A 72089-nucleotide genomic window follows, 5' to 3' on the forward strand; every position below is an offset into this window, starting at 1 on the left:
AAAATTCAAAGGAGTGCAAATCTTGAAGGACGGCTGTGTATCAGTTTGTGCGTTGTTTCAGGAAGTGCAAATTACACAGGCCTGTGTTTAAATGAGAACCGAACTGAATTTCCCCCCAGCTCAAGTCTTAAGCCTCCTTACAAATAGAGCTCTTTCTCCGTGCTCCAGTGATGATAGAGGTTTAAAACACATCATGACAAGGTTATGCTTCATGTTTTGAAAATTCCATCAGTGAAGATGTGGCTGGATCCCACCCTAAAGCATTTATGGGAGTTACGATAGGATGGAAGTAATTTAGACTTTGAGAGCTAACTTTGCCACCTTTGGAAAAGAGTGTGTGCTCCAAACACAACAGGCAATTGGATCAATTCAACGGTTGCCAACCTGGTGCCAGTGTGCCCACAATTACCTCCTATGCCAGCTGTGAAGAATCTCAGTAATTATCCCCTCAAAAATCCACACTGCATGGCAAACTATATGCTCTTGCTGTTCAATTCCTCTTTGCCCTGGTTTGGTTTCTCCCATACTGAACATGCTTCCTTCAACATGACATTTCATTCCCACCCTTCCTTCAGAACAGAGCAAAGAACTTCCTCTCTGTGAGCAAGCATGGAAGTAGGTGGCTGGTGTAAATGCTTTTTCTCGTTGAGGGGAAACATGCCCACACCATTTTGTGTTCCTCTCCCCTCCCCGCTCTGTTCTGGCAGCCATTTTGTGTTATGCCGCACACCACAGCAGCCATTTTGTGATGGCACTCGCAGCACATTTTCAAACAAGTTACTTACTTGGCTTCCCAATGCAGAAGTCACTGCTGGCAACCAAGAGGGCTCTGCCACATTGCCCACATGGACCTTCCTGCCGCCTCACCTCTTAGTTAGCAGCAGCGACCTCTGCATTGGGAAGCCAGGAAAGAAACACTGCCTTGTTCCTGCTGATGAATGATAGCAGGAGGATGTGTGGCATTTTGAAAAAAACGACCATAGGCTCTCCATCAGAAACCTCCACCACAAATTTTGTAGCTCTGCTGTAGCAGCCGCCTCATCTAGTTGAATTACTATGTGTGTCAAAATCCTGTTTTCCAACAGGCGGCAGAAGAACTTGCCACGTGACAAACACTGTTTGCAAGGTGGCTTCCTAGCTAGGAGGTTGGATGCAACTTCAAGATGGGCTTTTAGTCTAATTTGGAACTGTGAAATTAACAAAAGAGACTCTCGGTTTTGTAACCCCAGTACAAACATGTGTATGGTGGGATCAATCAACTGCCACTCTGGTGGAATTGACAAAACACATGGGAAGACACTGGTGGAAGGTTCAGAGGCGATCACTCTCTGTATACTAAGCAATATGCCCAAACCCAGGACTCTGCAGTCGGGAACATCTCTCAAGATTTTATCAAACAGGATGGGCCAAACTCTTACTATTTCATGACAGTCGTACAAGTTTTCAAAACATAAAAATAATGAAGGGTGTGTTTCTGACCCTACGTTATATGAAATGGCTATCTATGCTCAAGTCAAACACTGTGGTACCATCCAAGTAACGGTTGCCTAATAGGTTACCATTGCTGCATGCAAGCTATGCGAGGCAGTGGGAATTTCAAACAGAGAATTTCCCAGCGACTACAGTAACGGCTACAAACAAAAAAACAAAAAAATGTAACTGCAATATATCTATACATATATACGCTAATGCCTTGCTTATTGCTCCATGCAAACTATTCCTTTAGAATTATACCAGTGTCAATTTGTGTGTGGCCACTAAAAATGACTTTACAAGCCAGTTAGCTATTGGAAACAATGACATGTGCTTCATGACACGTCTGGGGGCTCACTCAGACTTCTGTTCATGCCACAATTTCTAGGCACAGGGCAGTGGCTGGGGTCTGAGCAGTTTTGCTTTTTTGTCTCACTGCTTTCCCGTGGTAAACCCTCCATTTATTGCTGAATCGGAAGCACTGTCAATCTGTCTAAAACCCAATTTACCTTTGTTTTGATTCAGGGGAAAACAGTGGGTTTTCCCAGGGAAAATGGCGGGACCAAAGAAAAACCACTTGGATCCATGCCTTCCCTGCAGTAGCAGAGGGGGGCATGTGAAGAAGAACCCTAACGTGGCCAAGGGAGTGAAAGCAAAAGAGCACAACAGAACAGAAATAGAGGAAATACAGGGCAAATTGTGTCTTGTATTGAATCAACATAGGACATAGCATTTTACACTGAAATACAGGATGATCCTGTGTTACACAGGACAGGTGGCAACCCTATTTTGGAGTCACATGGCCACAAGCTGCTGGCAAAAGAATAATTTGGAACCAGCAAGGCAGAGGGTTGTATCATGCGGATGTATCTGTGATGGGTATTTGGGGAATGTCTCCTAGCTATACCGTTGAATAATTTTGGCACGGCCCCTTAGGTTAGGGGCACAGCAGTTGCCTTAGTTTAGTATGACTTGACTATCGCCTTGTTAGTTATTTCTAGACAGGAATTGTCGGGAGAAGCCTTGTTTTGGCTCTGAGAAACAGCCAGTAGGCAGCTTGGATGGTAGAGAAGAACACATTGCACTGGGACATCTCTTCGGGGATTTGGTTGCTTTGGGAGTGGTTCTGCTACCCACATGGTACAAAGGATCACTGCCAGTCTCACTAAACATCTAGTCAACAATAGTTGCTGCTTATACTCCAAGTTAGACCATGTAATGTTAGCAGCAGCAGAACTAACCTTGCTTTGCATTAAGGCTCAGCTGCGCTCTGTCTCCACAAGGTCACTTTTGACAAATCCCAGGAAGCCCTTTCTCCTCCTCCTCCTCTCAGTGCACATGGCTAGTTCTATAGAGCCTCAATAAGTGACAAACTATCTCAAAAGTCTGCCAGATTGACATATGGGGAGGGGGGAAATGAAAGGCAGGTGCCCTGTTTTAGATCACATTGGACTATTCCTTAGGAGCACCTCTATCGGACCAGTTCACTGGCCTTTGTTATCACATCAATGAAATGGACCCATGGATTAGGTTTGCAAGTCAGAAGCAAAAAAAAAAGAATCCCTCACTTAAGAAGGTAGGCAATGCCCACTTTGCTTTTGTTAATAACATAGCTGTGGTTCTCTTGCAAGGTATCCTGTGGCCACAACAAATGTTCCTAAAACTCACTGCTTTCGTTTCTGCTGGGAATCTCTCCTCCACTGTGACGTGAAATGGCGCCCCTGTGACCCAAGTGGTGCAGAGTTTGGGGTTCTGGTTTTCCTAGCTAAGCAACTGTGAGAGTCTGAAGGGAGAGGAGCCATTGCCAGCTTACACCCCCATTGTGCATACAGTTCTCAATGGAGACCCCCATCAGCCTGCAGACAGCACTCTGCTAGCTCCCCCATCATACCTGGAGATGCAACCCACCCTGGCATTCTTCCCTCTAGGTGCCAGAGCAAAAGATGCAGCCCTTGCAGATGCAAGCGCTCCCACGTAGCACCCGTGGATGTTCCCATAAACAAGCAGCTCTATTCCCTTACCCTGCATCAGAACAGCTGGCCAGATGGCTCCAGGCTTGAGGCTTGATGGATCTATTTCATTTTTACTGGAACTTGGGAGGTCCATCCGCTGGCACAAAATGGAGCGTTGGCTAGGCTTCTGTATGCTTTGGGTTAAGGGCCAGGGACTGATCTCACAGCCCTTTCACACACAGAGGGATTCACAGCTGCCTTCTCTTTAAGCTTCATTCATCAAAACAGCCTAATTTCAGGTGGGGCTGCAGGAGAGGGTCATGCTGGCCTTTGCTATCGTTAAACAAACCGTTGGGAGAAAAGAAACACTTGCCAATCTCCTGCAAATCACCCCAAGATCAACTGACAGTTCCTGATCTACCTTCTGCCAACCTCCATTCTGGTACAACGTAGATGCTGATTGAGTGGCAACTCCCCTCATCCCTGACCACTGGCCATGCTGGCTGGGATGATTAGAAGTTGGAATCTAACAAAAAATGGGGCGGAGGGCACAGGTTCCTCCAACCCTTTCCCAGAGCAGCTGGGGGGTTTCCATATTCTTGTTTGTGAGTTTAAATTGTGCTTATTCTTTTGATTCTGCTTTTTCCCATCTAACTATCTGAGGTCTAAAGAAGAAGAGGAAAACAAAATAATCAATTGCCTTCAGGCAAAAGAAAGCAAAAAAAGAGATAAAAGTCCAGCATCTTTCTCCTACAGTTTTTTTTATATTTTAAAAAAATATTTTAATATATATTTAAGTATATATAAATATATCACAAATGGTACCATTTCCATGTTTCAGTACAGACCATGGTGGTGTACTGATGCATGAATCCTACATTTTAATATCTGAACAGTATGGGATGCTAGCGTTTTCCCATGGTCCCAGGTGTGCCCTGCCTAAAAAAAACCAACCAACCCAGGATATAGATAAGTTTTGAGGCTGATTCACACAGCCACTTCTGAGGTGTGATTCAGATGGTGTTGTGAAAGTGCAAGCACATGGCGAGATCACGTGAAAACCAGAAACCAAAACAAACCTAGCCATTTCACAAGACCACTTTACAATGTGGACACCCAGGGAGAAAGGGACACCTGGTTGGTGAGTTTTCTCCCCTCTGCAACTGTGAAACCAAACCGCACCCAAATCAATATGCTTCCCTCCGTGTCAGCTGCTCAAATTGTGCTGTGATTTTGAGTGCTCAAGCTGAAGTGACTCCTCCACTGCTTTTCTTCCACATGCAAGTTTGTGGGGGGCTTTCCTGCTGCTTCTTCAGGACAGAACCACGTTACAAATCAAACACCAGGTTCCCAGTACTGAGTTTATCTCTGATGCAGGCGCAGGGCATTTGCAGGAGGGAAGTGGTGTGCGGGTGGGGAATTGAACCCTGCTGATTCTCCTCTGCAAATGCTGCCCTATTGATCCCACTGTTCTTCTGCCAATCTGGTTCCAAGACCAGAAGAAAGCATGGGGAAATGGAACAGCGGAACAGCCTGCCTCAGTAGGCAACAAGCTCTTCTTTGCTAGAGGTATTGATGCAGAGACTGGTTGAATATCTGGCAGAGATGATGAGCTGCATTCTGCTCTGCAGAAGCAGGGAGTTGGACAATATGACCTCCAAGGTGCCTCCTGACGCTATGATTTCTACGACCTTGGAGGAGCGTTTGTAGGGGAGAATTGGCAAGTGCAAGGAGAGTTAAGCTATTCTCCCCCTAAAAACTGCATCCTGCCTTCCCAAAGGTTGGCAGGCATGTGTTTAGGAAACACATGTTTGCTGGCATATCACCTGACTCTTGTCAACTTTCTTCTGTCTATAAGAAGGAAGAGGAAAAGGACACCTTCTCCAAGATTTCTCTGTCTTCCAACCACCAAATCCTGCCATTTCCTTGTTGCTCTCTTCCCTGAGTTGTAGGTGCTTCTTCTTTATCATCAGCCCACCAAAACTTTCACTTTCCCCCAAGGGTTGGATTTCCTCAATTCAAGTTTCCCACATACACAAGTTGCCTTCCCTGATCCCAAATGGTAACCAACAACCAGCATCACAACTGCTGTGTGGCATTTTCTTCTGCCCTCTCTCCAAATGCATGTCCTCCTTTTAAGAAGAAATGCAGTCGCATCACCCAGAGAAGGCAACTGAACAACCTTTCTTCTCTCTCTCCCCCCCCACCGCACCTTCATCTTACAGAAGCATTCAGAGCTTCCCAGCGCTGTGAAGGCATCACCGATAGGCAAGGTGCGCTGTCCTTTGTGTGTGTCATGGTAGCACTGGTGTCTATCGTTTCCCCCCCTGCCTTCTCCTCTAACTCGCACCTTGGCCGCTAAAAGGAATTGTCCATGGGTTAAATCTACACCCAATGTATCAAGTGGTCCCCCTGATTGTGTTTATTGAGGCTGAATGATTAGAACAGCAAATTTCACACCTGCCAGGCACACATTACTTGGGATTTGTGCACAGAACTCATTTGGCTGCTGTACTAGGAACTAAGGGCTGCGTTTAACTCTAGAAACCTTCCTGCTTACCTCTAAGCAGTGACCACAGGTAATTTTATTAGAGATAAGCAGGGACCTTACAGAGGTTTGTTGCAGCAGCCCACCTCTAGCATAACATGGAGACAGGCGGTGGCATTCAACTACGCCTTACTCGGGGTAGACCCATGGAAAGGAATGAACATTAGTCATGTTAGGTGACCAAGATGATCAAGGGCCTAGAAACCAAGCCTTGTGAAGAATAGTTAAGCCTGGAGAAAAGGAGGCGATACGATAGCCATCTTCAAATATCTGAAGGGGATCACATGGAAGTTGGAAGCTTGTTTTCTCCTGCTCCAGGGGGCAAGACCTGAACCAATCAATTCAAATGACAAGAAAGGAGATTCTGACTAAACATTAGGAAGACCTTTCAGACGGCAAGAGCTATTTGATGTTGGTGTGGACCCCTTCGGAAGGTGGTGGACTCTCCCTTCCCTGGAGGTTTTTAAGCAGAAGTTTGAGGGACATCTGTGAGGGATGCTTTAGTTGTGATTCCTGGACTAGATGACCCTAGGGGTCTTTCCCAACTCTACAATTCTATGAATCTCAGTGGGTCCATTCTGATTAAAACGTAGCTGAATGCTGCCAGGAATGTTAAATTACTTGGTCTGACTGTGATCCAAACCCTGCTACTAGCATCACTGGTGCACACATGGAGCTCTGAAAGAGGCTTCTTCATTTGCTGCAATGCCAGAGAATGTTCTTCGGCATTCCCCAGCACTGAAGGGAACACGGTAGACGTTTCTTGAGCACTACTCCATGTATGTCTCAGAACCCTACATACTTCTGGCAAAGGGCTCTCATCCCTTCCACATTTCTCTTTTTTTAGCTTGGAATTGACGGACAAATCAAAACTTAAGGCTTCAATCCTAAGCATGCTTGGAAGGAAGTCCTGTTCAAGCCCAGTGGGATTTGCTCCCAGGCAAACTGATTGAGGACCAGGCCGCGCAGATTGTGACAACCATTTGAAAACTGACATAGTTGTGCGGGCAGCTCTCTCTGTATGCATTTGGGAGAGTGTTTTCCTAGCACAACTTCTACCTGATCTGCCACAACAAAAGCGAAAGGTGCCACAAAAGAAGGCATAGTTGGCCAGACAGAGGCAATGCCACCATGAATGTTGTTTTGGCAAAAAAAGAGAGAGAGAGAAAAGAAACAAAAAAAACCCCCAGAGACATGAAATAATCTAAGCAACTGTTTTAGAACTGCCCAGCGCTGCTGGGGTCACACTGAAGGAGACGGACGATGGATGGGTCACTCTTGGCTCCTCGAATAAACTCTTCCAGAGAAAGTTTTCCTAGAAAATAAATAGAGATGCTGTTTTGGAATTCTATAGTGGACAAAGCATCTTAAGAGCCGCTTCACACACAACATTCATTCCTGCACGTTTCGGAAAAGACTGAAGACGCTGCTATAGGTAAATGCACCTGGGATGACTCCCATGCATACGAAACCTTCTCGTTCACAAAACGCACTGTTTCTTTTTTGTTGAAACAGTTGTGATTGGGCAATTCTCACAGGCTGCAACTCAGCAAACCTAATAGTGGCTTGTGAGCCTGTTGTTGAACGCAAAGATTTATCCCACCACTAAACCAATGAGCACTATCACCTGTAACCCAGTTCCAAAAGCCTTTCTGAAACTGATTTGCTGCATTAGGAATTATCTACAATACAGAAGAAAAATAATAATTTGAGTCAGCCAAGGCATGATAAAAACTCTTACACCAGGACTCTTTCTTTCTTTCTTTCTTTCTTTCTTTCTTTCTTTCTTTCTTTCTTTCTTTCTTTCTCCCTCTCTCCCTCCCTCCCCCCCCTCCCCCAAGGACACCTACACTTTGCAAAGACTTTTAATGTATTTCTGACTTCAGATCTCAACATCACCAGCGTTGTAAGATAAATATGTGGGCACCAGTCACTTTCCCAGAGTTTAGTAAAATGTGGTTCAGCTCTGAGTGACAGTCGACTTGGGATGCATTGGAGGAAGAAGGAAAAAACATTTAGAGTGGTTTCCTAGCACCTGACCTGGGAGCAGATCCAGGGTTCGAAGGACCAGGAAGGAGGTTTCTAGCACAATAACTCCCAAGACAGCCTCCTGTTGTGCCATCAGAGCCCTGATTTGTGACCTGTGCTTCCTGCAGGCTTCTATTCAGCTGTGATTGCTTCCAGAAATTATGGGGCAAACTGCTAGCCTGCAAAAGCTACCCAAAAAAGCATAGTTTGACCTTCTACGGCTTTCTCATAATAGTGTAAGCAGTCAGCACTGCACAGATCCTTGAGAGCCCAGTTGCTACATACATATCAGGGGCCTCATTAGCATGAACTTCCTTCTGTTTATTCAGTCACTCCAGCTGTTTGACAGGTGTTTGAGAGACCAGAACAAGCAGAGGCCAGCAAGCTAAAGAGAGAGCATAGAAAGATATTTACCGTCCCGGTTGGTGTCCATCTGGCGGAAGATTTTCTCTGTTCTTTTCTCGGGTGTCGATTCGTCTTCTGGCATCTTCATAACCGAAGAAACCATCTTGTAGATTGCCTAAGAAGCGGGATACAAAGTAGTGATGATCACTGTTGTGATTCCAGAGACTACTCTAGGATGTGGGGGGGGGTCCTTGCCCCCATTCCTTTATGCTGGATCCCAACTGCCTGTTCCTTTCCCATTTATTTATTCATCATTACATTGCTCCCAGGGCAGCAAGGCACATTACATTGCTGAGGGAGCCCCTGGCCTCTCCTCAATCTTATTTGCTCAAAGGCATCTATGAGTACCAATTAGCATATGCAAATTTTATGCCTGTTTGTGTCAAGGGTCAGCATCTGGAACCGCCTAAGTGCCTAGCAATGTCCCTCCTCTTGGGTGGCTCACAGGCAAGGGTGGGACAAAGTTTCTCTCAGTTCCTGATTTTTCCAATCTTCAATTCAGCCCTCCACATTTCCACATCAGTTTGTGCTGTGCTTAAAAAAAAAAGTTGTCATGAAAATGGATCAGCCTTTGAAGACCTCTTGAGAATTTCAATAAGTCCAGAAAGCTGCTACTTGGAACCAGCCGAATGGAAACTCTGAAGTTTTGTTCAAGCAAGATTCTCCAAATTAGCCTGAAGTTCTCATTTAGGCAAAATTTAATCCAAAATAGCTTTGCCTCAATAAAATATTGTCTTCATCAAACAACAGAATGTCACTGCTCCAATCTACCTTATTAAATCATATTTTCTGGAAGATGCAGAACAGCAAGTTAAGTGACATGACGGAAGACAATGTTAATCAGGGACTGTTGGTGCAGCACTGGGGAACAAGTGCAGGGCAATGCAATGCATGTTTACTCAGAAGCAGGTCCTATTGAGTTCAATGGGGCTTACTCCCAAATAAAAGTGCATAGGATTGCAAGCCTTAATTCCCACCAAGCTCACAACTACCCCAGATTTCTAGCTCTTTTACTTCTGCTTACCAACCCAGTACACCTTCCAGCCCTGTTATACTTTAAACAGAGAGGACCAATATGTGCGCAGAAAGGCATTTATCAGTTTAATGGAATATTAATGCTTGGTTAATATAATCAAGTATTCCTCCCTTGCAGCTGGCATTGTAACAACAGTTTTCCTTCAGTCACCCCAAAGTTATGAAAAATAGTGTGGGATGAGCAAATGAAATATTGGCATTCATTACCAGAAGCCAGGTGCAGAAACAACGGGCATATTCTGCAATTAAAATTATCATTATTTGTTGGAGGGAACAGCATTTATATAGTTAAGGATTTGTTCTATCCTGCCATTAAATTAATATTTTCAAGGCAGCTTACAAAATATGTTAATTAAAAGCAACCATAAAACAAAGAAAACCTTATCTGATTTGTGTGGTTTTTTAAAATCATTTTATTAAAAAAAAACATTTTGATGAAGACTCCTAAGCATGTTAAAATTGTACCAGCTTGAACAACTGCTATCCCTTACAGATTCCAGAGGCTCTGATGACTACACAGAGCTCCCCAACCCATGAGGAGTTCTGTTCTTTTCCATCAAGGAACAAGGAAGATCCACCAGGATGAGTGTTAAGTTGTGGGTGAACATATCAGACGACACAGCGATTCTTCAAACAGCTCTTGTTTATTCACAGGCCAGAACAGAACTGAGCTGAAGGGTTCAGCCAGCCTGCTTATATAGAGCTCCACTAGAATGCAGCAGTAACCATTTTCTGTAACTATCCAATCACTGAACGTCACTTTCAATCCCTTATTTGCATATGTGGACCTGAACTATCTACAGAATCTCCCTGCTGGCCCAGGGTGAGAACTTCAATACATAACAATGAGCAACTTTGGATGCAACTGATCTCTGATACAATGGGCTGGATCCAACCTCAGCTGGTGTTAAGTCTCCAACCCTGGCTCAGCCAAAAATACCTCTGTGTACCTTGCTTATCCCAGCTCAGCTGGGGCTCAGCTGGCTGAGCCAAGGCCAATGTAAGTTTTCCCCAAAGAATCGTAGAACACTATTTTAAAGGCTTGTTTCCCCTCTGCCACGCTTAAGCATAGCAGAAGCAGCAGCAGTAGAGACACCACTAAGCAGTGTTTGGGACTGGTGTAACTTTATACTGGCTTAACTTACAATGGCTTGTTTTATGCCAGCTTCTTATGCATAGGGTTGCCCCTTAAATCTGCTGTACTATCCTTTAAATCTACTGTAAAATGTGTTCTACCGTGCCTCTTCAGGAGCACATATCTATCTATCTGTCAGTCAATCTATTGGATTTATACACTGCCCTTCATCAAAAGATCTCAGGCCAGTTCACAAGATAAAAACACGAGATAAAAGCAGAAATAAATAGTTAAAACAGGAACAAACCAAATTGGCACAAACACACATATGCATATTTCATAAATCGTGACCCTGCAACCTATGACTGCTATGCAAACTTACCCAAATAGGCAAACTTGCTTCAGAGAGTTTAGAGCAATGTGGAGGAGGTGAAAGATTGGTGAGTGCTACCTGCTGGGAAGTAGCAGATGCTCTGCTACAGTGCTCCTCTAGCTCCTGCCATTACCTTGGGAAAATTTAAACCCAGAATGACACAGACTGTCAAAAGTAATGAAACTCAAAACTCTGTTGTGTGCATGAGAACAAGCTGGAGAGGCTTGCTATCTATGGCGGATGAGCTGCTCAGCAGTCTTCACTCCGAATGGGGTTCAGGATACAGTGGTACCTCAGGTTAAGAACTTACCGTATTTTTTGCACCATAACACTCACTTTTTTCCTCCTAGAAAGTAAGGGGAAATGTCTGTGCGTGTTATGGAGGAAATGCCTACGGGTGGCATGCCTACGGATTTTCCTCCTCTAAAAACTACGTGTGTGTTATGGTCGGGTGCGTGTTATAGAGCAAAAAATACGGTAATTCGTTCTGGAGGTCCGTTCTTAACCTGAAACTGTTCTTAACCTGAAGCACCACTTAGCTAATGAGGCCTCCCACTGCCGCCACGCTGCCAGAGCACAATTTCTGTTCTCATTCTGAAGCAAAGTTCTTAAGCCAAGGTACTATTTCTGGGTTAGCGGAGTCTGTAACCTGAAGCATCTGTAACCCGAGGTACCACTATTCTGGATAGAATCAGCTACATAAGAATGTTAGAAAGATCCCGGCTGGATCCGACTAACACCCATCTAGTTCAGGATTCTGTGGATTCTGAAATGGACCACTGATGCAACCTGGGTCATGATGCACCTGGATGAGATCGGGTGAATCCACTTTGGAATCTGAGCAGAGTAGATTCCTCCTCCCCTTCTACATACAGCTCAGGGTTCCAGGCACACCCAGGAACACACCAGTATAAATAGCCATCCATTCGCTCTCACACTTTGAAAGGGTAGCAAGAGTTTTATGGCTGCTTTCCACTATAGTTTTTTTCTGATTAAACTCCCATTTGGAAACAAGAACGACAACGTATTTTTCTAACTAAGGGTAACACAGCTTTCTCTGAATCAGATGAAGTGTATTTTATTTATTTTTCAAATCAATAAGCTGCTCCACAGCCTGAGGCTATCAAAGCAGTCAAAAATAAGGGATCATGATAAAAAAGATAAAGATAAAATACAAAAAAAATACACTTTCTAAACTCAAGAAAATCATTTCTACAGATGTGCAATTAATATTCCATCAACAACTAAGGATTGGGGAAAGGGAAATTACTTAAAGTGCACACAAATATTCCTTTAATAGTGCAAATTACATTAGAGGAAATTGTTTGCAATGATTGAGCACGAAGGAGAAACACACACACACAATGCATATAAATTTTGCACATGGTCTTTCAAAATAAAAATTAGGAAACTAATGTGGAAATGGGGAGAGCTGAATTTAAGATTGAGAAAATGAGAAGTGGATAGAAACCAAAATGGACAGATTTGTCCATCCCTATTCATGAAGCAGACAAGAGATCTGTCCTGCGGTCACAGAGATAGGAATTCTAGCTGACAAAGAGCCTTACAATTTATTAGCTTGATGTGTTGAACCAGAGGAAAGAAGCTGTTAGGTAAGACACAGCTTATTCCAAGAGTCTATTTGCAGTGACAGGTACAACTCCAGGGAGGTGCATATCCAAAGATCTAGGCAGGTCTGAGTGTTTTACTTTTCAGGTATGGGGAAACCTGTGGTCATGCAGACTGTTGGACTTCAGATCCCATCATCCCTAAACAATGGTCATACTGGCTACAATTGAAGGGAGTTGTGAGCTCAACACTCTCTGGCGGGCCACGGGTTCTCCAGCCCTGCAGTTGTTAAAGATGAGCAATGACAAACCTAGACAGCATCTTAAAAAGTAGAGACATCACCTTGCCAACAAAGGTCCGTAAAGTAAAAGCTATGGTTTTCCCAGTAGTGATGTATGGAAGTGAGAGCTGGACCATAAAGAAGGCTGATCGCTGAAGAATTGATGCTTTTGAATTATGGTGCTGGAGGAGACTCTTGAGAGTCCCATGGACTGCAAGAAGATCAAACCTATCCATTCTGAAGGAAATCAGCCCTGAGTGCTCACTGGAAGGACAGATCCTAAAGCTGAGGCTCCAATACTTTGGCCACCTCATGAGAAGAGAAGACTCCATGGAAAAGACCCTGGTGTTGGGAAAGATGGAGGGCACAAGGAGAAGGGTTGGATGGTGTTCTCAAAGCTACCAGAATGAGTTTGACCAAACTGCGGGAGACAGTGGAAGACTGGAGCGCCTGGTGTGCTCTGGTCCATGGGGTCACGAAGAGTCGGACACGACTAAACAACAACAAAAACCTATGGAAGACCAAGCATACTGAAGGCTTTATTGCTCAATCATTGTTCATTAGACGGCATTCTTTCTTTCTTTTTCTTTTTGAAGGAAAGAACAAACATCTTGGAAGTAACACCTACCTGAACTATTTCCAACATCTCCGCCTTGCTGATGTAGCCGTTTCCATCCAGGTCATACATGCTGAATGCCCATTTCAGCTTCTGCTCCAGTTTCCCTCGGGATGTTACGCTCAAGGCAATGATAAATTCTCTGAAGTCTATCGTTCCGTCGCCGTTCGCATCAAACGTGCGGAAGACGTGTTCGGCAAATTTAGAAGCGTCCCCGTAAGGGAAAAAATTCCCATAGATTTTCTTAAACTCCTCCATGGACAAATGTCCGCTTGGACAGTCTCTCAGAAAGCCTTTGTACCATTCCTGGATTTCGTGTTCTGTAAAATCTGTGCTTTCTAGCAAATCCTGCATGACTTCGGGGCGCAACTTGCTGTTCTGTTTCCCCATGTTGGAGTCGGGATCTTATCTATGGAAGGGAGGTGGAGAAAAAAGCAAGTTAATGAATTCCTTACAAAACCAGAGGCCGGTGATGAACGTTGTGGGCCTTCAAACCGTCTGATAAAGGGTTGATTTGCTGCTGTGAATTAACAGTTTTGTTGAACCAGGGTGCGCCATGGTGTAGCATTTCAAGCCAGGTTCTCAAAGACACCTATGTCTGCAAATGAAGACAAGCCGACCTTCATTGCTGGCTATTTCCCCTCAAAAGCCACTTCAGGAGACTTGGGTGGGGGCATGAGAGGTTGCAGTAGGAAGCAGCTGGGGATGTCCTGGTGCCTACAAGGAAAGCACTATGTATTGCAAGGGGACCACACTTCAATTAATGATTGATTGCAAAATATGGCACATTGCAAGTTCCTGTATAATACAATGATATAGGAGGCTTCAATAAAATACTAGCTTTAAAAACTGAATAAACTCAGGCCTGCCACTAAGATTTCCCCACTGGTCATTTGAATCAATGCGCAAAATTCTGCCTCTCAGCCTCTCTGGCCAAATAGCTGTGCCCCGCCCCCCTTTCTGCTTTCTTCATACAAGAAGATGAAATTTCTTGAGGCAAGGGCCTGGGCAAGTCAGGATCAGCCCAACTATCAAGGCCTTGAAGTTGCCCATCAACAGCTGACAACTCAGTCTGCTGTCCAGGGTCTAGCTGTTGATGGGCAACTTCAAGGCCTTGATAGTTGGGCTGAATCTGCAGCAACTCCAAGCAGAAGTGGGGAAGATTTCCACTGGAAATCTTGGAGGGCCACTGCCAGTCACTGCAAAGTTTGTAAATAATGCTGAGCTGGGAGGTGGACCAAAATTTAAGCAGCTTCTTCCTATGCTCTTTTGTCAGCTATACAAATTATTGCAAAATCATACTAAGCACCAATTGGTCTAGCAATACTAATCTGCTGTAAAAATTACATTTCCACTGTAGAATGTGGAATGTTATTTCAAATACCAATACCAAGATTATGTTCTTCATCAGGCTCCTATAAATATTACAGTCAGAAGCTCATGAGATTACTTTTTTCTTATGCATAATTCTTTTAAGGTAGAAATCAAAGTTATGGGATGTCATTAGGGCAGAAGATTAAGGATTAAACATGAAATGTATTTTTCATTCCCTGCATATCCCTCTTGGGTCAGGTTTCAAAACCAATTAGTAGCTATAAATTGGTTTAGGCAAGATTCTTTAAATCTCTTTTTTAAAAAGCCCAGCCAATAAGAAGTATAGCATTGATAAAACTGGAAAGCCTTTTTTCCTTAAATTAACCATTAAATACCCAAATGCAGCTCTAATATCCATTTTTTTCAATTAAATTATCAGACCTACTTCCATCGAAAGAAAATTGCTACACCCACGTTGCAAAATGGGTCCAGCAAAGAGCAGTGCCTTCAGCCATTAAACATTGTTTCAGAAGCCAAACTCCTTGCATTAAAGGGCAGTTTAATTAATTTTCCAAAGAGCTCCAAAAACAGGACACTTAGAAAGGGCCCCTCGATTCCATTGTTGTTGTTGTTTTAAAAAAACACAACAACATTCCTTTGGATACCGATTATTCCCCAGTAATTAGGTTTGCCATCTCTCAGGACATAACTACCTTGTGGAATACAGTGGTACCTTGGGTTAAGAACTTAATTCGTTCTGGAGGTCCGTTCTTAACCTGAAACTGTTCTTAACCTGAAGTACCACTTTAGCTAATGGGGCCTCCCGCTGCCACCGCGTCATCGGAGCATGATTTCTGTTCTCATTCTGAAGCAAAGTTCTTAACCCGAGGTACTATTTCTGGGTTAGTGGAGTCTGTAACATGAAGCGTCTGTAACATGAAGCGTCTGTAACCCAAGGTACCAATGTACTCCCCCCCCCCCCGTGATCAGAAAAAAAATGAATTGGACAAATGAATGCCACAAATTGTGTATTAAAAGCACATTTATAATTTAATCTATTTTAAAGTGGGGACTATCAGCAAGTTGTGTACATGTGACTCTGAAGGCAAAAACACTGAATTGCCCCCACCCAGCAGACCTTCTATTTTTCATTCCATAAATATCCCACCTTTCCTCCGAACCTGTGAGGTAGGGGAGCCTGAGAAGTGGCGACTGGTCTATGGTCACTGAGATAATTTCATGGCCAATTGCAGCCTAGGAGTTGCAGTATGACATGTTAAGCTACATCACACCAACTCTTACTGGGTTTTTAATTTTTATTTATTTGATTTTAGTATGTGAGGGCAAGGCTCAAGAAATCTAGGAAATGTTGTGTGCTAAAATTCTGTCTTTATTGGCCTTCCCTGCTTGCGGCAAAACTCTCACATCTGTCTAACTTTTTTATCTCCACTTGAGCACTCGGTCACTACCATGGGGGGGTCTCACTCAGCAACCCTTCCTTACAACAACTGGATTGACTCTCAAAGCAGCTCTTGTCATAGCCTCTGGCCTCAATCCCCCCCCCTTTGGCTCAGAGGAATACTCAGAGGGGAGGAGGCATCACCCCTAATCCCCCTGCCCTCATTCTAGGATTCTAGGTCAGAGGACAGACTTCGCCTAGGGCTGCCATACATTGGGGATTTCCCAGATATATCCGGGATTCATCCTTCGGAAAACCCGGACGTATTGGAACCCATGTTGGAAGTGTTGATATTTTGGCGAATTTCCTTAAAAATAGCTCAAAAACTTCATTTTTGGGGGGAGATTTAAAGCTCAACAACTTTTGCGTCAGGGTTTTCACTTTTTGAAATATGGCAACCCTACTTTACACTTGAGTCTTCAAACCCAGAGGACACCCAACCCAATGCAATCCTCATTGCTCCCACACTGTCTGGGCCAAAAGCTAGAGAATCGGGCAATGGACCTTTAAGAAACAGAAAGGTCCTCAGAAGGGGTGCAGTTGACAGCAGGTACAGACCAGCTGACACTGGTGAGGCCTCTCCATGCTACTGAGGTATCAGTTCTCAGTGGGTGAGTTTCAGCCAAAGTGACCTACATAGGATCTGGACAGATAGAGCTCTGCTGGTTGTGATCTGGCACAGCCTACCTTGGCTTGACTCTGTTCTCCTGGATGTGACCTGCTTGCCGTTCCAGTAAGTGCCACAGCTTCAATCGAGGCTCTCCTGGATGCCTTAAGCTAAGCAAGGACAGGGCAGGTGTGCCTACTATGCAGTGCATTTCTCCAACCAAGAAAACTCAGCAGCAAAGGAAGGAAACACGAGGAAACCAAAGGCCAAGTTTCAGCAGAACTTACCTCCCAGGGACAGCTCAGGTAACCCACTACAAAAGGCAAGAAGGAAAACAATGGGCGTAGACATAAACCTAAAGTAACCTGCTACCTCCGATTCTGCATCCCTCCAATGTTGTGCTTAATCAGGACGAGAGCGCAAAGACCAAGGGCCGGCCCTCTCATAAGGCAGAGTCAGGTGGTTGCTTCAGGCAGCAGATCTTGCGGGACAGGGAGGGGCAATGTGGGAAGATAGCCTTTCTCTGCCCCCTGAGCTGCCGTGTTACTCTCAGAAAGAGAATGGCCCACAACCAGTGTCAAAATCAGATTCAACTGCCAACCCAACAACCTTCTGTATCTGAAATAAGGGTGCTGTCTCATTCTGCGTCTCAGGCAGAGGGCTTTTGAAGATAGAACCATATTCTGCCAAAGTGTTTCTCAAACGTGGGTCCCCAGCTGTTGTTGGACTACAACTCCCATCATCCCCAGCTAGAAAGGCTAGTAGTCAGGGATGATGGGAGTTGTAGTCCAACAACAGCTGGGGACCCACGTTTGAGAAACACTGCCTAGGATCACAGATTGCCTGCTTGAAAAGGCAAATTGCTCAGCCGATCTGACCCCTCCTTCCAGGAGCTCATGGCCACACTGAACACAAGCCTCTCACCACAGCCACTTACGACACATTTGCACTAAGGTGTTCTCGTTAACTTTAGCTCCAGATATCATCACAGCTAGTGCACCAGGCATTTGGAGACAGGCATAGTTCTCTGACTGAGCTCCACAGCCGACAATCAAGAACCATATTTAGTTATCACAGGGGTAGTCAATGTGGCGCCTTCCCAGGTATTGTTGAATGGCAGTTCCCATCATCCCAACCCACTAGCCATGCTGGCTGTGGCTGATGGGAGTTGTAGTCCACAAAATCTGGAGAGAACCAGATACTGAGTCACTGTGTGAGCAAAGTCATCAGGAAAAAGGCACAGACAGGAATACAGCAAATCACTGTCCTTGCATCACCTCTTAAGAGTCGATTGATCCTCTGAAGCATTTTGCTCTGTGGTGACAACTGCACATCTCCTTTGGACCCCAACAGTTTGTTGGGTGAGTGTGTGTAGGATATTCCCCTTCTACTTCCCCTTCCAAAATACTTGCAGTTCCCTTGTAGAACTAGACTAGGCAATGCCTTACATAATGAGGGTTTTGGCGGTAGCATTCACTGCTTTGTACTTAATTGCCTTGAGCTGCTTAATGATGCTCAACATGGCTTCCCTGTTCAAATGATGCACCTAGTGACATCAATATATTTCCCTCTCAAACAGCTTCTTCCGTTCTCTCCCAATAGCTTCTAATTCTGATGTCTCCGGGACTTGATTGTTAATGCAGACTCACTCCAACAGCACACAGTCAATGCTCTCTGCATCTCATCATGTACTGTACATTGAGCCACTGCACACCACACACTCTCGCTCTCCGAGGTAGGAAGGTGCATTTGACAATTAACACTGAGAACCAGTCCAAAAGAATGTGTGTCAATAATTCACAACAGGCTATCGGAGTAAATTTCAAGCTCTCCAGTTTCCTCTCTCATTCTCTATCTTGTCGCTGTTCATACGCTCAGGGTATTATTACCTTTAGCAGCTGCTCACTTGTGTTTCGGGGAGGGGCGCTCAACCAAAGCACAGCTAACAAACTGGAAACAATGTCTGGCGAGGCTTCCCAAGACTTAATGTTTCAGTCCATTACAAGCACTTCAGATCCACTCCACAATTTCCACTGGAGTTTAAGGGGGTCTGCTTAATTTTCCAGCCTGGTGTTTTCAGAGGAGAATTTAGCTTGCTGATGGAAAAAGTGCTTTTAACAAAGGCAAAATCTCGTAATATATTGAAAGCCTTTACTTTAAATGTTCTACTTCTAACATGAGACATGGGTGGCGCTGTGATCTAAACCACTGAGCCTCTTGGGCTTCCTGATCAGGAGGTCAGGGGTTCGAATCCCTGCAACGAGGTAAGCTCCTGTTGCTCTGTCCCAGCTCGTTAACCTAGCAGTTCAAAAGCACCCCAAAAAGTGCAAGTAGATAAATAGGTACCACTATGGCAGGAAGGTAAACGGTGTTTCCATGTGCTGCTCTGGTTTCAGTGTTCTGTTGTGCCAGAAGCGGCTTAGTCAAGCTGGCCACATGACCCAGAAAAACTGTCCGCTGAGCGGACAAACAATGGCTCCCTCGGCCTGTAAAGCGAGATGAGCGCTGCAACCCCAGAGTTGTTGGCGATTGGACTTAACTGTCAGGGGTCCTTTACCTTTTTACTTCTAGCACTGCTTTTATTACACCGGCAATGCCCATGCATTCCTAGTGGCAAGTCTTTCTCCCACCACAAGTGGCAAACAAGAAGCATTTGCTATGGATGAAAAACAAGCAGATTGACAACACCACCAGAAGAAAGAAAAGAAAAAAACATTTGGGACTCCAACCCCCATGGTAGCCGGCAACACGGGAGATATAAGGCAGGCTACAACGATAATCCTACTCGCGGTGGTCCCATTTGAATCAACCAACATGACTTAACGTAGGTCCATTAATTTCAGTAGCTCTGCTCTGAGCAAAGTTTAGGAGGATTTATGAATTGTACCCAACTAGCGTTTTGTTCCTATCAGCCTATAATGAAGGCATTATCGTGCTCATAATTGCAATGCTTTGAGTATTATTTGTGCCAGCATAGCAGCAACTTGCCTCACTGCACATAACCCCAACAAAAAAAATCCACCATCTGAAGCTTCCTGTCATATGTTGTATGGAATGTTACCGTCATTCCCCATCTTGTTCCAATACAGGAATATTGTATTACACGTGCTATACTTGTGCATGGCCGATTTTAAGAGGGTTGCTGCTAAATAAATAAATAGATGGGAGACTGCACACCTTCCCTTGATGGGCCTGCTGCCTAGAAGTTGCTCTCAGCTGCTCACTTGCTGTGATGGAAGGGAAGCTCAGGGCCCAGACGCCTCAAAAAATATATTCAGGGGCTCAAAACTGCCTCTGCCCCTAGGAGTCGACAGCCCTGCATGAGCATTACTTCTGAGCAGGGTCCCTGTTTTCCAGATTTCTGAACTGGTGTAGGATTTCCTTTCTTGGTGCTTGGTAGGACAATACAATGGCTGAGCTTGCCAAGTAGTAATAAAATATTGTCTATGTTTTCCCAATATTTCCTACCCTAGACATTTAGGTAACGGCACAATATGAACCAAGCGTGCGGGCAGCTACACTGCCAGAAGAGCAAGAAATGCCACACTGTGGGTGAACTACATTTTAAAAAAGCTAAAATGTGTTCTTAAAATTAAGACTTAAAAAACAAACAAAACTCTAGCAGTAATTCACATCATGCAAAGAATTCCCCCCCTTATAGCTCCAATGAAATGCTAGGAAGTAAGACAGTAACATCATATAAAGGAAGAAAGATTCTCCACTCAGTAAAAGTGTGCATGTTTACCGTTCCTCTGGGCAGGGACTGTGTTGCTACTATGAAATTGCACATTGTTATTTGCTCATGTTGGCTCACGCTGTGCACAACCTAAAAGCAAACCTTCCCCCCACCCTCAGCTCCCAAGTCTTTGTCCTTTAAAAAAGAAGGGAAAAAAGAGGATAGTTCAAACAGGAGCAGCTGCACACATCCATCTTCTTTTTTTAACCAGCTTAGGGATGTTTATGGATTCCAACATCAAAAGAGAAGCCTTTGTCCCTTTAGATTTACTCTGGCATGGATGTGCTACAGCTGCTCTATGCTGTCTCTTACTTCTCCTTATCATTCTTTTGTGCTCTCCTGGCAGGAGGCTGGGGAACAGCAGCACCAGCAGTGCTTTCATCAGCGGGGAGGATGCGACTTTAGAATCAGGATATATCACCTGAGTACTGTGTAGCAAAGAGTTTTCAGACTTCACGGATGCAGGTACACAGGGTGGTATTTAATGCTAGTCCTACTCAGAACAGTTAATGGACCTGACTAACTTACGCTCATTAATTTCGGTGGGTCAGCTCTGAATACAACCCATAGCTTGCTTCCAGATGAAACGCATATTGATTGGTTTTGCACAAAATCTGCAGAGGATTATACAGTGGTACTTCGGGTTAAGTACTTAATTTGTTCCGGAGGTCCGTTCTTAACCTGAAGCTGTTCTTAACCTGAAGCACCACTTTAGCTAATGGGACCTCCTGCTGCTGCCGCACCACCAGAGCACGATTTTTGTTCTTATCCTGAAGCAAAGTTCTTAACCTGAGGTAATATTTCTGGGTTAGCGGAGTCTGTAATCTGAAGCGTATGTAACCCGAGGTACCACTGTACCATGTTTGCACTCAAGCATAGGTGCTGGCTCCTAGGGGCTGAGGCAGTTTCATCCCCCCCCCATATTTTTTAGGGATCCAGGCTCCATCAATATTCAGAGGATGTTGCGTCACGACGCATCAGCCCCCGCTGGTCCTCTGGAGAAGCTGGTGCCCCTGCCCTCAGGTGGCTGTCATCTTGCACTTTCCATTGTAGTCCCCCCCCCCTCGTTACGGATAGGCTACAGCAATTTAAAAATACAATATTAAACATTGGGAGGTATTAAACTAAGGTTTACTCAGGAGCCCACTGAAATTAATGGGGCTAACTTCTTCATGTCTGCTCATTTTAGTGGGTCTACTCTGATTAAAACGGGAAATTCACACAGGATTATTACATTTGCTTATCGGCTTAAGGAGACTAACAGAAGAGATTGTAAAGGAAAAAGAGAAATTATATGAACAAGATATGATGTGAAAACACCAAGATAAGATTGGATAGAACTATGAATTTTGTTTGGACTGATTGGGACTGATTTGGACATGAATGCAGTAATAAGAAGATGATTTGAATCCCCCTTTGGATCTTGAAGTATGGGTTCCCCCAACAAAATTTAAAAATTTGGCTTTGTAATTTGGAATTTATGTGATGTGGTTTAATTTGATGTGATTGGCCAGTTAATAAAAATTTAAAAACAAAACAAAACTTTGGAACACCCATTATTTCAGTTGCTCACTATATTATTTCATTCATGGCTATAATATTACAGTTGGATATGGCAGGATGGCAATACTCTGCAACTTAGACATCCACCAGCTCATTTCAACTCATTGTAAATCCCATTCATGCATTGCTGGTACTGATGCACCAAGCACTAGCAAAACAGGTCACCTCACAATGTAAGTTTATTGCCCACTAAATTTGTTAAAGCCTAACATGCACATTGATTTCTTGCTGTTGTAGATATTACCACAGCCTTGCTGAAATGATCTCATGAAATACTCCAGAAATGATTGGGGGTAGGAAGCAAAATGAATTTCTGCAAGGAGAGGGGAAGTTCTCCCAGCAGCAGTGGCATAAGTTTCCCCCCTCCCTTTTTATGTAGGTTGTCATTCTTTCTTTACAGCAAATGTATTGTCACCACGTCCTCTATTTTGCATCATCCGAAAGGGCCAAAACTAAGCATCGTTCTGGGGTATTGGAAGGGAGGTGAATAGCAACCACCACACAAAAAATGGCGTGGAATTTTCAAAGGAATATTCTGTATAGCGTGGTTTTTCTTTTTCAAGCAGGTAAGCAATTTTCTCAGAAGAACGTCGTCTTCTGAGCAATTTCAGCTCCTCCCTAATCTCCACATAATTTTAACAGTGTTTTCATTTTTGTTAGATGAAAATCTAGGCTCTGCAGCTAACTGATGGAGATTGAATCCATTTTCGAGATTTCAAAGTAAATATAAGAAACAGTCTCTAAAGGACTGCCAGCGTAAAAGACACATAGTGGAGTCAACTTTTGTGGGCTAGATGAAATTTCCTTGAATGCATGAAGTGTTATAGACAGATAGACACACACACACACACACACACACACACACACACACACACGAACAGTGAGACCCAAAGGCTTGAGGATAACAGCTTCACATAGCACATGCCACAATAAATCTGCTAGTTTTTTAAGGTGCCACTGTGTGTGTGTGTTTCATAACAGATGAATACAGTACAGCTACCCTTCCGGCATTCAGCAAATATGGTACTTTTTGGAGATTGAACTAACATTCTTGAGCATGCAGACTCAAAATTCTCCAGTGGGAATAAAGCTAATGTAGAGAAAACCCCAACATATTGTCATAATCAGAGTTCAATCTTGACAAGCTTAGCTTGATTCCCCCAAACAGTGCTTGGGCAGATTTCATGAAAATCTGTTCTACTCTCTCAAACATATGGGATAAAAACTTAGTTGTGGTCCTTCAGACATAATTTTGCTCTCTAATTTCCTCACCATGAAAATAGCAGAGAAGCAGGAATGCACACTGTTATAAAATACTCTTGTCAACCAACTGAGAATCACCCATGTTCCCACGGCCCATCACCATTGGGGTACATCTAACATACCCATTTTGTATCTCTTTTGATACCACTATGTTATGGTTTCTTCCAAAGAATCTTGGGAGGCTGTAGTTTGGTGAGTGTGCTGAGAATTCTCTGCTAGAGATCCCCAGTTCCCCACCATAGAACTATCTTTTCCCAACATCACCAACCCAAGTGTAGATTAGCAAATTCTTCCCTGTTGCCTGCAGATCTTATGTGTTGATTGGCCCAGGTTGCACAGGAACGAATCTATGAAGCCCATCTTTAAATCAAGTGCTAACAATAGAGCAAGGTGCCTTTCCGATATCACAGCTGGGCTGTGGAAGCTGCTTTTCTGTGGGATCATCCTATGCACCTGCTGAAAAGTTGAAATGCAGGACCTTAAGGTTACTCAAACCATTTTTTATTTTTTGTGAATCGGCCTGAGCTATACCTTATGGACTCCTAACCCGTGGATCAGAATACAGCTGCTACCCTGTGTGTGTGATCTCAAATGATATACAGTGGACGCTCGGGTTGCAGACGTGATCCGTGCAGGAAGCATGCCCGCAACCCGCAGCGCCGCGTCTGTGCACATGCGGATCGCAATTTGGCGCTTCTGCACATGCGCAAAGCGTGATTTAGCACTTCTGCGCAAGTGCCAAAACCTGGATGTAACCCGTTCCAGTACTTCCGGGTTTGGCGCGTTGCGCAACCCGAAATCACGCAACCCAAAGCGTCTGTAACCTGAGGTATGACTGGCCCTATCCATAGAATGAGGAGCTGTTCATTGTTGCAGGAGTTCCATGGGATAAACTTAGCAAAATATTGATATGCCTCTTTTTCAACTGTGCAATCTTCAAAGCACAGACAGTTTAATTATTTTTCAACCATAACTTTTAATGTTTTTAGCCATGTGCCTTTTAATTTTTGTGAGCTGCCTTTAGTCCTGGTTATGGGGAGAAAGGTGGGATATATTCAAAATAAAAAACCCCAAAGACTCCAATCATAAAAAAACACAACAAATTTAGCAGCAGCTAAATTAGTGCTGTGGCATTAAAACAAAGTTGAACACCCCCCCCCTCTAAAAACAGAATTTAATACCCAAGCAGCAAGAACATTGCAATGTCTAAAGGAAATCTATATGGTCATGTGAATAAACACAACATGCTTTTCTGTCTCCCGGAGAGCTGGGCTTTAAGATACTAGAAAGTCAGCTGTTTTTATAGAATCTGTTGCTACAGGCATGATCATTACAGGGAACAAAGTGATTGCCGAACCATACTACTATATGATGGGAACTCTGATGGGAACGCGCGCAACTTTTGTACCTTCATCTGTTTCGCTAAAGCTCAGGAAAGGCAGGAGAGTTAAGATCACAGCAGGGGAGCTGGCAAAATCCCTCTCCTCATTCCAGCTGGCCATGACTTGTGCCATTCTTTCAAAAGAAGGCTGTGTATCATGGCCACACTGACAGGTGCTTTTTAAAAAAAGAAGAAAAAGTGATTCCTTCTGGCTTCTGTGATGGGAAAAACCTAGGAACCTGAATGGCTTTAGACAATTAATTTAGAAAACTCTTCCAAATGACCAAGGATCACACTCCCAAGGGCTCAGGATCCAATACCAGTGGTTCGGCTAAGTAATTGTAGATTCTGGACTTAACGGACTTACAGGGCACATCACCCTCCACCCCTTCAGATGTTAAATGTGTGCTGCTTCACTTGCTTCAAACTGTAGTAAGCTAGCCCCACTGCCCCCAAATCCTGCCCTGTTTGGGTTGCCTGAGAAGCCTTTGTCTGACACAGACATACAATCAAAGGCCATTACTCAAAACTTCCTCCCCAATGTAAAAGGAAAAAATTGTAAGGCGCTCTAGGCTTACTGATATTCTGATCTTCATTTTTCCTTCCGGTGCTTAATGATGTCTCGGTTCCTTTGCAGGAGCTGTTGGGTATCAACTGATGCCAACATGTAGCATGTAATCTGCACCGAACCATTAGTTCCTTGCATCAGCCAACCTGGGGAACTCTCAAGAAACCTTCAGGAGAATTGTGCAAGTTCATCTCATAGCACACAAGCCCACAGTTCCATGGTATTCGGAGCCTCTCCATACCTATTCAGTGGCAAGACCAAGCCTACTTAATCATTTCATCTTCTATTTTGCCTGGTGCAAATCTTAATTTTCATGTGAGTTCACTGTTTCCATTGAACAAAATAAATAAGAGCAAAAGGAGAAGAATAAATAGGTAGACTTCTTTCTTTCGTTGCTTTTTCTTCTTTATTGAATTTTAGTTTCAACTTACGCAAAATGAGAGTTTACGCAGAGTTAAATTTGCTGGTGGAATGTAAGCATAAATACTCTGTATATGCCAACTTGATGTTTAATAAATACGTTTTTTAAAAATCAAATATTACAAAACAAAATGGCAAGTAATCATAACAGATCAGGTTTGCTTGTAAGATTTCCATTATTGACTGGGGCAAATATGTGAATTACAGGGATTTCCATTTCTGACACAATTCTCTCACATCCGCAGATAGGACAGTGAGAGGCAAACTTGTCATGCAAGCTACACCTGCTGAAATTCCATCTTCTATACAGCCATCCAAGATGCAAGAGCCCTGTCCTTGTATGTCTCTGACCACCTTACATGCGTCTGACAAAACATGCATAGGAGTGCCCTATTAGATTTAAAGATACCTGAGGACACTCTTGATTTTGCTACAACAAATTAATGTGTATATTGTCTTCTGCAAATCGCTAGTATATGAGAGGACTCCTTCAGGAAATGTCCTGTGTTCTGGCCATGAGCTGACACTGGCTCAGAGGGTGTTTTTTTTTAAAATAATAATGTAAAAAGACTGAATTAGAAAATCACCCCAGAACTCTTAACAAATGCACAGCATCGCTGAAGTAAAATTATTGGTGCATTGACAATAACAATTCATTTGCATGAGCTAAAGCAACAATTTGCACTTTGTGGATGACAATGACGGATTGTCTAGTTACTGCCCTTAAGCTCTTATTAGTGTTGGTAAAGGGTACACAACTCAGATCACTCTGAAGGCCAATTCTGTGTTTGTGCTAACACAACTGCATTAACCATGGGTGCGGGGAGGCATTTTGTTAAATTTTAATCCATTTTTTTTATTTATTTTAACCATCTCTCATCCTGAGAGCCCTCTTCTTTCTATACCACTACAGATCTCTCTGAACCTCTCACTGTGTTTTTCTTCTTGTTGTTGTTGTTGCTTTGCCTCGCTCTACTCTGTAGCACTGTATCTTCTTCTCCCTGAACCCCACAGGGACCCCACTGTCTCTTCTGTTCTCAAGTACTGCTCCCGCAACTGGCACTCAACCAATGGCCTCTGGACATTTAGCTATCATGGCTAGTGGCTTCTGGAAGCTTTTCCCTCTATTAAAGCTCTCTGAGGCAGCAGCCGCCACCACCACATCTTGGCCCTCTCAAAGGTGTTCACAATCTGTGAAGTAATCACACAAGGGACAACCATAGGGATGAGCATGCTGGCTCCACCTCACCCCATCTCATCATCTAGGTTGTCCCCCACAAGTTGGTGGGTGACCTTCTGAAGCATGGAAAAGAAGGAGCCTTCCAACCATCTTGGCTCCCTGTGAGTTCCGGAATGTTCCAGGAGCAAGAACATTGCCCACCAACTTGCAGAAGGCAGTGAAAACAGCAAGGAGACCTGCTAGAGCACGTGACCTCCCCTCACATCATTCTTCTTCACAGATTCTGGATGCCAGATCTGGGCTTTTGTGACAGCAAATTTCACAAATTATCTACATACTGTGTGAAGAACATTTCTTTTTTTTCCCTTCAGCCTCTCTCTGGTACTGTGAGAGAGGAAGAGCGAAGGTTGTGTCTATCAATTTTCTCCACACTATCTATAATTTTATAAATGATAAGCTTACTTGACTGCTTCAATCTGTAAAACTAAAACTTGGTGTTTATTCAGCACTTGCAATAAATTAATTTTTTTTTTTTTAGTGTGGCAGCTCCTACTCTTTTTAAAAACTAGGCAGGCACCTTTGCTATGTGGTTTTTGAAGCCTGCTAAAATCCCTTTTGTCACATGCTGAGACGTGTAATTTTGCTGTGTATGTTTCTGGGGGTTTTAAAAAAATTGATCTTGTCTCTTTCCAGGGGCAAGAATCTTGTTAGAAGAAGGTTATAAACTCAAACAAAAAAAGCAGCCGGTGGACCTGGCTGCCCGCCTCTCTCTGCATGGGCCTGTCTACAGGAATGAACAACTTAGGGTGCAGTGGATCTCCAACACATTCAGCTGATTCATGGCTCAGCTGGGCTCAGGTGCCATTAAATCCCCAACCAAAGCTCAGTTAAAGACACACTGGGTTAACTTGAGCCAAAGCTGGCTGAGTCAAGTCTGGTGTAAGTCCCCCCCAAAATGGGTGTTCCAGGGGTGTGATAGGGGCAGGATCAGAGGGAAAGGGACTTAGGTTGTACCCTAAGCCGATTCACCATGGTCATGTGACCTGGCAACCCAACACAAAACACTATTTTAAAGGCTTGTTTTCCTTCTAACAGGCTTAGGCAAAGCAGCAGCTGCAGCCTGGATATTGAATGTAGTTTAGCTCTAGTGTAACACCAAGCATAGGGACGTGGGTGGCGCTGTGGGTTAAACCACAGAGCCTAGGGCTTGCCAATCAGAAGGCTGGCGGTTCGAATCCCCGCGACGGGGTGAGCGCCCGTTGCTCGGTCCCTGCTCCTGCCAACCTAGCAGTTCGAAAGCACATCAAAGTGCAAGTAGATAAATAGGTATCGCTCTGGCAGGAAGGTAAACAGCGTTTCCATGCGCTGCTCTGGTTCGCCAGAAGCAGCTTAGTCATGCTGGCCACATGACCCAGAAGTTATACGCTGGCTCCCTTGGCCAATAAAGCGAGATGAGCGGTCACGACTGGACCTAACGGTCAGGGGTCCCTTTACCTTTACCACCAAGCTTAATTTACACTGGCTTGCCTTTCGTCAGCTCCTAAACCTCTGCTGCCCATCCTCCCTTCATTTGTCTTTTTGTCGTCGTTTTGGTTTCTCTTTCCTTGCACCTCTTCCTGTCCCATGCTAACGAGAGAGAGAGAGAGAGAGAGAGAGAGAGAGAGAGAGAGAGAGAGAAGCACAAGTACAGGAAATGAAAACACGTAACACAGAGAAAGGAAGAGGTGGCACGCAACAGCGGTAGGTTGGTGAAGGCTGCTCCAGAGATAGGAAAGGCAAACTTGCCTAAATCACACTATCCAAAGCAATGCCATCCTTTGATATTTGCCCTTCTCTGAATTTTGCAAAGCTGTTCTCCAGCCAAGTAATGTGTGCACAAATGCATACGTAGTAGAGAAAATAGTACATATAAATGCATATAATAGTGAAAATAAGATGCACCAATGCATTATACAGTGGTACCTTGGGTTAAGAACTTAATTTGTTCTGGAGGTCCATTCTTAACCTGAAACTGTTCTTAACCTGAAGCACCACTTTAGCTAATGGGGCCTCTCGCTGCTGCCGCACCACCACCAGAGCACGATTTTTGTCCTCAACCTGAAGATAAGTTCTTAACCCGAGGTACTATTTCCGGTTTAGCGGAGTCTGTAACTTGAAGCATCTGTAACCTGAAGCGTATGTAACCCGAGGTACCACTGTATTAGGGATGACTGCTTGGCAAAAATGCATTATATTAGGCAAAACTGCACACAGAAATGGAAATGTTAGAAGACATTTGCACAAAAATGCTGATGAGTTTTCATGAGAACTAAAAAATCAAAAAATAAATAGATCACAAACTGATGCTGACATTATGAGAACTGAAGATTGGGGAAATGAGAAACTGAAAGCAACATATTTTCCCATCCCTACTTAGAGGACACGGGAACTTGAATAATGGAGGTCAAAATTCATCCTGTAACACTGTCGCCTCCTGACTGGGCACTGCCAAGCCCTGGCAGTAATGCATTGCCAGCGTGAGAGGAGAGGCACACGAGGCTTTTGCAAATCTCCTGGAGGAGGCCAGGTCTGAGGTTAACTACCAAAGCTGCTTTCTCAAGAGCTGAGTGAGCCTTGACATGACCTTCAAGCCGCAGATCCGCCGAGCTTCTGCCGAGCTGTTGCCCTCGTAATGTCAGGCGGGAGCAAATAAATAAACCCATTACAGCTACCCAGTGAAATCATTTGCTCTGAATGAGAGGTGAATACAAGTTAAGACTGGGCTGATCTCCAATCAGACCAGTCAACAAAATGGTGAGGCAGAATGCAAATGAAAACAGAGTTCTGGTGCCTTTCAGAACTACAGTCTTAAAACATTTCAGCTTTTTGAAATGATTTTTGCAGTTTTCCTCGTCATACTGCAGGATGAGCTGTGCTTTCCCAATTTCCTTCTTCGTCTGTACAACTATTTAAGAGCCCCAGAATCCTTCATATTCAGTCACCTGGTTGGAAACGGAGCGTATCTAGTTTGGGCTGTTGTTTTGACTGGGGAAGTAACAAGTCAGTTCAGTTATGCATTCTGAAAAGAGACCAAGGCTGCAATCCTAATTTTAAAAGGTTGGGGTTTGTACACCTTTAATAGTATACTGTTTATGTATTTATCACGACAAGCTACAGCTGCTGAAATGCCTTCTTCCAAAAAACTATTAATGGTGCAAGAGCCCTGCCCTCATTTGCACCTGGTCACCCCACCAATTACAGGAATAAATTAAGCAACTCCACGACAAAAGAGCTCAGAGAGCCAAGCTAACAAATAGCATTCCTGGGATTCCTCAGCTGCCAAAATTCCCTCTTCTACACAGGTTTGAAATGCGCAGGTGCCCTGTCCCTCTCTGCATCTAGTCACCCTACAAGAAAAGCCCACTGCATTCACTGCTGCTGCTGCTGCTTCCCAAGTCCTATGGAGCATGTCTGTGTATCTCCATTTTAGCCACTCCAAAAATAGTAAAGTCAGGATTTTTGCACCCTGATTCTCAGTACATTAATCCATTTAGTTTTTGTTGGCATGCTTTTTCTTAAAATGCTTGAAGCAGTATTATACTATTATAACTTAAAACATCTAAAATCACATCATCAATAGAGCAGTATGTACACGACAACATAAAAATACTGTTTCCGAACAGGGTACCAGAATTCTTTCACAACAGCACCACCACTGAAAAGTCCCTGCCCTTACACACATAGAGACCACAGCTTGGTGGTAGAGCAACTGTTCTACTGATCTTAGAGACCTGCTGGCAATAGGGGTTAATACTACTAGGCTAGATGGTTTAATGACCTGACCTGATACATTTCCGAGTCACTCCTGAGCATTAGGGAGGCACAGATATGTGAGAAAGCTTTCATCTACTGTAATGGAAGTTGCTTTCAAATACCGTATTTTTTGCTCTATAAGACTCACTTTTTCCCTCCTAAAAAGAAAGGGGAAATGTGTGTGCATCTTATGGAGCGAATGCAGGCAGCGCAGCTATCACAGAAGCCAGAACAGCAAGAGGGATTGCTGCTTTCACTGCACAGTGATCCCTCTTGCTGTTCTGGCTTGAGATTCAGAATATTTTTTTTCTTGCTTTCCTCCTCCAAAAACTAGGTGCGTCATGTGGTCTGGTGCGTCTTATAGAGCGAAAAATACGGTATATGTTTAGTAGCACAGCCTTAGTTCAGAGATGTGAGAGAACGAAGTAAGAGTTACAGCAATAACCCAAATGGCAGGCTTTGCTCCGCATCTTTAATTTTAATAAGGATCAGAATCTTTCAGTCTGAAATTAGCAGTCATCTCATTCTGCCTACTGCTTAGACTAATAATAGGATATATCATTATAGTTGCCCAATTACTAGTGAATAAAGATGCATTCAGTTGGAAGCTCACGTTTCTGCCCGGCTGAGAATCTTGCCTAACTTCCATTGTTCTGTTCTGTTGTTGAATAAGCACTAAATGGATGGCTTCTCCATTTCGTTTCCAGTTTGGAATTCATCAGTTGCACACCAAGAACCTCTCACATCACTGCAACTTCAGTCACAGATGATGATTTATGTAACGTCTCCCTTCTATGTGTTATGGATAATTGTACGTACCTCCATGAGGCTTTAGGTTCATGCTTTAGTTAAATCAGAACCATAGCATAGCAAGACAGAAATAAGTAAAGCCAACTTATTCACAAAATCTTCTGGATTTTGCTCACAGAAGAAGCAAATGTCCACCAGAGATGCCCTGCCGTGTGTGTGTGTGTGTGTGTGTGTGTGTGTGTGTGTACAGAGCAAATTATCTTTGGTGAGGTATCTCCTATGTGCAACCACGACTCCTCTACATGGTCGGCAGTGAAACCCAGACAAAAAATAAACCCAGATGGTACATGTGAAGTCACCCCTAAGAAAGCAAGGACTCTGGCTGGCCCATCAGTTGTTTCCTCATCATGTGGATCTATTTCACCACTAGACATTATGACACAGAGTTTCCTGGGAAGAGGGATTGATTGTTAATCTACCCTGGGAATTGCCTTTCTATGTGAGGAATAGGGGTGTCATATCAACTCTCAGCTCCTTTAACAGACAACAGGATTCTTAGGGGGAAGTTATGAGTGTTTAAAGTAGTATTATACTTCTTTTAATTTATAGTGCAGATGGGTCCAGATTTAGGCAATGAATGCATGCAAAACTAATACTCACTGGAAATAAACTGATCCTTCCCTAGCAGTCACAGTGCAAAACCTGGAAAGAGAATTATTTTTAAGGCTTTGTTTTCTTTTTGCGGGGTGGGGTTGGGGGGGATATTAAGCAGATTATGCTGCATGTTCCTCTCACGTTTACGTCGTACGTAGAAATCTCTCTACAAGTACTTCTGGAGTTAAGTGAAGCATCTGTCAGTACAGAATTACTTAATAAAAATAAAAAAATGCAACTCCAAAAATGAATTCTTTTAAATGGAAAGGTTTTTATAATGCCATCTGCAATCTAATGGATTAAATAAGAACAGCATAATTATACATCTGCTCTTTTACTCTTATTAATGACTGTAAAACAAGCACAATATGGTGAAGGTTGTAGTCATGGTAACAGACACACTAGCCTAAGCAATATGGAGAAAAATGCAATGACTATTCAAGGTAAAACATCTCATTTTTTCCCAGGTAGGAAAAAAACACCCCAACATGGAAGAATAAATGCCTTTCCTTTTAATACAACACCAAAAAATAAATAAACATCATTTGCTTTGGTAGATGATGCTGGTAATGCTAAGGATTTTGAAAGAATAGGAATGTAAAGAAAATATGTAAACAGATATAGGACTCTTTAGGTGAGGGCTGGGGCCCTGTGGGCCATTGACCTAACCCAGCAGCCTCTCTGTATGTTCTTACATTGTTGGACTCCAACTCCCATCAACCCCAGCCAACATAGCCAATGGTTGAGGATGATGGGCGCTACAGTCCAGTTCCCTGCCTTAGGTGGTGCAAAACAATGCTATGTAAGAGGAGTTCCACTGGATCCCAAAGGACCACCTAGTCCAGCATTCTGTTCTCACAGTTGCCAACCAAATGTCTCTGGGAAGCCCACAAGCAGGACATGGGCACGAGCACACATGTTCCCGTTTATGATTAGGGCTGAGCGATATATTGATATATCGTCCAAAACCGGTTTCAAATCCATTTCGTGATATTGGTTTCATAATTTTTGAGCTGGCAATATATCGCAAATCTTGATATGTGTCTGTGTGTATGAAAAAAATCAAAAAGTGGGGAAAACCATGAAGCCAACCAATGCCTCTACAGAGCTCCATCCTTATGTCAGAAGAAGAAAGAAGAAAAAGAGTTTGGATTTGATATCCCACTTTATCATTACCCTAAGGAGTCTCAAAGCGGCTAACATTCTCCTTTCCCCTCCTCCCCCACAACAAACACTCTGTGAGGTGAGTGGGGCTGAGAGACTTCAGAGAAGTGTGACTGGCCCAAGGTCACCCAGCAGCTGCATGTGGAGGAGCAGAGACGCGAACCCCGTTCCCCAGATTGCAAGACTACCGCTCTTAACCACTACACCACACTGGTCAGACATTGTGATGTATCAGTATATCGCAATGTTTAGCTGGTGATATATCACAATGCTGAAAACCAGGTATTGCCCAGCCCTACTGTTCGCTCCCGTAGTTCCATCCTTATTTCAGACATCCTGGTGTATCAATATGTCATGATGTTGAAAACCAAGTATCACCTAGACCTGTTTATGATCCGCAGCAACTGGTATTTAGAGGCACACAAAAAATGTTTATGTAAGTACTATATCATAAAATACATACATATATGTATGTATGAATTTCTACACTTCTTATCCTAAAATATGAATTTTAATGCAGTTCAGTATTCTAAGAGAAGAACTATCACAAAATTTGGGACAGTGCAAAATCCGAACGACATATCCTCTCATCTGCATCTTTGTCCAGGAGGTAGATACCGATCAGGTAGGCATGCATCAAAATAGGCAGGTATCCACTTCCTTGAGTATCCCTAATGCTATGTATGAATTCAACAGCAGGAGGCGATGACAAGCCTGATGCAATTAGCTACTGGGGGTGGCAGCACTCCAGATCAGATCTGTAGTGACAGGCATTTTGGGGGGCCACACTCTCATGGAAGCCAAAATGGGACATTCCGGGATCCAATCAGAATCCAGGATGGCTTCTGTAATTCTGAAATGTCTCAGTCAAATCAGGACGGTTGAGGGGTATGTTATTCAGCTGTACTTTGGCCATCAGAGTCCTGAGTCCAATGTGGACTGTAGGTGAGTTTGACATTTGAGTAAGAGAGCCTATATATTGTGCTTCGGCATCCCATTAATATGGCATCTTCCCAGTCAGAGGATCTCAGCTTAGCTTGGCGATGGGAGACCTTTGTCCATGAAATGCTGCTACCACTCAAAGCAGACTAATATTGGACCAATGGCCTGAGTTCAGCACATTCCTATGTTGGAAATGAAGGTGAAGACAACAGAAGTGTTTGTGTTCTGAACCTTTAAAAACCCACATTGTTGCTTCCGTTATCTTGAATGGAAAGACGCCTGGGATGACTTTTATCCACAGGGAACCACCACTACTGCTCCTTTGCTCTGCATTTTACTCTCATATCTGAGCTGTCAAAAAGTTAGAGCAGATGCTAAGGTGCAAAGGGAGGGGACTTTTTATTGCTGCTCTATTTACTTTCTCCTGCGAGACAGACTTATGTTTCCCCCTCGTTGCAACAAAGAGGACATTCTAGCGGCTTAACAGCTACCTGGGGGAAGCCTGGGTTTACTGCTCCTCTGAAGCATTATGAATAGGGGGAAATTGGAGGCTGTGAGCCCTCCCCCCCCCCCGACCACTGCTTAACTGAAGCATTTGTGATTCTCAGAATTAGGTCAGCAAATGTATTGGCTTAGCAGCTGAATCTCCTAGCAATGCCTATAATGGATGGAAACATGAACTCATTCTGTCAATAAGGTGAGGGCAGGTTTTGTTTTGGGGGCGTTGGTGCACCTCATTCCTTCTCCTTTTAACCCTAGATTCCATTCACTCACCACCACCCCTTTTGATGCATGTTGAAAAAGTATTTCCACTTTCTGGCAACAGAAAAGCCAGTTGCCGGTTTCAGTTCTTCTCAAGTCACTCTGGGGCTGAGGGAGTTAAGAAAGGGAACCAAGAAAGTTTGCACAGCCTTCAGAGTGTCTCAGTCTAGCTCAGGAGCTTTGGGAAGCCCCATGGCTTGCTTTGTTTTATTCACTGGATGGGACCAAGCACCAATGGAGAGCTGGTGTGAGCAAAGAGAACTGGGACTAGGGCAGTGCACACGCCATACCTTTAAAAGCACACTCCAAGCACACCATTCCCCTCCAAGAATTCTATGCACTGTAGTTTGTTAAGAGTAGTTTGCTGGGAATTGTAACTCTGTGAGAGGTAAACTACGGGTGGATCTTCATTCTAAAAATAGAGGGCAGTTTGGAACTGCCAGGCCTGTTGTAAAGTTATTAGGCTGCGCCTGCCTTTTCCTTTTCTGCTGTTCCAGCACGGCAGGAAGTGCAAGGACCAGCTGTGTTTGCATTTGGGAAACCACGGAGATAGAAAAAGACTACTCAACATACAGCATCAATGTTGTGGACTGCCTAGCACAGCCTTTGCCAACCTGGTCATTTTTGGTCAACCAGATCATTTTGGACTACAACTCCCATCAGCCCCATCTAGCAGGGCTGTGCTGGTTGCACAGGCAATTCCCAGCTGATTGGTAGTGAGAGTAAGCCAGCTAAGTTCGGCTGCGCTACTGAGTTGCCCATGGGGAACCCTGTCGTGCAGCCAATCCCAGGGAGCTTGCAGTGAGCACCAATCAGCTCACTTCAAGCTCCATTTTTCTGCAGGTACCAGTTGGCTACCGAGTTCCCCATGGGGAAACTCAGCAGCACAGCCAATCCTAGCTGCCTTGCTGACACCACCAATCAGCTGATTGGGGCTGAGAACAAGCCTTCCGTGCCAATGCACAAGAGGGAGCACATTGGAAGCCATGTCTCCACCTGTTTGATGTTATATATGACATCATTTGTGGGGCAGGTGGCTGTGGTTTGGGGAAACAGCCTTATGGGCCAAACTGGGATCCATGTTGCACCTCATTAAGCCCAGGGGCCAGAGGTTCCCCACCTTTGCATGACACCAGGCTGGATCTCATAGAATAGCTTCTGATACAGTTTCTCTTATTTGGATGAGATGGAGAACTGCATCTTCCTACAAATCGTGACCAAAGGCTTTACATTTCCTCCTCTCTTGCAGAAAGGGCTTGAGCCCAAGACTCACAGAGACCCATTCTCATAATGCTATGAGTGTAGCAGTACATCTGATTTGGGCCACAGAATCATTAGGGACCCCCTGAGCGCACCTTACGTCTTCCTGGAGAAGATCGGCAACAGATCTATTCAGCTTTGTCTTAACAACCTTTTCTGAAGTAGGGAAGAAAATGACAGAGTGAAACAACAGATGTTTGAATAAGAAAAGAACAAATTGGGCAAATTATGAACAAAGCTCCCTGCACTAAATGAAAATTTTCTATTAGCAATAATGAATGTAAAGCATCAACTGCTAGAGTTTCAAACAGAATAAGCACACCAGAAAAATGGTTCGTCATTTTTTTTCATTCCAATCCACAAACTAGAAGCGACTCGCAAACATGGAGCCACTTCTGCAATGTTTCCACAACTGCAACTCAACAGCCTATCCCAGCACCAGTAACGCGTCTTAAATTATTTTTATTTTGGTTTCTTCGTGATACCCTATTCCGCCAACGGACAGGCTTCTAATCATTATAAGCCAACAAACACAGCATTGCTCTGGAAGTGCACAAGCAGCATTACGTAAGGGGAGGGTTGCATGCCAAAGCGAAGTGGAAAGGTCAAAAGAGTCGGCATGTTGTGTCAGTTCAAGCATTAGAGAGCATTAGACGTGGCAATGCCATTAGTACAAAATTTAATTGAAATTAGGATTTAAAGTAATCTCAAACAAAAACACAGCCGGACAGCCTTAACCCTTGGCACCAATGTGGCATTTTACAATGCACTGTCCAAGTTTGCAAAACCGATGGACGCAATCCAGCCCAAGGGAAGTGCTTCTGAGTCCCGTTGACTACAAAGGCAGAGAACTATCACAAAAGCTTGATTCTCTCATTGAAAGCAAGAAGACTTTCAAGGGCTTAATTTTGGCAGGATTGTGCCCAATCTGCCTTTAATTATAAAACCAAATCTTTGCTTGGTGTTTTTTTTTTTGGGGGGGGGGTTACACTTAACACTAGGGCCCAGTCAAAATGCGCCACCAAGTGGCACCATTCCATTAACAGGCAGTGAAATGGGGAGGACATTTTGCCTGATTTATCAGAGTAGCACTACAGCATCCTGCGCTATCATTCACTGGGGCTTGGGGGAGAAACTAGGACTGGCCACAAGCCAACAGGAGGAGGAACCCAGGCGGAGGGTGGCGAGTTTGCCCTTCCCAAAATTTTCCAAACACACACACAAACTGCAATTTGCTAGGGGTTCAATCCTCCCAACCTACCCCTGTACCTCCTGGAAACGCCAAAAGTTCCAGATATGCAGAAGCTGTCTCGGTTTCTGATTCAATCCTGGAAAATCCAACTTTTCCTTAGGACATCCCTATTTTCATTGGAGAAAAGTTGGAGGGTATGAAGTTAGGTGACCCCCAAGCCAAGTAGATAAGTACCTTTACAACCATTATAAAACATCTGAAGGGAAGTTGTTTAATGTTTTATTATGCTTTTATATATGTTGTAAGCCACCCAGAGTGGCTGCAGCAAGCCAGTCAGATGGGCATGGAATACAAATTATTATTATTATTATTATTATTATTATTATTATTATTATTATTAAATAGGATGTTCCTATTTTCATCAGAGAAATGTTGGGGGGTATGTTCTAGTCCAAAAACACAAAGCAGGTTACTATTTCACAGGGATATGGGGCCCACACAATACAGCTTACTGAATTCTTTTTTAAAAACAAAAAAAAATCAGCTGCAAAGTACTAGGACTTAAGCTGGTTTAGGGTCATTGATTTAAATGGACACTAATCAATGTCAACTCCTGAAATTGAACTTGGTTGAACCAAGGAGTAAGGTAGCAGCTGAACATTATGCATTCCTGTTGGCAAAGTAACACTGCCCAAATTAATTAATTTCTCCAAGGCGGGAGGTGGCGGGGGGGGTGTACTGTTGGCAACTATTAATCCATTCAGTAGCAAGCCATTATCAAGCAAACTAAAAAGTAAACGAGCCCAACTGATGCCAATGTCTTACAGGGAGAGTGTAATTGAATTATCCAGTGTTCCCATTAGATAGCCAAAACCCAATTAGTTTAAGCACGCTTTATGGACAAGGTTCCTCTGTTGTTCAACAGGCAATTTTACTACTGTCTGTCTGAGACAATGGTATTTGGAATCGAACTTCGGCGGGCTGCAACACAGAGATTAAGGGTCATGTTTCAACGGCTTAAAAACAGGGGTGAAAAACCGTTCTTCTTCTTCTTCTTCTTCAGCCTGAGGGTGTCATTCCCTGGTGGGCAATCTTCCAGGGGCTCCATGCCAATGGTGGATTGGGCCAGAGGCAGAAGTGGGTGGGGCAACCAATGCAGATTTTACCTTTGCACAGTTGCACTCCAGCCATTCAAAAGTCACAGGTTTCTAAATCCACGCATGACTCTCCATCCATCCATCCATCCATCCAAGGAGGCATTATTACCGTTTGAAGGACACAATCCAGCCAGGCTAAAGCACTAGAAGGGGGTGCAGAGCAGCACCAGTGAGGGCTGTCATTGAGGAGAGTCCCAAGGTCCAGGAAGAGAGATCTGGAGGTCTATATTTGGCCCCCAGGCCCAAACAGCCACACACCGGGCTTTTAAAAATTGGGCTTTATTCACGGTTTTGTTTTCGTATGGTTGGGGAGTTAGATTTCCTCTGTTTCTGCTTGTTGAGGCCAAATATCCCATTATTATGATGTAAGCAGCTAGTGCAGAATGCTGCTGGAAACCTTTAGATGTGTGCAGATCAATATGATGGTTTGACAGCAACTGCACAGGCCAACAGTTGGCTTCCAGGTCCAATTCAAGGTGCTGCCTTTGGTCATCAAATGCCAATCACAACCTGGGATCTAGATATCTTAGAACAAGAATGGCTAATCTTTTCAGGCCATGGGGCTACATTGTCCCAGTGAAACACCTGAGGGTTAGTGGCAGTGAATGTGCCTTGCTCCCTTTCTTCTTTCTCTCTCTCTCTCTCTCTCTCTCTCTCTTTCACTAGCACCCCCCCCCCAAAGACGAGCTAGATCAAGGGCATGCGAGAACAAGGTGTCCTCTGTCCTGGTCTTTGACTATGAGAGACCAAGGACTCAGCTATACAGCTGCAAATAAAACGTTTAAAGTGTGTTTTAAGCGTAATATACAATGTAACACTAGGTGGTGATGGTGAGCCAATGTTTTTTTTTTAAAAAAACTTTTAAAAAAAGCACTTTCAGAACGTTTTTAATCGTGTGTGTAGATTCCACCCCAGAACAAGTCTGAGCACATAATAGCACTGCTTCTTTGCTGCCAGCTGTTTATGGCTGCCGGACGTAGCTTCGTGAGTAATGTTCTTCAGCACTGTTTTGTCATATAGATTTGTTTGAGCAGTTGGTTTTATTGTTTCATATTGGTTTCATTCCAGGGTTGGGAGCTGTTATGGAAAGGTGGTGTCGAAATGTTTTAAATAAATGAAACCTGCCCATTTTGTTGGATAGACAATAAAATCATAGCCAATGAGTGCTTCCCCCACCCCCGAGCCTTTTATGGAAATCTCTAATATTTACCTCCCAAGGTGTCATTGCTTAGCCTTAGAAGAAGTACTGAAAGAAGAAGCAAACTATCACCATACTGAGGCAGGGAGAGAGAACACACAATCATTTTGCTAACATATATGAATTTAGAACCAATATGATATAAACAACAACAACAACAAAAATGTCCACCTGCAAAAGCAGGCACACTTAATTAAGAAGGAATAGTGAATGATGGACAGTGAATCATTTGCAAGTTGGTTAATACTGTCAGCTTAACAGAAAGGCCTCAGCTAAATTTAATTTGCGAAGAACAATGTGTACTAACACACCAATGAAACAGAAGGGCAGATGACTAGGTTTTATTACCAAATGTATCACTGTCATGTATTGTTTCCAAAATTTCCATCATTCCCAGGGCAGCTACTGCAAACAACTTAATTTTAAAGGGGAGGGGGGCAAATTTAATATTTTTATAGCTTGGGTTTCAGAACATGGCTGGAATTTGTGCCCTCTGGGTCTGGCAGTGGCATCTGGTGCCCACTGGCACTCATAAGGCAGAAGGTAGGAAGCCCAGCCATAGATGCAGTCAGAGTCATCGCATCATGGACTGGTTGGATGCAGAGGAATAGTAGGAGGAAGCAGCTGGGGAAGCCTCAGAAGGAGGAGGCTCAGGGCCTGGGGAGTGGTGGTGGGACAATGATGAGTGGTCAGAGGGAGAAGACTGGAAGGAGGAAGATTTTCAGTCTATGCAACTGATTTTCATGGAGGACTACCACTGGGAATGATCTGCTCTGCCCATTAGGCCTGACACTCAACCAAGTCTATGGAGATTGTGGTTTTGCTAATAAAAAGTTAACTCCATCTTTCAACTGTGTGGTTACTGATCCACACGCCCCCATGACACAATGACAGGCAGAGCCAACTAATTCTGAATTGGTTCCCAACCTCCTTCCTATTCAGTTCTACCACTGCAACACTTAGACTAAGGAGAAAGAAATAACCGGCAGTGCCACTCTCTGTTCTGGTTGTAAATAAGAAGGCAGGGAGGCAGAGGCTGGCTGAAGGGAGACTGAGCTTGGTGGTGAGCCCTCTCTCCCTACATACCATTATCTTGGGCTCTCATTGTTTAACCTTTTGTTATGATTAGAGAATGTACATTTTTCCAGGAATGTAGATGGGGCAGCTACGTACTGGTGCGACTACTTTGGCAAATAACATCATGCACCTCACTGTGAACTCAAATACTGATTTATTAGAGAGAGACATGCAAGCGCTGCCAAAACAGAACAGCAGATTACGCATTGGCCCTGTCATTTGTTGTAATATATGTTAGACCAAGTTGCGCACAAAGTAGTGCAAGTCCATATGACATCAATAGAATGGACAATGAGGAACTGGGTCCTTGTCTTTACGGAATAAAACACACCTATCACGGCTACAAGTTTAAAAATAGTCTTCTGTAGAACAACTACAAAGTACAAAAGGGTGTGATACTATTTAATTGCCTTTGCTCATGTTTCTGTATTTGCTTCCTCCTTAAAGTGGATCCTTAGAACAATAAAGAAGAACACCTGAAGAGTGCCCTTTACCACAACAGAGGGAAATGAGATTAAGTGATCTTCAAACAAAACTAATAAAACTCCTCTGTATACGCCAGCATTGAAACCACAGGTAGAAACATGTTTGGGAAAAGAGCCATGATAAATGTCTCCATTAAGTATGCTAATTATATGTAAATGAATGTGCTGGTGCTATCTTTTACATCCCCCATTTCTAAGATGTTTTAGCACCACCACCCAGTCCTAGAATGACCTGAAGCTACAAGGTAAAGGTAAGAACAAAAACAAAAGAAAGAGGGCCGTGGCTTTTTTCATAGGAGGTACAATCAGATTTAAGTCCCATGGGCTTTGAAGGAGTTTTAATCCCAGCCAAACTGACAACCTCCCCTCACAGAATCCAAACGCAAACATTCCGATAACACTGAGAAGCAGGAATATTCATGAAGGTTCTGTGACCACCAGGTCAAGCCATCAGTCACAGGTTTCGCCACCACGAAAACAATACAATTCAATATAGGTAAGACAGCTGCTCTGCAGGAGGTTGCCTCCAAGAACAAGCCCTCTCCTGTGACTATTGTAACTGCCATCAAGTCAGCTGTCAGAGGGAAGAACTATGGGGCAGGAGCTGCCCTGTTGTCACCATAATGCTCCTGGATCTGCTCTGGGGGGCAAGTGCTTCGGGGAGGGACTGCTCTTTATCAAGGGCAGAACAGTCGGAACTGCAATTGACTTGCCCATAACTTTAAGCGCTGCCACTTTAAACTGTGCTTGAGCCTGGTTTTCCCTTCTCCCTCCTGTTCCTTTTTCCTCATGTGTCATGTCTCTTAAGATTGTGAGCCTGAGTAAGGACCATCTTAGAACAGGTTGTTTAGGCTACTCTGAGAGTCTTTTTGGCTAGAGGGTGGGGTCATAAATGCTGTAAACAAATAAATAAACAAACACACACCAAGGAGTAAGAAGAAACAGAAAACTAGGTAAAGCATTTCACAAAGGGTCTAAGTTTGGCATGAAAGAAAATCTGATACTGATCTGAAGGAAAACACACTCTGGCTCCATCCCTCAGTCATAGATCTAATGTCCACTGGGAGATTGAACCACTGGCCTCCCAGAAAGAACATCAAGGCAAGGATAAGACCGGCCAGACCCTATTCATCAGCTAGAGACAGAGCAGCTGTGGGGGAGCTTGACTTCCCTTTTCTTTGCCAGAAATTCCACCTTGATAGCTCAGTTGGTAGAACATGAGACTCTTAAATCTCCAGGTCATGGATTTGAGCCCCATGTTGAGCAAAATATTCCTGCACTGCAGGGAGCTGATCCCTTCCAACTCTACAATTCTATGAATATTCTCCTCCTGCGGCCCGTTGCCCTGGGACCAAAGAGCTGAAGGGAAGCAGGTCACATCCATGCATACAATTAAAGCACATGCCTTCCTCCAAAGAATCCTGGGAACTGTAGGTTTGTTCAGGGGGCTGGGATATGTAGCTTTGTGCTTTAAATGTACGGTGGGAAAGATGCTGGGCTGCATATCCATTTCTAATTGTTTGCTTTGTATTGTTGTAAACTGCCTTGAGAGTCGCCTGATCTAAAGATATAAACCATCAATAGATAAAGAAACAAGACAGTCCTTAATGAAACCGTAGTGCTTGTAGTTCAATCTCATAGAACAGTGTTTCCCAACCTTTTTTGGGCAAAGGCACACTTGTTTGATGAAAAAAATCTCGCGGCACACCACCATTACAGCCCCGTGACGTCAGCGCGCAGCGTCACGCCGGGAGGGACGCACGAAAGTGAAAGTTTTCAATTTTTTCCCCTCCCCCTTGCCTGGGACCCTCCAAGCTTTGGGGGTGGGGGGGGGAGGAGGCAGCAAAGCGAGGGACTGAGGGACCCTAACCCTAACCCTCACCGATCACCCGGGAAAGCATGCGAATGAGGAGCCCCCGTGTCCTGCTCCCGGCAGCGGACGGCACAAAGCGAGGAGGCCTGGACAAGGCAGCACGCTCCCTGCTCTCGCTGCATCGGGGCTTTTCTCCTCCAGGCCGCTTTCGAAGTCCCCTTCTCCGCTCCCAAGAGCCGGAGCCGCTGCTTCCAGGCCCTGTCCGAGCCCCGACTTGTGGCCTCACTTCGAGGAGCGCCTGTTGCTGGGGACGGGGCTGCATCCCCCTCAGCTGCCGCCTCGCTTCCTTCCAGGAGACCCGACGGCTCCCCCTCTCCCGCTCGCCCTCCTGCGCCCGCAGCAGACCGAGACCTCCCCGCCCCCGCCCGGCTCGGCCCTACCTGGGCGCCTCCAAGCCCGGCCGGCTCCGCGTCGCGCTCCACGCCGGGCAGCTGCAGTGGGGGCGCGTTGTGGCCCGGCTGAGCGCGCCCCGGAGCCGCCGCGCCGTCGCTCGCGAGTCCCTCCGAGAGCCCTCGGGACTGACTCCGGAGTCGCAAGGCAGCGCGTCGCCCAGGGAAGGGGCGGCTTCCCACAAGTCCTCCGGGAAGCAAACGCCCTCGCCCGCCTCCCTCCAGGCAACATCTCGCGGCACACCAGGCAACATCTCACGGCACACTTGTGTGCCGCGGAACACCGGTTGGGAAACACTGTCATAGAACAAAGGAAAGGTTGGCAAAGAATATCTCCAGCAAGGTGTGAAAATGCGCCCTGGGGCCTCCGTATATCCCATATTGAGGCAGAAGGCCATCAGCTATAGAGATTTTACAGATTTTTACCTCAGTGCTCAGGTGCTCTTGGAAAACCCAACAGTGATTTAATGCACCATGGAACACTATCCCACCCCCACTTGCAAATAAAACTATTTTCAGCCTTGCAAGACAGAAGGGGCTATGAGAGAGGGTGTGGGTGTGGGTGTGTCATTTGCAGACCATAGTGTTGCTGCTGTTTGCCACAAGGGGAAGAGGGGAGATGGTGGAGAGGTCAGAGTGGGCACATCACTGAGCCAATCCAATCTGCACTGTTCTCCCTGGCATTTCAACCTGTCTCCTCCCAGTAAAGAGCGGCTGAGAACTAACACACTGGCTCCACCTGCACAAGCAAGATGCTTCTGGCTGCATCCCAGTCTGATGGGAAGAACATTCTGGACAGAGGACCAAGGACACAAGGTATGGCACATGCTTCCATACAAGCAAAAACAACCAGCAAGAGAATATCAGCCAGGTCCCAAGAGGCTACAAGCCAAATGTCTATATGCAACTCACTACTTCATCCAGAGGGATGCTGTGGGTTAAACCACAGAGTCTAGCACTTGCCGATCAGAAGGTCGGTTGTTTGAATCTCCACGACTGGGTGAGCTCCCGTTGCTCGGTCCCTGCTCCTGCCAACCTAGCAGTTCGAAAGCACATCAAAGTGCAAGTAGATAAATAGGTACCATTCTGGCGGGAAGGTAAACAGCGTTTCCATGCGCTGCTCTGGTTTGCCAGAAGCGGCTTAGTCATGCTGGCCACATGACCCAGAAGCTGTACGCCAGCTCCCTCGGCCAATAACGCGAGATGAGCACCACAACCCCAGAGTCATCTGCGACTGGACCTAATGGTCAGGGGTCCCTTTACCTTTTACTTCATCCAGGCATTGACAAACTGATCTCCCTCACCTACCTTTCCCCTCTACTCCCCCTTCCCTTTCTGTTTTCTGCCTTCTTCTTAGTTCACAAACCTGAGGACTGAGCCTTTGCCTCCCTTATTGCTTTGGGAGGCAAATATAACAAACTTTTATTCATGCAACCAATCGCTATGAACCAGTTCGAGCCTAGCTGACAAACCAAAACCCAAGTGGTTTGGAATAAAGTCAAGCATTGCATGAGCCGGCTTTCAGTAGGAGACTTTTCATCAAAGGATGTGGTCATAGGGGGGGGGGCATAGAGTTGGGAAGGGAAGTGGACCTATCCCTGTGCACGATCAGTAGCAGCCTGGATGATGAGACAGAGCCACCGGCATTGTTGCAGGTTGCCTGGTTGGTGCTGGGGATGGTGGCACGTTTGGGGGTGCCTGGGTGCCCTGGCAGGAGTGGTAGACTGGCTTTATCGGAGCTCCAATCAAGGATATTTGATCTCACTGCCACCCTGTCCCGTCTCAGCTTCATCCAGGTAAGTTGCATCAACACCAGTGTCAGGTGCAGCTCTGCCTTCACCATACAAGCTCCTACTGCCCCCCAGTGACTCTGCCCTCACTGGCACCACCCTGAATGTCCCACGGTGAGTGGATAGATGAAGGGGGATTATTTGTGGATTTGGCTGGATATGCTAAGAATCCTCCATGTGACTGGGAACCCATATAATGTAGGGTTTCCGATTATAGGGGGAGGACTGCAAGCATGTCCACCCAAACAAAGGACACCTTCCTTCACACATTCCTGTTCAATGCAGGAAGGTCATAGGTACCATCGGTGAGGATGGAGATCTTGGGAGTAAGGCTGGCATGTGCAGCATCACATCCCCTTCAAACGTTATACTTCCAAACAGTCCTATTTCTCTAGAAAGAGAGGTGCCGGAACTCACGATGAATGCCTCCCTTGTTCTCTTATAATGACAATGATGCCCACCTGAGAGGTGTCAGAACCGAGTTCTGGCACGTTCCAAATGGGGGAAAAAGCCCCACTTACATGCATTCTTCGAACAAATGAACAGGGCTCAGGTTTCTTATAAAAGGCCAACCATTTTTCTTCCTTGAAGAAGACCTTGGCCATAAGAGACCATGTATAAAAAACACAAACCAGCTTGTCAATGAGAATATATCAACGAGGTCAAAATGGTTTCTCAGTGACCCGTCAAACAACTGTGATGAGGGCGGGGAAGGCCTTGACAGAAGGCAGAGTCTAGCTTCACTGCCGAAATATAATTGCGCTAATTGGACTTGCATTAACCCAAACGGCAAAGCCAGTGATTGAGAGAACCCTGTTACGCAGCTGTCGCTCCACACAAAAGAACAGAGGAATGGATGGTGCACAAATGAGTTGGAGAACGCATCAACAACCTCAGCTTCCATTTCTCCAACAACATGGAACTGGCAATGTGAATTTATTACGCAACGCACAGCGTTAGAAACCGAGATAGGAAAGCTGGGAGCTAAACAGCACCTTAAACTTAGGTTATGGGCACAACAACGGAATGTCTAGGTGCGCTTTTTTATAAGAAGAATACAAAGCTGAAAATGAATGAACTGCAGCTTAAATATTATGTTCATTTTTCACATGGTCTAGTCCTTCCCCTGCCCACCCCACTAATATTCTTAAGAGAGTCTCTTCTCCAGCCTTCAGAGGGTGTATCTGAAGAAGTGTGCATGCACACGAAAGCTCATACCAAGAACTAACTTAGTTGGTCTTTAAGGTGCTACTGGAAGGAATTTTTTTATTTTGACTATGGCAGACCAACACGGCTGCCTATCTGTAACTAGCCTTCAGAGAGTAGCTGGAAGTCAGGAGGCAGAAAAAGGTCCTCCTTTCCTTCCACTCTGCAGTTTTAATCTGAAATCTTAGGTGCAGTACTGCACTCAGAACTCAGAAACTGCTCAAGCTAATGAAATTCCGTGTCACAAAATGAGCCTAGAACAATGGGAGTTTCAAACACTGGAAACACAAGCTCATGAGGGATTTCTTTATTCGAAAGGAAATATTTCAAGGGCTCAACTTCCTGGGGAGTATTTGAAAATTCTAAAACTCTTTTTTTATTATTAAAACAAAAACAAAAAACACCTGCCAGTTGGTTCAGAACATTTGTTTCCATGACTCTGCTAGTAGAAAGAATCCTAAATACCAAAAATTCAGCGATGATCTAGATTCAACATTTCCATCTTCTACTCAGCAACAGAAGGGCTGGCAACTGGAATTGTTTTACATCCTTGCCTAATTATATAATATAATTGATACCTATAATTAATGTTGTTATTTCAGATTCCCACTGTTAAAAAAAAAATCACGTAGGCCATGAAGCAAATACTTAGTTCCTCAGCAGCACCTGCTAGAGCTATTATGTTTGGACTTCACCACTGTTTTTTGAGCTCTGGAATAAATAGAATGTTTCTATTTTAAACATTCCCAGGAAGAAAGCATTGAGCTATTTGTACATTTGCAACTCACTAAAAGCTATAGAAGTTTGGGTTGCTTTCTTGTGTATTTCAGTTAGCTTTACGTTTCATGTCGGATTTCAGCCCAGAAAAGTAATATAGCACAACTGCAGAAAAGATAAAATGCCATTCTGTGCAGGCACACCAATTGCAACATCAGGTTTTCACATCCATCGGCCCATAGCCCTCCCATGTTTACTCAAGGCAGGGTTTTCCAAGGAGTCCAAACTGGCAGATAACTTTATGCATCTGCTATCCCAGGCCCACCCAGCTTTTGACCCAAAAGTCTGTACATAGCTCAGCAGCCATGTATGGGGCTTGATAATCTTACTGTGTTATCAGCCCAGCACTTGGAGCAAGCATGAGCATAAGCATGAGCATAAGCATAGAGGAGTTGTAAAATCATAGAGAAGGCACATAGCAGATGGGCTGAATTCAGGACTGGAGGTCAGAAGTTGGGCAGGGCTGCTCTATATTTATTTCATGCAAATTGTTCTCTCTGCCTGATGCAGCAACTGTATACATTTGGGCTGGGCGATATATCATCCAAAATCGATTTGAAGTCCCTATTGTGATATCGGTTTCATAATTTTTGACCTGGCAATATATTGTGAATCATGATGTGTGTGTGTGCTGTGCAAAAAACACAATGTGGGGAAAGCCGTGAAGCCAGCCAGTGCCTCTATATAGCATCCTTATGTCAGACACTGTGATATATTGGTATATCGCGATGTTTAGCTGGTGATATATCACAATGTTGACAACCAGATATTGCCCAGCCCTAATATACATATGACCAGGCATGCACAAATCCACTTTCCAGCTTGCCCAGGGCAACATTACAGGTATCAGCTGGCGTAGACGCATGACACTAATGCAGCAACTTCCAAACTACTTCTGTACTTCCTGAGTTCTGAGAGCGCCTTCTCCCACTTGCAATGTATCCACAAACTGAGTGTCTTCTGGAAGCTGTTGAGCTACAACTCTCATCGGCCTCAGTCAGCATGGCCAATGGTCAGAAATGGTGGGATTTGTAGGCCATCAATATCTTGAAGGAACCACGTTGCCCCCCCCTAGTCTAGATAATGCACAAGTGAGTAACCACTGCACCAAAGCAAAATCTGGGAAAGATTGTAATAGTTCAGTTGTATTCAGACAGCTGCTAAAATCAGGCTGCTAGTCAAACTCCTAACAATCTCCAACACAAAATAAAAAAAAATTGTGTGGAAAGCTCATACCAATAACAAACTTAGTTGGTCTCTAAGGTGCTACTGGAAGGAATTTTTTTATTTTGTTTTGACTACGGCAGACCAACATGGCTACCTACCTGTATATAGCGACAACTGAAATCCTGTCACAAACATCAAGGTGAATGCCACTATGGGAAGGGGGATCTTGAATGTTATATAAATGATTTTGTGGATGTAAAGTTTACCCAAAGAATGAAGATAAACCAGCCAAAAGAAACAGGGAGATCACATAAAAGAAAGGAATACCATAAGAGCACATTCCTTTCCTCTAACTATAGAATTTCAGCCTGTATTATGATGAGAGATGCTTCTCCACAAGGCTTCCTCTGGGAAATGCTACATTCCATCATCCTTGAGCTCCGGTTTCTAATTATATTTCCATAACATATCTCTGTCTGAAATGCAAATCTGACTACATAAATTATTGGATGGGTATAAAATGATTGCAAAATTGCTGATCTTCTAACGTCAGTTTTTATTCCCTACTGTTTAGGGAGATGAAACGCTATACTCAAGATCCACCAGCTGAGGTGGATTTGGCAGAAGCAGATACCAAGCTTCTTGGCCATTGCCAAGACAGCTCATCAGCAGAACACTTCAGTCATGCTGGTGGGACTCACCACTGGTGGTTGGGCTGGCCTGTTAGGCGAAACAGCGAGTGGTTACATGGATGGCCAGGGCGGAGGGGCTGCAAGGGGAGCCAGGTTACAGGTTCATGGTGTCGTCCTGTCGATAGGCTTTAGTGTGGCATTGAAGGGGGACTTCTTTCTCTCCTGCTGCAGGGAGACTCAAAATAGGAGTCTCCAGCACGTTAATCTTCTTGGCCAAGTTCAAGGTTCTTGAATTAATTTACAAGGTCCTAAACAACTTGGGCCTGGGATACTGCTTTATTCCTTGTATGCCTGACCAGTCACTGAGGTCTTCGGGAGAGTCACAGTCAGTGACTTGGCTCAGATGTACAGAGCCAGGATGCTGTGCAATTCTGTCTTGTGGTTTCAGTTCTGTGGAACTCCCACCCAGCTGAAATGAGAGAGACACCTCCTCCCAACTAAACTTCAGGCACTTGGTGAAGACTTTAAAAAAAAAAAATCAGCAGGCATCTTAAGCAAGCTTTTCTGATTTTGTGGTTAGTTTTAACTGATCTTATATTTTGAAATCCATTGTGTATTGCTTAGAGAGCAGAGTGTTAAGCATTATACAGAAGGAGGGAGGGAGGGAGGGAGGGAGGGAGGGAAGGAAGGAAGGAAGGAAGGAAGGAAGGAAGGAAGGAAGGAAGGAAGGAGTTAACTGATTCCCACTATGTGTGACCTCATTGCCAGCATAACTCCTGATTGGTGGGCACTGGTGAAGTTTCCAGGGATGGCAGATGGTTGTTTTGGTCTTTTCTAGTTTTCCCCTGGGCATGTATGGGATATGGCAGCCCTTTCATCAATGTACTAACGATGCAATTCCCTCCTGCCTTGGCATAATGGTATTGCTCTGTTAAACTGCAGCAAGAATACAGCTCAAACAGACACTTTTCCTAATAATCTGTTGCAGCAATCAACTGTCACAGCAGAGACTTCTGCAGAACAGTCTCCTGAGGAGATGAAAACCAAAAATATTCTGGGGTTCAATTTTTGTACTTGGGGTTCCAAGAGACCATGAGGTAATGACTAAATGCAAAATGAATTACATCTGGGATTGATTTATAAAGTGAGTCTTGATTGTTGCAAACTCCACAGAGGTCCGGTTGTGGTTAAAACTGGTTGGTGAAGGGCGTCAAATATCTGCTCATTTTAAAAAACTCCAAAAAAGTATTAGATTCCTTTCATTCTCCTGGTATGCTAAGTTACACTTGTTAAAATTATGTTTCCTTATAACAGTCTAGTTACACACTTATTAGAAAAAGCAATAAATGAAACAGGTGCAACTAAGTACGGAACCGACTGCCTTTGCAAGCTCAACAAAAATATTATCGAAAGGCTTCTTCTTAAGATATATATAAAACTACATAGATGATTTCCTTAAAACAAGGAAATCAGCCCTGAGTGCTCACTGGAAGGACAGATTGTGAAGCTGAGGCTCCAATACTTTGGCCACCTCATGAGAAGAGAAGACTCCCTGGAAAAGACCCTGATGTTGGGAAAGATGGAGGGCACAAGGAGAAGGGGACGACAGAGGAGGAGATGGCTGGACAGTGTCCTCGAAGCTACAAACATGAGTTTGACCAAACTGCGGGAGGCAGTGGAAGACAGAAGTGCCTGGCGTGCTCTGGTCCATGGGGTCACGAAGAGTCGGACACGACTGAACGACTAAACAACAACAACACATAGATGATGCATTGTGTACACATGGTTGCAGATCCCCACAGGGCCCTATTGAGCCATTTGAAACTCTTAACTCACACCGCCTTTCACCCCTTAATTCAGGCCAAGCACACTGAATGTAAGGCCCTTCTATACCTCACATGGTGGTACTTTGAAGTCCTGCTCCATCCCGGTGCACAAATGTGCGGGTTACTTGTGCTATTTGCAGAAAGGCTGAAGCTGAAGAAGCCCCTGGATTCAATCCCTGAATCTCCAGGTAAGGCTGGGAAATACTCCTGTCTGAAATCCAATGAAAGCCACTGCTATACAGTACCAATGGTCTGACTTAGTATAAAGGCAGCTTCCTATGTAGCTGAGAAACCAGACTGACGTTTTATTTATTGCCACTGACCTCCCCCATCAAAGGTCATCGCACGCATACAGGTATTAAACAAAGCACAGTAATAACCAGATCAACTATGTTCAGAATTTGAGCCTGTTTGCAAATTCTGTCTGGTTTTAATAAACTCGGTGTATGAGAGCAGGTGAGATTTCATGATGGGGTTTTTTTTGTTTTGTTTTGTTGGCCGATATTTTATTTAAGGGAAAGCGCTATAAACCATGCTCCGTGTCTCTTATAATGATGACTAAGACTCTGTCATCTCCATGGATAAAAAGAGGTGATATGTGAAGCAGGCGGATTCATCCCAGAGTGCATGCAAAGGATTGGCACGTGCACCTCGAATTAAGACTAATGGGAGGGACACGTGCCAAATCCTTGTGTAACCTGTGGAATAAATAATGCCAAGAAAGCCATATAGAAAGGTGGGGGAGGGCAGTGTTTTTATCTGGGGAATGCACAGACAGCCATGATGGTCCATAGAAGGGGGCAATGCAGAATACTCAATAGTGTAACCCCTTTGGTAGGACCAACCAATATGTCACAGGATAGTGACCAAGTGAAATTCAGCGTCACGCTGTTGCAGACATTCTGTATGTGCAAGCATATCAGCTTGCCAGAGGGAAGAATTCTTCCTCCTCTCTCCCCACACACTGATATGGGGGTCCCCCTGCCAATTTTGGAGGTGTGGGGGGAAGGGGAGAATCCTGCCCCAAGTCATGTTTGCTGGTGCACTAAGTCAATGCAAGAGGGGTTTTTTTGCATTCAAGAAATAAATAAATAAATTTAATCCTTTTGTTATGCCAGAGTTCCTTGGGGCGAGGGATTGACTATTAACCTACTTTGGGAATTGTAGCTCGAGGGAGGGGGGATAAGGGGTCTCCTAACAACTCTCAGCACTCTTAACAATCCACAGTTCCCAGGATTCTTTGAGGGAAGACATGACTGTTTATAGTTGTTGCTTTAACAGTGTAGTGCAAAAGGAGCCAGATTTACCGGTAGTCTGTTGCCACAGAGTGGGGCCCTGTTAATGTGAGAGGCAGAGGGGAAGTGAGTGGGCTGCCATGAGGGGGAAACAGGGTGGGAATTGCTGCTAAGAGTGCTAGTTGCTTAAGCCGCTTGAATCGTGTGTGTGTGTGTGTGTGTGTGTGTGTGTGTGTGTTCACCTAGGTATCTGAACTGGGAATTTTAATGCTTGTTGTCATGGTTTTGCTTGTTTATCTTAGGACAAAACTGCTAATATGTTATTTATTGGACCTGCTTATATGATTTGGTAATTTTTGTATCTTTTTTTATCTTGGTTACTTTTTATTACTTTACTTTCCCACTCTGGGACAGGAAATGTTCAATGAAGACCGGGCTACAAATATCGTAAATAAGTAAGTAATAAATTAAAAATTGGATACAAATTCCTCCTCCTCACCTGCTATTTCATAATGTTCAAAACCACTCTCGGTGAAGAGGCCTAACGCACTCTGGTGAGTTGCACAGCCCTGTGGCAGAGAGCATGGTATACAGCAGACCACCTCAGAGGTCTGGAGTATGGGCTTTGGCAAGCTAACAGGTCTTTGCCATGGACTCTCAGCAGCACAGCTTCCTCCCCAAAATGCACAGAAACGTGCGGACATAAAAAATAATTAAATATAACATTATTTTGTGACTCCATTGATGCGAATGATTATGCAGTTGAAGGCAAAAATTAAAAGCAGGGTTAACAAGGATATATAGCTTTCACCATATGTGTGAGAAGTGTGCCCACACTTCAGAACCCTGTTAGATAAGACCAGGGGGTTGCAGTTCTGTGGAGAAGCAAATATTTTCCCTGAAAAGGGCCTCAGATTCAACCCCGGACATTTCAAGGGAGGGCTGGGGTGGGAGGAACCCCTGTACAAAATGCTGGAAAGCTACTGTCAATCAGTGCAGACAACACTGAGCTAAATGGTCCAATAGCCAGCTTTCCTAAGTACTCAATATTTTGCCAAAACAGCAAGCCCTGGTATTTATAAAATAAACTGGGGGGGGGGGAGTCTATCTCACTGAAGAACTACAAGAAACTCTACAGTATCCAGCCTTAATTGCAAATCAGGCTATAAAATCATGGTGAGCCACAACCAAGTGGGTTGACTTCTACAATATGTCCTCACACAGGGATGCACAGTAGGCAAATGGGTACATACTTGCATAATTGCCAGGTGGTGTCTGCACCAGAAGGGAGACCACAACGTGGTATTCTTCTCCCAAGACACGCCACCCTTGAGAAGTACAGTTTATCCCATGCCCATTCCCTCCTGGACTAAATCTGCAGGAACCAGTGCTGTACTTGCAGACAAACTTGGTTTCACTATATGGTAAGCGATCTGATTGCCAGGAGTCATTTCTGTCCTGTGCAATGCTGGTGCTTATTATACCTGGGAAGCAGCTGGTGGTCAACAAAAGAGGTTTAAAGACTGTCTCAAGGCAAATCTAAAAAAAATGTAGTATAAACACTGACAACTGGGAAACACTGGCCTGAGAGTGCTCTAGTTGGAGAACAGCCTTTACCAAAGGTGTCATGGGCTTTGAAGACACTCAAACTCAGGACGCAAGGGAGAAACGTGCTAAGAGGAAGGCACGCTTGGCAAATCCACACCGTGATCAGCTCCTGACCGGAAACCAATGTCACCACTGTGGAAGGACGTGTGGATCCAGAATTGGCCTCCACAGTCACTTACAGACTCATTGTTAAAACCGTGTTTACTTACTCGGCTACGAGTGATCTCCAAAGAAGAAGAAGAATTTTTGGGTTATTCCGTACTGAAGTCTTTTGAGAACCACTCACCAGCCCAGCCCACTTTGAACACAGGTGTAGAAACTCTTCAGACGCCTAGGAGCCACCATTGCATTGGAGCAGAGGGGGATAGCTCTATCCACAGTTGAACTAACTGGTCAATTGCTAAGGCAACAGCTTCAAATAATTAGATGCTGGGCAGCCATGTGCCTGGTTTGTTCCAGCTCTCTCTATCCCTGCTGGATGACCACTGCTTGTTTCGTACGATCATAGCAGCAATAAGAAGCCACAGTAACAAAGCCCCATAACTAGCTGGAATTATGCAGAAATTGATAACACATATGGTGCTGGCAGAGGTCAACAGTGCTCAGCAGAACCCCACAGGCATATTCAAATTTAAAAGCACAGCCTACAAGTCCAATCCATTTAACACTGCAAATGTGCAGCCTCCCATTTTAATGGGATTTTAGGCCATGGAAGTGAATGAAGGTTGCATAACATTTGGTTGGTTGCGTTCTCTTATCTCTAGTCTATGCAATGGTACACACATCATATCAAAGTTTAACATTTTATGTTTAGCTATGGTTCAACATGAACAAGCGGCAAGCTGGCACACAGTGTTATAATATCCCCATTTCTCTTCTCCCCCAATCTTGGTCACACCATGAACGACAAATGACGAGTCTTTGTTATCTGAACTTGGGCTCATGGTTTATGTCTCTCCAAGCAAACCGCAGGTGGTAGCCATAGTTTGTTGTTGGCTTACTGCTCATCATTTATTTGGGGAAAACAAACCCTGAGCTCAGTTTCAAGCGGCGTGACAGGCCAAAAGTTGTGGTTTTTTCTCCCAGTGCAGCACAGCCGAGGAGCTGGAGAGGAATGGGGTAGGGAAACTGCTCATTTTATTGAGACACAGTTAAACATAATTAAACATTAACTATGGTTTAACGTTATGTGTGAACACAGACAAAAGAAAGACTAGTTTTGCTTTCAAATCACTTGCAAGTAGGACAACACAATGGCTGTTTTTCCACACACAAAAAAGAGCACTTACTTTGTTAGTACAAACCAAACATGTTTAATCCTACTTAATCATGCTTTGATCAGCTTATTAATTTTGTTAGCTAACAGATATCAAGAAGTATCACTGAAGTCAGCAGCTTACATTCAACTCATACAACTTTCATTGAAATTCAAGCTGCGGCTGCTATGACGACAATTAATTTTGGTTGACACTTCCGTTGCCCTTCATAACAATCTGTAAAATATGGATTTTGTTAAAATGTTATGCATTGCGTTTTTGCATTTCTATTATAGCCGGTGGCCAATATGGAAATGAAACCAAACTGAATTATACATGAATAATAATCACGAGTGGCATCGTTAGGTTTTTGAAATATACTGAAATGATCTCATCTAGTCCTGCCAACAAGAATTTAAGGAGCATCAAGCTCACTGGGACATGTCTGACCAAGTGACAGACAGTCCAATATTGTCCAATGATGTCTCACAAACAGACCCCATCTAGATACAAGGGGCAAAGCCCTATCAAACTCTATTGAACCCAGAGCTGATGGGAGTTGTAATCCAAAACATCTGGAGGACAGCAGGTTGGTGAAGGCTGGCTTGGTCCATTTTATGGAAGCTGCAATGTGGACGCTGCAATATAGTTAATCGTTTTGCCCATCTGGATTGCCCAGCCTCGTGCCCAGGCTCCATGCCACCACCAACAGTCCAGGTTTGGCTTAACTACGCAAGCGGGCGAATTCACACGAGACGTGGATGGCATGCATGGTGCCCCCCAGACAGGGTTCCCGCTATTCAGAAGCCTTTGAAGTAAATTTGAAACTGGGCATAGTAGAACAAAAATAGATGTTTCAAGCAAGCATGCCATGCTGCACAACAAAGAAGGAGGTATGGTTAACATAATGGGACGCGGGTGGCGCCGTGGGTTAAACCACGGAGCCTAGGACTTGCCGATCAGAAGGTCGGTGGTTCTAATCACTGCGACGGGCTGAGCTCCCGTTGCTCTGTCCCGGCTCCTGCCAACCTAGCAGTTCGAAAGCACATCAAAGTGCAAGTAGGAAGGTAAACGGCATTTCTGTGCGCTGCTCTGGTTCGCCAGAAGCGGCTTAGTCATGCTGGCCACATGACCCGGAAGCTGTACGCCGGCTCCCTCAGCCAGTAAAGCGAGATGAGCGCCACAACCCCAGAGTCGTCCGTGACTGGACCTAATGGTCAGGGGTCCCTTTACCTTTACCGTTAACATAGTCCCCCACCCCTCCCTAGCTTCTTCACTAGGGCATGACTGGTTGACATGCAACAGGTTTGACGTCCCCATCACGACATCCCCCATTCCAGGGAGACAGCACTCCATCGCTTTCTGATGTCGTAACCCTGAAAAAAAATCACAAACTCATCCCATGTCCCCTGCATAACATCCATTGGAACTTGGGGTTATTATACAACAGGAGCTGGCAGTGTGGAAGAACTCTGGTGTCTGAATACTTTTTGGATTTAGAACAGGGTTTCCAAAACTTGGGTCTCTAGCTGCTTTTTTGGACTACAACTCCCATCACCCCTAGCTAGCAGGACCAGTGGTCAGGGATGATGGGAACTGTAGTCCAAAAACAGCTGGAGACCCAGGTTTGTGAAACATAAGCGCCCACAGTTACTTCTGTTTCCAACCAGCAAATCTAACACTTGGTGAGCAACTACTACAACATTTGTCCTCTAATAAAGGGACCAATCTGTGATAAACAGCCACTTCAGTTTCAAGAATGGGGAACCTATGGCCCTCCAGAGGTTATTGCATGACAGCTCCTGTCTTAGCAATGTCCATACTGGTCAGGGCTGGTGGGTGTTGAACTCCCAACCAGGTTCCCCAGCCTTGTTTCAGGGGAACCCTTTTTGTGGACTTCAGATAGAGATTCTATAAATCTACAACATACATGTGCACTAGCCACAAAAAGGATTTCAATAATAAACCAAATAACTCATCTGCTCAACTGAACTTCAGATGCAGAGTGTGGTTGTATTCAAAAGTGTGAGTTTACAAGGTCTGGCCGCAAGCCCAGAAGTCTGAGGTTTAATAAATGTTGAGCTAGTTGCTACAACTCCTACATTCATTCCAGTTCCACAACTCACTGCTTTGGAGCAGGGCTACTTCAGAGTAAATACAGCGCTGAGGATGCAACCCAACAGGGCTATTCTGAAGCAATAAAGGACTGTGGATTTCAAGTACTGTGCAGCAATTCAGGAAGTCAAAGGGCTAGACTACTGTATAAAGTTTCTACACTTGAAAGCAATTATTCAAAGCAATATTTCCCTACAACTGAACAACTGGTCTACTGTTTGTAGGCAAAAGGGGCTCACAGCCCTGCCTTCAAGTCTAGGAACTGATTAATACACACAGTGGGGCATTTAAAAGGCTTTGTTTGTCCCCGGAGGGACTCCATGTAGAATTTTAATAGATCAGTAAAATTACATTCCCTGTGGTACTTTGAAACAGCTGCAATCATTGAGATTGCTTAGCTACGTTTTACCTAAGCAGGGAAGCTGGGCAGCAACCCTCAATGTTCACAAATGAGCCAAACACAAGAAAATGCAGTTTTAAAAAAGAACATCATTCACACGTTAATATAAAACAACTTGAGTAAGTTTCAGCATAAGCATGTTGAGAAAGACGGTGCATTTATTTCTCCACCTCCCAGAAAATCAAATCTACAGTTGCTTTCTCACTTAAATCTTCACGCCAAAGCAAGATAACTTGCAATAATTTTTTCAAAGCTGCTTTCATTCATATCCCTGAAAAGTTTAACCGCATTACTTTCACGCCTTTGTTTAACTAGTGCATGCGTGCACACTTAAATTGCCAGCTATGTTTCAAATGCAGTGTAGAGATCCACAAGACTTTTCAAAGAAATGTGGTTTCTTTTATTGCTAGTAATAATAAAGCCCCTACACTTTTGGTTAGAAAGAGACAAGCAGTGCATTGTATCTTTGTTCTAAGTCATGAGCCTTCCTCCGTTCTGAAGGTGGAAAACATCGGCAAACACCCATATCCCATCATAGCCATATCCTCCGCTATCAAATATTTCTGCACATAATACAACCATCTTCCCCCACCCTTCCCTTAACAAAGGGGCCTGGAGGAAGCAGCTTTCTACTTATTCAAAGAAGAAGAAAATAATGTTCCACTGAGGTATCCTTTTTTTAGCTCTTGCAACTTACTTTTCCGCCGCAGAAGAACTTGAAAGGCAAAGCTACAAGTGGGATTGGCAGAGTGGGAAAAGAGCCACATAGTTCACTACTTTTCATCTAGTATCTCAGCAGCGCACATTTCAGATTACGCTGTCAGGCTGCTCCTGAGACCCCCTTCCCTGCTGCTTACAGTCTGTTTACCACCCTTCCCCCTTGCAAATATAAGATGCTTCTGCAAACTGAAACAAAATCTCGCCTACCGGAGAAGGGGAGAGAATGCAGCTCTCAGCGTTTGTTGTGCTAACCTCCTTCCTTTCCCCATCAGCCGGTGGTGCCTCCTTACACTTGCGCGCCCTGAGAAGTTCCCTCCCAGGGCATTCAACGGGACTTCCTCCCGAGGAACCCCCTGCTCAGGTTGCAGTCTAGCCCGTAACCTGGGAGAGGAAGCCGAGGATCGGGGCCCCCCTTCGGGCAAGCGCCGCCAAGGCGCTGCGTAAAAAGAGAGCCCTCGGCCAAAGCGGGCTCTTTAATCGGATCAGGAAGGCAATTTCATGAGCGCGCACTGAAAGCCTCGACCTAAAGCCTTGGGGAAGCTGGGCGGAAGCGTGGCTCCAGACACAACTCGTGTTTCCCCCACCCAGACATACACACGCGCTTTATCCCGGGAGGCTGGAGAAGTGTCCCGCCTGGGATCCCTCCGCTTCATTTCCCTCCGCCGCCGGTTCAAGTCCGTGGAGAGAGAAGTCGAAGCGCCTCTTCCGCGGCTCCTCTAGCGGGAAACTCGCCAAGCGGCCGAAGCAGGCGCAATAGTGGCGGGCAGGAAAGCGAGGCGTGGAATTGCTGTGGCGCGCGGGGAGAGAGCAATGCTAATACTAATACAACTAATAATATTAATGCTTTCTTTACCTCACCGTGCAGAAAGGCAGCTCTTCAGTGCTCCATGCTCCGGCAGCCCGAGGCAGGCAGGCAGGCAGGCAGGCAGGCGGCGGCGGCGAGCGCGCGCAAGAGCGAGCGAGATAAGCCCGGCAGCCTCCACCGCCAGCGGAGAGATTCTCACTCTCCCCCGGCTCGCCAAGCTCCCACCACATCGCCTGCCTCCGGCTGACGTCAAAGTCGCTGTCACATGGCCCGATGCAAAACCAAAAGAGCATTGGTTGTCGTGGCAACCGCAGCGCGGCGCGCGGAAGCCATTTCAATAGGTCGTTTGTCACACACACACATACACACGCGTGTGTGCACGTTGGAACCCGTCCGGGGATCTGGTGGGGCTGCTCCGCGGCAAGGGACCAGAAATGTTGGCCAGGAGGAAGTCTTCCAACAGGCAGGCAGACCAAAGCCCACGGTCGGGAACGTACAAGCCAGATTTTGTTTTTTAGGTGGCATCTGTTTAATTGGGTGTGTGGGGTTCTTTTTAATCCCATTTCGTTTCGTTATTCTGCTGCATCTTGCTTTGCACTTTTCGGGAAATGGGAAAAGCAGCTTATAAATGTTAATCTAAAGAGAAATGAATGAAAAACGTCAGATAGAAAAGCAAGGTATAAAATCTCAGAAATTGATAGAATGTCCCACAGCCTGGTCTGATGAAACTAGGAAGAACTAAAGCTGGTTAGTGATTTGTGGTTAGTGATTTATGTTGCCTTTGGTTTCAAGGAAGGTATGCAGAGCCTAAAATTAAATAATCGATCTCAGATGTGTTTAAAACAACGACAGAAGGCCTTTATTCAGTTGACAGAATTTAAACGGATGTGTGCCGCACATACTTTAGGAGATGTGCTTTTGTGTGGGTATCTGTACCAGGAGTACAGAACATGAAATGATGGGCAGCGCACAGAAAAATGCTATTCCAGGCACCTGAGATTTGAGATAAATGTCAACAAACTAGCTTGTATCTTACTTTCCAAAAGTATTATGCTGTATTATCATGATCAGTGCTTTTTTTCTAGAAAAAGAGGTGCAGGAACTCCCACTTTTGGGGGGGGGGATGGAAAGTGTCGCCTCCGCCTCACTGCCCCACAACCTCTGACACAAAGCCATGAAAGCCATGCAGCCCGAAGCCTCTGACACGCAGCCCTGGGCGCAGTGCCGCTATACAGCTGCTGGTACACTACAAAGAGGTGCCGGAACTCAGTTCCAGTGGGTACGCCAGCTCCCTCGGCCAATAAAGCGAGATGAGCGCCGCAACCCCAGAGTCGGCCATGACTGGACCTAATGGTCAGGGATCCCTTTACCTTTATGATAGGAGAAACAAGTTGCAACAAAATGTTGCAGTGTGTATCTTCCTTACTCTTTAGCAGGAGTGCTCCTGTTCATTCCCTTCTCCAGGGGAATATAAGCTGCAAGGAGGATGGATGGCGGCTAACAGATTGAGGTTGAATCCTGACAAGACAGAAGTACTGTTCTTGGGGGACAGAAGGCGGGCAGGTGTGGAGGATTCCCTGGTCCTGAATGGGGTAACTGTGCCCCTGAAGGACCAGGTGCGCAGCCTGGGAGTCATTTTGGACTCACAGCTGTCCATGGAGGCACAGGTCAAATCTGTGTCCAGGGCAGCTGTTTACCAGCTCCATCTGGTACGTAGGCTGAGACCCTATCTGCCTGCGGACTGTCTCGCGAGAGTGGTGCATGCTCTGGTTATCTCCCGCTTGGACTACTGCAATGCACTCTACGTGGGGCTACCTTTGAAGGTGACTCGGAAACTACAACTAATCCAGAATGCGGCAGCTAGACTGGTGACTGGGAGCAGCCGCCGAGACCATATAACACCGGTCTTGAAAGACCTGCATTGGCTCCCAGTACGTTTCCGAGCACAATTCAAAGTGTTGGTGCTGACCTTTAAAGCCCTAAACGGCCTCGGTCCAGTATACCTGAAGGAGCGTCTCCACCCCCATCATTCTGCCCGGACGCTGAGGTCCAGCGCCGAGGGCCTTCTGGCGGTTCCCTCATTGCGAGAAGCAAAGCTACAGGGAACCAGGCAGAGGGCCTTCTCGGTAGTGGCGCCCGCCCTGTGGAACACCCTTCCAGCAGATGTCAAGGCGATAAACAACTACCTGACATTCAGGAGACATCTTAAGGCAGCCCTGTTCAGGGAAGTTTTTAACGTGTGATATTTTATTGTATTTTTGGTTTTTATGGAAGCCGCCCAGAGTGGCTGGGGAGGCCCAGCCAGATGGGCGGGGTATAAATAATAAATTATTATTATTATTATTATTATAAATAAGATGTATCATTCTCCACCCACTTTTCTTTTCTCTTTCCCCCCCCATAACATTCCATTGTTATGATGACTATGCACAAACCTCATGATTCTTTTGGGTTGTTCCATTATGGCCAGGGAAGGGAAGCATATGAAGGGGACTTTCCTATGGCCAAGGGCCATATAACTTTGTAAGCTACAAACCCGCTTGGCAAACCATCACCGTGATCAACTCCTGCCTGGAAACCTATGTCCCCACTGTGGAAGGACATGTGGATCCAGAACTGGCCTCCACAGTCACTGTTAAGACCGTGCTCATAGAAGACAATCTTATTCAGCTATGAGTGATCACCGAAGAAGAACTTTGTAAGCAACCTTCTGGGGACCACATGCCAAAAGCAAAATGGATTAAAAAGTGTTGTGATTAATCGGACAGCATAGTTGTTTAATACAAGTGCTTATAAAAAAGTGAAGGTAGGAAGAACAATCTTAGAGAAGAAGAAGAGTTTGGAATGGATATCCCGCTTTTTCACTATCCGAAGGAGTCTCAAGCGGCTAACATTCTCCTTTTCCCCTCCTCCCCCACAACAAACACTCTGTGAGGTGAGTGGGGCTGAGAGACTTCAGAGAAGCATGACTAGCCCAAGGTCACCCAGCAGTTGCATGTGGAGGAGCGGAGACGCGAACGCGGTTCACCAGATTACAAGACTACCGCTCTTAACCACCACACCATGCTGGCACTCTCCCCTGTCCCCCCCCCTCTTTCTTGGGGCATTGCTTTAAATCAAGCATGACCAAAGTGTTGGGCTACAGCCTGGGAGCCCAGGATTCAAATCCCCACTTGGCTTTGAAGCTCACCTTGGGCCAGTCACTATTTCTTAGCCTAACCTATTTTACAGAGTTGTTGTGGGGACTGAATGAGGAGGGGGATAACTGTAGGTGCCACTTTGAGTTCATTGGAGAAAAAGGTGGGGTGCAAATGCAATATAATACACTGGTACCTCGGGTTAAGTACTTAATTCATTCCGGAGTTCTGTTCTTAACCTGAAACTGTTCTTAACCTAAAGCACCACTTTAGCTAATGGGGCCTCCCACTGCTGCCGCCACGCCGCCAGAGCACGATTTCTGTTCTCATCCTGAAGCAAAGTTCTTAACCCGAGGTACTATTTCTGGGTTAGCGGAGTCTGTAACCTGAAGCGTATGTAACCTGAAGCGTATGTAACCTGAGGTACCACTGTAGTAATAATAATAATAATAATAATAATAATAATAATAATAATAGTGGCAACCACAAGGTGGTCTTCTGGAAAATCGCTTGCCTAAACCTGTACTTGCCTATTGTGTATATATGTGTACTAGTATACTTATACATGTATATGGATCATATTTAAACAGCAAGTATTACAGTACTTAACATTTATGAATTTTCCCAATGCTCACATTCTGTTTTGCATCGCACAGCGTGCTTACATAAACTGGCCCACTAATCGCCTGTTTTTATTTTAAGAAAGCAAGTTAGCAGCCTTTTTTAGCTGCTATGCTTAATTGACCACATCCAGACCCAAGCATGTTATGCTATGTTTCCTTTCTCGCTTCTGGCACAGGACTTTCCATTACTCTAAAGCACTTAAAGACAGATTAGCTCTTGGCAATGAGAAACATTTTAAAATCCTCTGCAGAAATGTTGCAACCAGCTCATGGGTGGTCAGCACCAGCGCTTAAGCTTTATGGCTGGTCAAGAGTCACAAACGGCAGGCTGCTGTCCACAAGCCACTCAGGAGCACTTTATTCCCACTGTCTCTAATGTGGCAATATGTTTGTATTTGCTTCTGAGATTTGTGGCTCACAGTAAGGTTGTTGCAAAGAGAAAGAAGTTGTTAATAGAAATGATAGACAGCTACACAATCTATTTTTTGCTTTTACTTATATATCAAACTATTTATATACCACTATTCATAAAAAATCAGAGTGGTTTGCAACAATAGCACATCAAACCATACAATAAAAACTATATAGAAAGTTAAAATCAGAAATCACATATGTATTGTGGAGTTATTCTTAACTGCATGCAAAAGCCCGATGGAATAGACAAGTTTTTAAACTAGAAGACACCTGCTGAATCTCTGCTGGCAGAGTGTTCCACAATGCTGGGTAAATGACACTAAGGCTTGATTTCTTGTTGTTGTCGTCAAATGAGCCTCGCCAACACAGGGAATGACCAACTTTCACTTGAATCCCCGCTCCAAAATACTGACAGTATGGAGCCACCTTCAGACTGCTTTTCTCTACCTAGTATAATGAGTTTGCAGGGTACAAGGATCCCCTAAGATTCCTGGTTGCCAGGTTCTCCCCATAATTTCTGAAATTAGTCAATGTAGGGTTTCATCAATGGATTTCACAAGGCCTTAAAAATACCGTATTTTTTGCTCTATAAGACTCACTTTTTCCCTCCTAAAAATTAAAGGGGAAATGTGTGCGCGTCTTATGGAGCGAATGCAGGCTGCGCAGCTATCCCAGAAGCCAGAACAGCAAGAAGGATTGCTGCTTTCACTGCGCAGCGATCCCTCTTGCTTTTCTGGCTTCTGAGATTAAGAATATATTTTCCCTTGTTTTCCTCCTCCAAAAACTAGGTGTGTCTTGTGGTCTGGTGCGTCTTATAGAGCGAAAAATACGGTAAGTCAAACCAGCTTCCTCAGGAGATCGGCTGAGAGAGGTACCACCAAAGAACAAAAGAGGTGATGGCAGAGTCATTACCCTGACAAAAAGTGAACCATTGAGACAAGATGGAGTCCCTCCCCCAATTATGTGTTAGTTAGCAAAATACAACAGCAGAGTTGGGAGAGGGAGGTTGCCAGGGGGCGTGATGTCACCACAGAAAGTCTTCTTTTTTTTCAGGAGGCTTGGGTTGCATTTTAGCAAGGGGATATGAGAAAAAGAAAGGGACGCGGGTGGCGCTGTGGTTAAACCACAGAGCCTAGGACTTGCCAATCAGAAGGTTGGCAGCTCAGTCCCTGCTCCTGCCAACCTAGCAGTTCGAAAGCACCTCAAAGTGCAAGTAGATAAATAGGTACCGCTCTGGCAGGAAGGTAAATGGTGTTTCCGTGTGCTGCTCTGGTTCGCCAGAAGCAGCTTAGTCATGCTGGCCACATGACCAGGAAGCTGTCTGCGGACAAACGCCGGCTCCCTCAGCCTATAGAGCGAGATGAGCGCACAACCCCCGAGTCGGTCACGACTGGACCTAATGGTCAGGGGTCACTTTACCTTTTATGAGAAAAAGAAGGGTGGAGCCAGATGGCATGTGAGCCAATGAACGCACAAACCATGTGGAGGAGACACAGAGATGGTGTTTTAGGTGCCTTTGAATCCAATGTTGCTCCGCTGCGGGGAGCAAGCTCCTCTGGAATTGGGATGCTCAGAACTCTCTCCCCATCCAAACTCAGGTGTAAATATGTGCAAAAAAATAATAATTCATTAAGACACTACCGTCTCCGCTGTGCCTCATTTTCCATAGGAAACACAAACCATGGTTAAGTGCCAAAATCTCTGTAATCTTGCACCTCTTGGCAGAGACTGAAGGGGCCAGTAACTCTAAATTCAAATTGCCAGAATTGCTGTTCACACCCAGGCAGGTAAGCTATGATTTTGAATGCCCCACTGGCCCTCAAAGGGCATTGATCAGGAGTTAGCTTCCCACCTAAAGCATATTCAACAAGGTTTTTTCTCTTTACCCAGGATATTTTTCACACTTTGCTTTCTGTATGTTCCATTGTGAGAAACATTTGGCCATGTTGAGCCATTTCCATCACAGCGAGGCCAGCACCTAGCCAATTATCTGGAATCACTTCAAACGAGTGTGTACAGATGTGTGAGCAAGCTATCAATGGAATCCCTATTATGAGAAAATGGAGTAACTGCTGTCTCTCTCGATTACATCTATCCTGACCTTTCACTCTGTCTCCTAAGGCATTCTTTAGCTAAAGTAGACAAATATCATCTGTATTGAATTTAGACAACCCAACCAACTGAGGCTGTTTTCTCCTTCCCTGTGCTGATCACAACATTGCCGTGTTTTTCTTCGCTTTGACTTATGCTCTTCTTCACTAAAAGCAGCAATATTTTCCCCCTCTTCGTTGGCTGGATAAGTACATTCCAGCTGTCAGAGTAAATCACAAATGTTTCTCAATTTTCTTCCTTCTCATTTCACAATCACCACCGTTCAAATTAGCCTGAAAAGCACAGTTGTGCATCTCAGCACTTGAGAAACAGTGTTTCCTAGTTGCGCACGGGGTTCTGTTTATCAGCTCCCTCGTTTTCTTCTCCCATGCCTGGAAAGATAACAGATAAAATGTCACATCATGTAGAATCCACAGAGGAAACAATAATGGAAGAAGAAGAAGCATGAGGCATCTGGTTCGGAGTGTCAATTGAATAGCCATCCACTTTCCTGTCTGGCAAAAGGATATTTTTACATATAATGTTCAAAAGCTAACAGGTTCATTGCAGAAACGGTGCTAAGTAAAAGTTTGAAAAGGCTCTAAAAACTGTGATCCACAGCCACCCATTCACTAGCCTGAGATAACTACCGTATTTTTTTGCTCTATAAGACGCACCATACCACAAGACGCACCTAATTTTTGGAGGAGGAAAACAAGAAAAAATATATTCTGGATCTCAGAAGCCAGAACAGCAAGAGGGATCGCTGCGCAGTGAAAGCAGTGATCTCTCTTGCTGTTCTGGCTTCTGGGATAGCTGCGCAGCCTGCGTTCGCTCCATAAGACGCACACACATTTCCCCTTATTTTTTAGGAGGGAAAAAGTGAGTCTTATAGAGCAAAAAAATACGGTAATTCTCTTTTCCAGAGCGGTGGCTGAACAAAAACAAGAGTGTGGGGGCTCCTTCAATAAAAACACACTTTTGGGAGGTAAAATTCACTTTGAACCAAAAGCCTCTATGGACTTGAGTCTATTTTGACAGATGCATGAAGTGGCTACCTGTAGGTAGGTAGGTATCCCCTGAAAGCTATCTAAGTGGATAGGTATTTTTTGGAGGTTTTTTAAAAGCCAAGCAAGAGAATAAATAACTGTTGGTGCTTCGTTGTACCAGGCACAACACAAGCAATGTGGAATCCAATCAAATGGATGATATTAGCTTTAAGGCTGGGGTAGCCAACATGGTCTGCTCCATATGTTTTGGATGACAACTATTAGCATCCCGGGCCATTGGTCATGCTGAATGGGGCTGGAGGCAGTTGTAGTCCATAACATCTGCAGGAAACCAGGTTGGCTACCCATGGTTTAAGCATTAATTTTGACTCATAAGGCCCTAAACACCTTGGGAGCAGGTAATCTGAATGATTGTCTTCTCCTATACAGGCTGCCCAGCTCACTGTGATCTGCGGTAGAGGCCGTTCTGTGATGTACAGTGGGACGCCTGATGCTCTTGAGTAAGCTCCCCACGTGATTTAGAGCCCTGAACTTCCAGAGTTCTCCATGAGTTGTTTATTTATTACATCTACATCCCACCTATCCTCCAAGAAGCTCCAGACTGCATACGTGGTTCTCTACCCTGATCTCCATTTTATCACTGTGACAACCCTGTGAGGTAGCTTAGGACAGTCCCAGGACACCCAGTGAGCTTCAAGGCTGAGTGAGGATTTGAACATTGTTCTCCTGCATCCTGTTCCAGCATTCTAACCACTATGTGTTGGCTGGAGAATGTGCAAAATTCAGCCAAAATATGCACATTTCCCATGCCTGCTGGAGATTATGTATATTGACCAGGAAATGCGCACAAGTCCCTCTTCATGAAAGGATTATGTGCACATTCTCCATGAGGCCTCATGGGTGTGCACAGTGGCCAGTTGTTGTGCACATTAGCTGCTCCACTTACATTCCCCTTAACGTCTATCAGCAAGAACTTCTCTTTGCAAATGCATTTCCTTCGTTATCTTGTTATGTTTACAGTCTCCCTCCATTCTCTAAAACTGCAAGGATGAAATCCATTTCCCCTCCCCACCTTGATTTAGGATATGAATATCTGCACCAGCTTTTTTGCTTGTTCTTTCATTTTGTAGCAGAAAATTACCTGAATGATTATTGCAACCTGCATCCCATGATGAAGATTTCGAGGCTTTGTTTTGTTTTGAAACGGGGATGGATGCAGAGCAGAGGATGAGTTAGCAGAGCAGTAGTTATTCCATGTAAACAGCACATAAACTGCAGATTGCCATCTTAAAGAGACATTTGTTTGATTCCATTTCATTTTTAAATGATATTTTAATTTATGAGAGATTGGCCTTTTTAAAGATAGAAAGTAAAATATCTGCGCAATAGTGCTTCTAAATTTTATTTTCTGCCCTTTTTTAACCTTCCTAGTGCTGTGCATAGCACACTCTTTCCAAATCTCACAGAGCCTCAGATTCCCTTTCCCCATATTTGGCACTTCAGTAAAGCTGGCGTGCACAGATGCCTGTGAGAAAAAACTACCTGACATGTGCACAAAATCAGCCTAAAATCTAGATAGGGTATCCAAAGAAGGATATCCAAAACAAACAGGGGAACTGGTTTGGCATACTGGATTAAGGGCAGGTGCTGTGAAGGAGTTGATAAAATATTGACGGAAGGGAAATGCAACCAGGACTGGCCAGAATTTGAACAGCTCAATGCATTTTCCATGGAAAATGTGGTGTTGGGCTGGGGGTGGGGGAATGGAATTGCAGCTGGCATTTCTCTTGCAGGTGTGGCACACAACTACTTGAGGAAGTAGAGGTGACAGAAGTCAAGATAAACATAGGAGAGGACAAAAAGAGTTGAGGGAGAGAGGGAGAGATTATAAAGGTAGGTTGGAGACAATGTAGGAGCTATGAACAAGAGAGCTGAGGGCCAAATGTAGTCCTTTTTAAGTCTTTCTAGGCGCTGTGGGTTAAACCACAGAGCCTAGGGCTTGCCGATCAGAAGGTCGGCTGTTCGAATCCCCGCGACAGGGTGAGCTCCCGTTGCTCGTTCCCTGCTCCTGCCAACCTAGCAGTTCAAAAGCACGTCAAAGTGCAAGTAGATAAATAGGTACCGCTCCGGCGGGAAGGTAAATGGTGTTTCCGTGCACTGCTCTGGTTCACCAGAAGCAGCTTGGTCATGCTGGCCACATGACCCGGAAGCTGTACGCCAGCTCCCTCGGCCAATAAAGTGAGTTGAGCGCCGCAACCCCAGAGTCGGTCACGACTGGATCTAATCGTCAGGGGTCCCTTTACCTTTATTTAGCCCTCAAGATCCAACCCCCCCAGGCCAGGCCTCCTTGTCCCTGCTCTGCTGCTGCCTCCAGTGCTTCTGCAAGGCTTGTGTTATAGGAGTTCTATAACATTTATATATAAAATAAATGTTCATAAATGTACAAGGCAAACACATACATAAGTATATAAACCACGTGTCTGAAATAGTACAGGAGAACAATCCTGAAGCCATTTTGACTCTCCCAAATTGACCTCAAATATTTCTCTGCAGGGAGGGAAATGGGAAAAGCTTTCCAATTGTGTAACCCAAGACCACCACCCCACAAACATCATACCTACATCACAGAAAAGGTGGTCTAAAACAGAAATTTGAATGTTGTTTTTCCTGTCTGCTAGGTTATCTGTTTAATGGTCACTTGATTGGATTGCCTGGGGAGCCTGGCTAGTCTTTTGTAATGATAACTACTTAGTTTCTGAGCCAGGTCAGGCTCATACCCTATTCATATCTTAAATGTGCCCTTAAGACAGGATTTGTGAGGAACGAGACAATGGGGAGGTTTCCCACTTTGACCTTGCAGAGAAATAGTTGAGGTCAGTTTGGGAATCAAAAATGGTTTCAGGTCGGTCTTCCTGTGCTGATCAATGTACGTGCTTGGTTGGTTATGAACATTTAGCATATATCTAAGACCTCAAAATTCCTATCACAGAAAGGAGACTGAAGAATGCTAGTAAGCAGAAGAGGGCCAAGCTTCACGCGACCTCAGTCACGTGTAGGGATGCCAGCAAACTCCACTGGAAATGGGAGTGGAAATTGCCAAATGATTTGTCCAATGTCCAGAACAGAAACCAACCAACCCAGGGAATACCGACCAGTATTCATTCTTGCTTTCATTCTGCCAATGACATACAGCTGATGAAGTCCCACCCCCACCCCAATTTGCATTGTGTTTCCTTTGCGGACAGTTTCCTAACAGCAAGCAGTGAGATGAATAATGTAGTTTTTGCTGAGCTGAGCTGCAGTGGCACAGAAACATTGCATGAAATGAACACATGTCAGAACAGAAAGCAATGTCTTCTTACATTGCTAGTAATGTGTTCAAACCGGTGCGCTTATCCTGGGTGGATTTATTTTGAAAAAAGCCACCTTCTTCTTCTTTGGCGATCACTCGTAGCCGAATAAGATTGTCTTCCATAAACACAGTTTTAACAATGAGTCCGTAAGTGACTGTGGAGGCCAATTCTGGATCCACACGTCCTTCCACAGCAGGGATGCTGGTTTCCGGGCGGGAGTTGATCATGGTGTGGATTTGCCAAGCGTGCCTTTCTCTTAGCACGTTTCTCCCGAGTGTCTTCAAAGCCCATGATACCTTTGGTAAAGGTTGTTCTCAGCCCTCATCCTGAAAATGTTCCCAACCTAGATCAGAGCCCCACAAGAATTTTCTACCATTTTCGCCCCTTTCTTCCTGGCTGCTGTTTACCTTCAAGGACACTTTTTAGCATGTTTCAGATTGGGGGGGTGGTGCACAACTTCTCTCCCTGTAAAATAAAAAAGGAACGGGTTACGCATGCTTGTTTTGAACATGTGACTGACATGATGTGTACTTTGGCCCTGAGAAGCTGAGGAGGAGGAACTTGGTAGCAAAGTGTGAGAGTGCTTGAAGGAAGTGAGACATGAGGAAGCAGAGACTTGAAGAACCAATGGGTGGAAGAAGCAGGGTTAGAAAGAGAAGAGGTCAAGAAGAAAATGGAGTTGAATTGAGGACAGTGGAAGGGAAACAGAAACAAGAGTGGAAACTGCACTTATTCGCTGCTGCTATTTTCTGCACTCTTTTAAACTGATGCATTCTGTACATCACCTTGAGATATGCGTGGAAGCTATAAATAAACAAGCTGTCCTGTGTCTGAATGGAAATCAATCCATATAAGATCTGTTTTCACTACTGTTGCAGCTTTCAGTCCATAAATGTGATGTAATTGATTATGTCTCCCCCATTTGCGTTGTGTGTCCTTTGCATTGAAATGAATGGGGTGGAATAATGTAATGATGATGTAATTTCCATAATTACAAAAATTATGTAAGTTTCACATCAGGGGACACAAATAATGTAGTTATGAACAGTAAAAGCAAACTATAGTGGCATGGTAAAAGTACTGCATGCAATGAGTACAAGGATGGAGTGGAAGTAAGATGGACTACTGAGCTGATTTTGAATAAGGCAGCTTCCTGTGTCTCTCTCCATGGGATAGTGTGAATGATGAGGGGCAGGTTATAAGAAAGGAAGAAGAAGAAGAAGAAGAAGAAGAAGAAGAAGAAGAAGAAGAAGAGTAGTAGTTTGGATTTGATATCCCGCATTTCACTCCCCTTCAGGAGTCTCAAAGCGGTTAACATTCTCCTTTTCCCTTCCTCCCCCACAACAAACACTCTGTGAGGTGAGTGGGGCTGAGAGACTTCAGAGAAGTGTGACTGGCCCAAGGTCACCCAGCAGCTGCATGTGGAGGAGTGGAGATGCGAACCCGGTTCCCCAGATTACGAGACTACCACTCTTAACCACTACACCATATTTCATCTGTATCCCAGCTTTTCTCCAAGGAACTCAAGTCACCGCACATGGTTCCCATTTAGGCTGAGGACTCAGCTATACAGCTGCAAATAAAATGTTTTAAGTGTATTGTAATGTGCAATATAAAAATGTGACACTAGATGGCGAGAGTGAGCTATGGCATATTCAATATATTTTTCAAAACTTTTTTTAAAAAAGCATTTTCACAGCATTTTTATATGTGTGTAGATTCCATTTGAGAGATAGTGTGTTTCATGGCTGAGAGAGCATTTGAACATTGAAGTCCCAGTCCTCCTCTGATGACCTAACCACCAATATCACCAATAACTGCTGCCAGGAGGCCAGTTTTATTGAATTACTGGCCTCTTTGTCGATTAGCAACAATAACACAGGAATCATAGGAGCAAAACTGAAAATGAGGGTCTAAATAGTGAAGGGAGTTAAAAGGAGTCACAAGTTACCCCGGAAAGGAAGAGACTCTTTAGACAGATATTTCTAGCTAGATACATCGTCTGCTATAAAAGAGAAGTCAATGTTCACACTTTTATGAACACGATGGTTTTATAAGTATTCCTATAACAATGCTTATCTTTGATCCTGACAATAGCTAATTAAACATAAAAGAGCTACGAAAAACACTCCAAAGCTGAAAACAGGAGAGGCAATGTTGTCTCAGCTAGTCATTTAAGACTAATAAAGGCAATTTCTTTTACTTATTGTCAGAGAGCTTATCTGGCTCCTGTCAATTAGAATCTACCAAATGGAACCCAGAGGCAAATCTGCCATGACTTAATGAATTTTCCTTCATTAAAATTACTTTAAAATACAAATAATTATATTTACAGAGCAGGGGAAAGCAAAATTATATCTGATTTTGGGAGATTGGGAGTGGCG

At 44.6% G+C, this 72089-nt stretch overlaps 1 protein-coding gene across 5 annotated transcripts; it reads right to left on the reverse strand.

Moving 5' to 3' along the window:
- Positions 1-5988: 5988 nt before the first annotated feature.
- NCALD (neurocalcin delta) lies at positions 5989-59315 on the reverse strand. 5 transcript variants are annotated; one of them, XM_082235965.1, is made up of 4 exons: positions 59131-59315; positions 13367-13763; positions 8416-8521; positions 5989-7288 (listed from the first exon to the last, which is right to left on the reverse strand). In XM_082235965.1, the coding sequence occupies exons 2-4, from the start codon at positions 13742-13744 to the stop codon at positions 7191-7193; spliced, it is 582 nt and encodes a 193-aa protein (XP_082092091.1). In that variant the 5' UTR covers positions 13745-13763; positions 59131-59315; the 3' UTR covers positions 5989-7190. The 5 variants fall into 5 exon arrangements, with proteins under 5 accessions (XP_082092091.1, XP_082092090.1, XP_082092094.1 ...); XM_082235964.1 differs by having other exon boundaries at positions 59126-59314; XM_082235968.1 differs by lacking the exon at positions 59131-59315 and adding an exon at positions 58867-58888.
- Between the last annotated feature and the right edge of the window lie 12774 nt (positions 59316-72089).

Source organism: Podarcis vaucheri (assembly GCF_965113315.1).
Source record: "Podarcis vaucheri genome assembly, chromosome: 8".
Lineage (NCBI taxonomy): Eukaryota > Metazoa > Chordata > Lepidosauria > Squamata > Lacertidae > Podarcis > Podarcis vaucheri.

Excerpts from the sequence above, each read along its gene's own strand:
- NCALD (XM_082235965.1), bottom strand. The coding sequence starts at position 13,744 with ATGGGGAAACAGAACAGCAAGTTGCGCCCCGAAGTCATGCAGGATTTG. Across the intron at positions 8,522-13,366 it reads AGATGTTGGAAATAGTTCAG|GCAATCTACAAGATGGTTTC; the intron begins GTAGGTGTTACT and ends CCCGCTTCTTAG. Across the intron at positions 7,289-8,415 it reads GATGGACACCAACCGGGACG|GAAAACTTTCTCTGGAAGAG; the intron begins GTAAATATCTTT and ends TTTATTTTCTAG.